General features: G+C 46.5%; 2 protein-coding genes, 1 long non-coding RNA gene and 2 pseudogenes across 3 annotated transcripts; 1 reads left to right on the top strand and 4 right to left on the bottom strand.

The window, feature by feature from the left end:
- Window positions 1–13,167: 13,167 nt before the first annotated feature.
- On the bottom strand, window positions 13,168–16,881 carry LOC136497831 (uncharacterized). Its single transcript, XR_010769448.1, has 3 exons — window positions 16,610–16,881; window positions 14,483–14,629; window positions 13,168–13,420 (listed from the first exon to the last, which is right to left on the bottom strand). It is a non-coding gene; the product is annotated as an uncharacterized lncRNA (long non-coding RNA).
- A 6,312-nt stretch (window positions 16,882–23,193) lies between these two features.
- Window positions 23,194–23,541, top strand: LOC136495920 (uncharacterized). Its single transcript, XM_066491704.1, has one exon. The coding sequence runs from the start codon at window positions 23,194–23,196 to the stop codon at window positions 23,539–23,541; it is 348 nt and encodes a 115-aa protein (XP_066347801.1).
- A 24,564-nt stretch (window positions 23,542–48,105) lies between these two features.
- LOC136497059 (eukaryotic translation initiation factor-like) lies at window positions 48,106–54,739 on the bottom strand (annotated as a pseudogene).
- An 836-nt stretch (window positions 54,740–55,575) lies between these two features.
- Window positions 55,576–57,719, bottom strand: LOC136496699 (large ribosomal subunit protein uL23-like; annotated as a pseudogene).
- A 989-nt stretch (window positions 57,720–58,708) lies between these two features.
- Window positions 58,709–64,052, bottom strand: LOC136498666 (probable protein phosphatase 2C 42). The gene is made up of 11 exons (XM_066494547.1): window positions 63,980–64,052; window positions 61,863–61,992; window positions 61,661–61,730; window positions 61,438–61,543; window positions 61,123–61,243; window positions 60,912–61,034; window positions 60,652–60,793; window positions 60,465–60,541; window positions 60,299–60,351; window positions 59,612–59,666; window positions 58,709–59,271 (listed from the first exon to the last, which is right to left on the bottom strand). The coding sequence occupies exons 2-11, from the start codon at window positions 61,971–61,973 to the stop codon at window positions 58,882–58,884; spliced, it is 1,248 nt and encodes a 415-aa protein (XP_066350644.1). The 5' UTR covers window positions 61,974–61,992; window positions 63,980–64,052; the 3' UTR covers window positions 58,709–58,881.
- Between the last annotated feature and the right edge of the window lie 8,037 nt (window positions 64,053–72,089).

Here is a 72,089-nt window from a genome sequence, read left to right as displayed (position 1 = left end):
AAGCCATCAGGATAGTTAGAAGAAGGAAGAACTATGTCCTTGTGGGAGACAACCTCTATAGAAGAGCTGCATCATCAGGAGTATTACTAAAGTGTGTCTCATCAGAAAAAGGCAAGGAGATCCTAGATGAAATCCACTCGGGCTGCTGCGGCAATCACGCGGCCTCAAGGACTCTAGTTGGTAAAGCTTTCTGCTCTGGATTCTACTGGCCAACTACTTTGAAGGACGTAGAGGAACTCGTTAGAAAGTGCAAAGGTTGCCAAATGTTTGCAAGACAGGCTCATGTTCTAGCACACAATCTTATTTGTATCCCGCCTGTTTGGCCGTTCTCCTGCTAGGGGCTGGATTAGGTAGGACCTCTCAAGAAAGCCAAGGGCAGTTTTGAATACATCTTTGTGGCCATTGATAAATTCACCAAGTGGATCGAGTACAAACCACTTGCCAAGTATAGCGCAGCCAAGGCAGTTGAGTTCATCCAAGACATCATGCATCGTTTCAGCATGCCTAACCGAATCATCATGGATTTGGGCTCCCCTTTCATAGCTATTAAATTCAGAAGTTAGGCACAAGACTGTGGTATCAGCATCAATTACGCATCAGTGGCCCACCCCAAAGCTAATTAATAGGTGGAAAGAGCAAATTGCCTCATACTAGCTGGATTGAAGCCTAGATTGTATGACGAATTAGAAGACTATGGTTCCAAGTAGATCAAAGAGTTGCCTAAAGTAGTATAGGGGCTTCGAACTCAAGTAAGTAGAGCCACCAGGAACTTGCCTTTCTTCCTAGTATACAGATCAGAAGCGGTACTACCAATGGACTTGATTTGGACCTCTCCAAAGATAGAGCAGTATGATGAAGGAGAAGCTGAACACACCCACATGCTAGAGCTAGATAGCATAGAAGAAGTCAGAGTCAATGCTACTCTTTAATTTGCTTGCTATCTCCAGGGATTGAGGCGCCACTACAACAAAAACACCCAGCCTCGTGCCCTTCAAGACGGAGATTTGGTACTTCGTCGCATTTAGAAAACAGATGGACGACACAAACTACTCAGCTCATGGGAAGGTCCTTTTATCATTGTCAAAGTTATCGGGCCAGGATCATACGAGTTGATGACAGAAGATGGCATACCAGTCAGAAACTCATGGCACATCAGCCAATTGTGAAGATTCTACGCCTAAGGACACGAGATAGATTTTTTCTCCAAGATATTATGTAAGCATGAATCATGCTCAAAGTAATAAAGATAATGTTCCTCATCAACACTTGTCTTACTAGGATCAACAAAACCTATCCCAGAGTTATTCAACCCGAATGAGAGCAAAAGAGCTGATCAAGCTTGAGCTCGCCCCATCCCAAGTCTTTTCAGGCCTGGATGAGAGTAAGAAGGCTAATAAGCCAACACTCGACCTATCTCGAGTTGTTTTCATAGCGTAGATAAGAGCCAGATAGCACTCACCCTATCCTAGAGTTATTCAACCTAGATGAGAGCAAAAGAGCTGATAAAGCTTGAGCTCACCCTATCCCAAGTCTTTTTAGGCTTGGATGAGAGTAAGAAGGCTAACAAGCCAACACTCGACCTATCCCAAGTTGTTTTCACAGCACGGATGAGAGCCAGATAGCACTCGCCCTATCCCGGAGTTATTCAACCCGGATGAGAGCAAAAGAGCTGATCAAGCTTGAGCTCACCCTATCCCAAGTCTTTTCAGGCTTGGATAAGAGTAAGAAGGCTGACAAGCCAACACTCGGCCTATCCCAAGTTGTTTTCATAGCACGGATGAGAACCAGATAGCGCTCGGCCTATCCTAGAGTTATTCGACCTGGATGAGAGCAAAAGAGTTGATCAAGCTTGAGCTCGCCCTATCTATTCCTATTACGAATAAGAGCAAGATAAGCTACATAAGCTAATACGCTCAAACTACCCCGTTTTTTAACTAATCGGATGAAAGAACTCAGTTGATCCATCGCCAGCGCTCGCTAAGATTCATGAAGCCACAAAGACAAGAGTACGGCCAAAAGGAGGGATGAAGCTCTAAAGCACCCGGATACGCCTACAATGACTAAGGCTTGCATCCAACACATAGCAGAAAATGCTAAGGAAAAACTCCACAATTGCAAGGAGAAACAACTCAGAAAGAGTAACACAAGAAATAACTACTCAAATAACAAAGTTCTTTACAAGACAGAATTTAAAAAGAGTATCTTTATAAGGAAGAGAAGTGGGCATTTGAGCATTCAGAGAGCCTAGCTATCAGCTTCATCATTAGAAGGAAGGATCTGAATCTCAAGCTTCTCGGCAATATGGCTGGCCAAAGCTTCAAACTCAGGCTCCTGCTCTCTCAATGGATTCTAGGTAGTTATCCTCATCTAGATCCTCATCAGCACATGTAGTTACCTCATCCACCCGGTTGAACTCAACCTGGAGAGTTGTCTTCATCATCTCCAGATCCTCCTAGAGCTTTTTGATGCTCTTCTGAAGGGCTATTCATAAAGAACACGGATCAAGAAACCTACAAGAAAAGAAACAAAGGAAGCACACAAAAAGTACTCAGAATACCTCCACACTCCCGCTTGTAATCATTAGATTTCCCTAGATGCCTCCTTCAAGGCAACCAGGGTGTCCTCCTTCCTCCGCTCTGACTCACCGATTTGAGCATGGAGGGCCTCTTCAGATGTTCGACATCCCTAGCGCTCTGATTCTAGTTCAACTTGTTTGCAAGCCAGATCCACCTTTAGCTGATTCACTTCAAAGACCAATTTCCTCTCGACTTCACCCAAGCCAAAGAAGTAGGATTGGTCTCGAGAAAAGGCCTTTACATAGAAGAGAGGAAAAATAAGAAGTCAGACCACCAAAAAGAACAAGGAAAAAATGCCTACCTAAAGCAGCTCACCAAAAGAAGACGCCCCGGCCGAAAGGCCCTCCCACGCCATGGTCAGCTTCGAGAGGCGGTGGGTGGCATCAAATTCCAGCACCACATCCTTGACTAAATGTTGGGAGGGTGAGGAAGTCGACGCCATGACCAAAGCCATGTCCAGCACAGTAGAAGCCCTAGTTGTATCCTTAGTCGAGCGCCCCACCACGGTCATGACCTCCGTTGGATGCACAGACTCAACGGTAGGTCGCTCAGCTGGGATCACCATTTCTTTCGCCCCTGCCTCACTAGCCGTCCGCTCCAAGTCTTGCGACATAGTAAGCGGAACAAGCCCAACCAGCTGAGAAGAAGTCGATATGGGATTGGGGGAGGAAGTCAACGATGATCTTCAAAGCATAAAAGAAGTCATCAAAGAAGGATCAGGGTCAAAAGGAAAAGAATGGCAAACAAGTTAGAAAAAGCTTACTTGGCGCTCCTCCTCCTCATGCCAATATTCCCAAGCCAACCAGAAGACCTAGGCGGGGGCGTGGGGGCTAAAAAATATCAACACCAGCCAAGACTGGCACTTGAGTTCTAGCAGAACTCTAACTCGACCCCCGCTTACTGCCAAAGACAAAAGAAGATGAGTCATCAAAAGAACTCCAGACAATGCAAGATAATAATGGATAGGCACTCTAACTACTCACCAATGAGTAATGAGGGTCGCGCTATCATCTTCATCCTTGTCCTCGAGGATCTCCACCGCACTCCCATCTGAAGAGAAAAAAGCACTCGAGTAAGGAAACATACAAACAATAAAGGAAAATAAAGAACATTGATACACTCACCCAGGAGCATGCTACCTATGGCTTGAGTAACTGAGTGAGTACTCAGAGGACGAGGCTTCTTAGTAGCAAACGCACTAGCAGAAGTGTCATCCACCCATGTACTCTTGTTGGTGGAACGAGGAGCTCAAGGAACTAGGCGAGACACATACTCAATAAATGGATCGAGTTCTCCAAGAGAAACGCCAGGAAGAACAGTAACAGTGCAAGATTTACTAACTCCTAAGGCTCTAGCCTGGCTCCCATCGACCACCGCCCAATAGGATTGTCCTCGATAGGAAGTGGGGGCAAATCATCAAAGCTCTGCCCCAAGTGCTACAGATAACCAAACAACAAGATTGAGTAGAAGAAACAAAGAAGGAAACTACTCATGAAGAAATAACAAAAACAACTTACGACAGGGGGCGGATTATCAGCATGGTACTCGTTGACCCTATGTGGGACAATGGTTACTCCTTTAAGGATCTTCTTGAGGCGCTCTAGCACTTCTTCTTTGGTCAACTCTAGTGCCGGCACCATTCGAGATGGGTCTTTAGCACTAGAGTACTCGAAGCAATAGTTCTCCCTCGCTTTAAGAGGTTGAACTTGACGACAAAGATAACTGGCGACAATCCCAAAAATAGTCAAACCCTGCTGCTTCAGAGTCTTGATCCTCTCGAACAGCGGCTTAATCTTGTTGAACTCCTCACTTGTCAAAGGAAGCTTCTCCCACCGATCATTTACTATAGGACCAACGTTTGAGTGGACAACAAGAGGGGGATTCATATTCCTAGCATAAAACCACTCAGAACACCATTCCTTAACTAAATCAACCAAGTCATAGTCAAAGAACTCCCTTTTCCTACCTTAGCAAAACTAGATTCCACAACCACCTAGGACAGAAATACTGTCACTACGGGGGTGTGGTTTCAGACGAAAGAAGTAGCGAAACAAGGAGATGGAGGGGAGGATTCCAAGAAAGGCCTCACAAAAGTGAACAAACACAGAAAGGTGAAGAACTATGTTCGAAGTCAGATGGTTCAGAGAAATGCCAAAGTAGTGAACAAATCGGTGGAAGAAGGGAGACGCTGGAAGGCAAAGCCCAACGCGGATGAAAGAAACGAAGAGAACAATCTCACCAAGACCAGGGGAAGGAACTTGGTGCTCACCAGGTGTCTTCCACTTAGCGAAGCCTAGGTCCTGGATCAACCCGTCGCTGGCCAGCTCCTTCAGCTAATCTTCCGTGGTGGTCAGAGAGGGCCAGATCTTCTCTGCAGTCCTCATGGCGATGAACTCCTGCTTCTCAATCACCTTGAGCACCTCCTCCTCGTCCACCAAGACCTCCTTCGACTTGCTAGATGAGCCCTTCTTCTTGCCCATACACTACTGATGCTCTCCTCTTAGAAAATGGGCGACGGCAGTGTGTGGACAGTGGCAGTGCTCGAATGGTGGCAACAGCGATGGCTGAGCTTTGAGAGAGGGCTAGGGTTTTTGAGACTGGCGGCAGAAGGCAAAGAGCAAGTGAAGAAGAGAAGAAGGGAAAGAAATCATTTTATAACGATAAAAATGTGGCCCAAATGGCTCGTTAAGCCAACAAATCATTTCCACCTTTTGCGCATTAAATGCAGGACATGACTGAAGCGACGGGCGACACGCCTTTTCACAATGGTACAGTACAACAGGCAAATTCTAGACTCATCCATCTGCATGAGACCATTGCCAATTAGTTTTAGCTCGTACTACTCAGAAAGAACTTGCCACTCACAAGATACACAGAAGAGATTATAGAACACTGCCAAGAACCTGAATTTTCCAGAAACAACCCGGATGATACTCAAAAGCATTCAGATAAGCAAAAAAGGAGACAACAACTTAGAAAACAAGATTTTTTTCTATTACAAATATCTTCAAGGGATACAAGATTACCGATCTCATAAGACCCAATGAACTCGGTACTATGACAAATAAGGTAGCAACGAGGAGCCTAGAAAGAACACGGCTCTAGAAATGATTACGTCCTCCTAGTTGCTACTCGACAGAACACACTCTACCTAGCTACACTGTTTTCTTCAAAGGAAGAGCACAGTGCATCCAAGATTGGTGTCAACAGCATAGCAAGACAACATGGACCAGGGGAGGCTCATAGGTATCAGTCTACCCAAGTCCGATGTGATGCTGGATCATGTGCTGATCTACACCGGACAGTCGTGAGACAGAGTGGAAGGATCAACCCGGAATTGCTAGATGAGGGAATGTATCCCACATCACAAGACTTCTTCCATCTACTAGAATGGACAACCTAGCACAATATCGCTAAGAGATTAGTCTACCTCTAACCTCTATCACAAGACTTCTTCCATCTACTACAAGCAGTACAAGATTCCAACTCACGCTCGAGGGCTGCTCTACCTCACAAACCATCGTATTCGTGACTACAAGCTTCAAGCTCTACACCAAGACTTCACTGGTTTACAGCAGCTCGCTGGGAGGGTATTTATAGACCAAGGAGCGATATACATACACCAAGTCCACCAACAGATTCAACCTGACAACCACCAGGAAGAAAGTACAAAAGAGTGAAAGCAAGTCAGAAAAAGTGACCACATGTGAAGCTACAACACACAAGGATGGCATATCCAAAGGAATATTCCAACACTATGTGACCCGTGAAAACGCTGCATTCACCACACAACGGCCAACTACCACCTACCTCTGATAGACTACCTAAGAACATGACAAATGGACCCTCTATCCAAGTTCTTTCTGTTCAAAAGAACCCAGATATAGGCTCGGGGGCTACAGAGTACATATCCTCAGGAAAGATTTTTAGATTTTTTAGCTTTGAAGATTTAAGACCCTCCAACTTTTTGTTCCAAATAGCAAGAGGCTCAGGGTCTACACTTAGTGAGTGCGCTCGCATGTCACCCTAGAAAATTCTCCTAGGAAAGACCACTTCAAGGTTGCTCTTCGAAAGAACCTGGATCAGGGCTTGTTCCACCTAGCGAGACCAGAGAGAACAAGAGGGCTTCCTAGTACAACCGTGAAATGCTCAGGGGCTTGTTGTTGTAGGAGCCACAGGGCTCTGTATCGGCATGATTACTAGCAGAGGGCCCTAGCCTGGCCCGCAAGCTAGACGAGAAGAGGCATGAAGAAAAGTGAAGCCGATTCCGAGTAGAATAGGCCAAACTAGCTGGACTCCTATGGAAAGTAGCTTCTGTAATTAAATCAGGACACTTTCTTTGGATCCGACTAGGATTGTAACCGCACTATAGCCTTCTCTACCAATATAAAGAGAGGTTGTAGGCACCCTTGTACAAGAGCAACACAATATACCAATCAATCCAACGCAAAAGGCTAACACCGACTGGATGTAAAGGCTATTACTCGATCACGGTCGAGGGCCTAAACTAGTATAAATCGAATGTCTCTTGCGTTCACCACTGAGTTCCGCACCCATCGAAACCTGAACAATTGTCCCGGGTACCCCCGTGATAGGCTATCGATGGTAAAACATCGACAAAACCCTAGCCCTAGGCATAGGGATCACCCTACACGTACCCCCTACCCTGTTCCCCACCGTCCACCATCGCCATGGCCACCGCTCCACTATAAAAGCTCTAAGCCCGGCGCCCAAGCCTCTCCCATCCACCCCGCCACCGGTCGGTGGCCACAACTATGCACGCCAAGGCCAAGAGAGGGAGAAGAGAAGGGGAAGAAGGGAAGGGAAGGAGAAGGAGGGGAATCAGGAGCCCTGCCGGAGCACCACCGGAGCCGCTAGAGTGGAGGATGTCGCCTCGACCAGCTACATCGGCATTGTGGATCTGCCAAGCACTGCTTTGCCCCATCACGGCCTCACCTCACCACTGCACCACCATCCTTTCACCCCCAACACCATGGTGAGCCCCCGCGCTGCCCCTTGTCCCCGCCGTCATGCACGCCATGGTCATGCCGCCGTGTTCTCCCAACTTGGGAGGACCAAAGGCCGAGCCTTTTGGCTCCATTGCACACTGTACACGTACACTGAGCCAGAGCGCCATCTTGTTGATCCCTTAGTGCTTGGGAACACTAGTGCCACCTAACTACACCGCACGCGCTCGCCATGGCCAGAGGCAACCATAGCGTAGCCCTGTTCCAAGGAGCCTAGGCTGGTAGAGACCCCAAGGCCACTGCTAGTTGGACTCGCCATGCCAAGCAGCCCCCAAATCACCTACCTTTTTGGCCATAGGGAGCCTAGGATGTTGAAAGCCCATGTCTACCTCGCCGACGTGGCCAGTTCGTAGAGCGCCATCGTGCCATCGATGTTCCCACTGACTTCTGGCCGCCTCGCTTGACGAGGATACGCCATCGAGCTTCACCATGGATGCTCGCACCCCACTGCCTAGTTGGTTGAAGAAAAAGCCCCGCCTTTGCCCTTGTTCAGCACCGTCAGGTCCCTCATAGAAGCTCCATCATGTGCCTTTGCCGTGGTAGGACTTCGCCAGTGGTGATTGGTCATCGCCGGCAAGCCCTTTGGCTTCCAGGTGACACCAATTGGAGGAAAAGAGCCTCTTTGGCCCCAATTGGGACCGCAACCACTGCGCCGCCACCCGCAGTTGCCGTTGAGCTACCACCACCATGGCTGGCCCTTTGTCGTGGCATGGGTAAGCTGACAAAGCAACCCTGATGCTCAGCAACATATCGTACCCACCCGCCGTCGACCCTGCGCCACCGCTGTCCGCCATGACGCCTATGCCGATCACCGAGAGCATCAAGCCACCACCTTTAGCCCCCTCGATGCCCTCGCCACGACCCCCCCTAGAGCCCTAGGAAACCCCAGCTGCCTTGTCGAGCCACTGTAGCATGCAGTCGCATGAGCTTGGCACCGAGGAGAGCATCGCTACAGGAGGAAGAGAAGCGGAGGAGAAGGAATAGTAGTCGTGCGGTGAACCTAGTCCACCATGAGCCGAAGAGAGAAGGAGAGGAGTGAACGCGGTCCACCGTGGAACCTCTCTGCGGTCCATGGACCCATGGCCTACTAGCCCACCGTAAACCAAGCCTGTAGACCTGAGCCTATTAACAGCCCATAGTGCCACGTGGCCACCTTCATAGCCTGACACGTGTTCAGGAAGCCCGGCCCATGACCCACCCCACCAAACCCAGTCCGAGCCCGGTCAACGTTACCCGTTGATCGATCAACGCTGACCGTTGACTTAACCCCACCTATTAGTGACCATAACAGCCTCGCCCAATCGGTTTGCGCCACGTGTCAAGCCCGGATTTAATCCCTCTTTATTCTTTTTCAAATAATGATTTAAACTTAGGAAATTCATAGAAAATTCATATGACTTCAGAAAAACATGAAACTGGTGTCTAAATTTTTCTAAAATCAAGCTCTACATCATAGGCTTATGTTTGAGTGCATTTCAACCTTTTGAATTTATGTTGCTTCTTTGTGACTATCTATAGGAGTCACTTATTGCTGCTTTATGTCACGTTTGGCAGACCCGGAGGAGCTAACAGCTGGGGAGGAGGACCCTGACTACACGAAGAACTTGGGAGATGACTTGACAGTTGCCATGTCCCACCCAACTTCATAGAATCCTATTAGGCATGCTATAATATAGATGCTAGCGCTTTACTTTATGCAAATGAACTATGATAGGGTTGCATGGTAGAATTGCTTGAAAGCCTATGCCTTGATGCAATCTTTACCCCTACACACCCGCTGTTAGGATAGACACTCGCCTACTGCTTGCTACTTACTGCTTACTTCTACTATGTATTATATCTATGATGTGATGCTTGGTGGAGGATTGTTTGTGAGTGGCTATGGCACTTGGTGCCGATAATATGGTAATAATGTGATAGCAACCGGGGAGAGTTCTTAGCGTGCGTCTTGGGTGTGTGGTGAGGGTCAAGTCGACCAGACATGAATGCTATGATGAGTCTTTGGACAAGTCTTGCTGGGGGATGTGACCTGGGCGTCCCTAGAGAGGAGTACTTGTGGCGGGTACATGTGACTTGAGGAGGTTCTGGGGTGGAGTGTCTTTGTGGGATGAAGCCCCAGAACGGATGTGCCACCGAGGCACAGGGTGTTGACCCCTGAGAGAAGATGTCATGTCTAGTCCTACCTAAGGACTGGTATATCGGGAGAACCAGAACCATGGACCTTTTTGTACACACCACTCGTCCAGGAGGAATGGATGTTCGACTAATCTAGGGCGATGCCATTACTGCTAGGTTGTGAGGTGATAGGGTGGGTGGCATGGATGTTGGATGCATGTACCATTCTAGATGCGCAGTACCACTTGAGGGGCCCAGTGCTGCGTCTCTGAAGGGTCAAGATGGCGGACTAGAGGGGGGTGAATAGTCCTTTTTAAAACTTAATCGCGCTGGCTAACCGAAACAAATGTAGAATTAAAACTGTCGATCTAGCCAAGACTGCACCCTTCTAAGTTCTCTAGCACCTTACAAAGATCCTAATTAAGTAAGTAAGGTGCCGGACTAACAAGAGCTCACCTAACCAATTCTAGGAGCAAGGTCACACAAACCTATGCCACTAGTACTTTGCACACCGGGGAGCTCCTACATAACTAGTAAGCAAAAGCACAAAGCTCCTAGGCTCACTAGCAATGCTCAATAACAAAGCAACCAATGACAAATTAGAGAGCGCAAATTACTTAGCTACATAAACTAAGCAATGTGACTAAAAAGGTTACACAAACCAAATTAGTCACGCAAGAGCTACTTCTATGCTACACAAGCAAGAAGGTAACTAGCAGGCTATACAAGCTAACTAATTACAAGAGCAACTACACAAGCACAATATAAGTGAATGTAAATACGAGCTTGTGTTGGGGAATTGCAAACCAACGGGATGACAAGGTTGACATGATGATTTTTATCCTGAGGTTCACTTGGTTGCCACCAAGATAGTCCTTGTTGAGACAAGCTCCAAGGTTGTCACCTGGTCCTCTTGCTAGTGGTGACCCACAAGTCACACTCTCCCACAGTGGAGTGCTTACCACAAACTCTAGCACTTGACCCTGGCCAGACCACTTGTCGCCCTTCGTGTCTTGCTCTACTAGAGTTGCTCTTCATGGCTCTCCGCAGGGGCGAGCATAAAGCCCCTCACAATCTCTTCTCTAGAGCACCGCACAAGCTTCTTACGGGCTTCAACATGAGACCACCACCAAGCCATCTAGGAGGTGGCAATCCTCCAAGAGTAACAAGCCCACCGGCTTACAAGATGACCACCTAGTGCCACTCGATGCAACCTCATGATGCAATCGCACTAGAATCGCTCACTCACTCGATCGGAATGAACACTATCAATCACAAGTGAGTTAGAGGGCTCCCAAGCACTACCATATAAGCCACAAAGGCTCTAGTGTGCTCAGCAAAATGCCCAAGGCTGGCCACCACTTCTATTTATAGCCCCAACGGCTAAACTAGCCGTTGCCCCTTCACTGGACCAAACTCAACACAACCGGACGCGCTGGTGCATACCACCAGACGTAGGCAGCCAGCGTCTAGTGCACCATCACCATCCACATGTCCTCACGCATTCAACCTCAGCCGTAGATTTCCAACGGTCACTGCACACACCAACGATCAAGAGAATGACCGGACACAGCATAGTGCCACACCGGACGCACCACGCCTCAGCGTCCGATGCACAACGGAGAGCTCCCAGAGCCTCCATTTAGCGATTGGACGCGTCCAGTGTACCATGATCGGACGCAGGCTAGCGTCCGATCCTCCCTGACCTCACTGCGCACCGCCATGTTAGCATGATCGGACGCTAAATAGTGTTTAGCTAGAGTCCGGTCCACAGCGTCCGCTCCTCCGTAAAAATTGACCGGACGCACAGGTGGTCCCTAGCCAGCGTCCGCTCGCTCAGCACCTTCGCGTGTGCCTCTACCTGAACTGATCGGATGCGTAGGTGCCCCCGAGGCCAGTGTTTGGTCACTTCCAGTGACCTGTTTTGCCTCTATTTCTTCGCCACCATGTGCATGTGTGTTAGTCTCCACTTTTCTCTTCCTCTCAAAACCCTTGCAAATGTGCCAACACCACCAAGTGTACACCACCATGTGCATGTGTGTTAGCGTTTTCACAATCATTTTAAAGGCGTTAACCACTCAACTTGCCACATCACTCGATCCTAGCAACGATGCAAAGTTAGATCACTCGAGTGGCACTAGATGACCGTTATGCAAACAAGTTTACCCCTCTTAATAGTACGGCCATCTATCCTAAACCCGGTCATCAACTTCTCTACACACCTATGACTGGTGAAATAGAAATGCCCTAGGTTATACCTTTGCCTTGCGCATTCCATTCCTCCATCTCCTCCAATGTCGATGCAACACATGCACCAACCAATCACCAAATGATGTGATCCACTTCATATCATCACATGACAGTATTGGTTCATCGATCTTGACCTCACTCACTCTTCACCATTGCCTCGGTCCATCGGTGCCAAGTCTTGCTCAAGCTTCACCGTCACACGCTGGTCCCTTGATTAAAAGCCTCCTAACTTACCCTTCACAATTATAACCGGTCCGTCGAGTTGAGCCTCATATTGATCTTCTCCACCTTGGTCACATGACTCCATGTGATGTCTCATATGCAATGAGTTCCTCCATCATCATATGTGTGAGCCTTTTACAAAGTTCAAACCATCTTCACCATCATGGCATATGTTGCTCACACATACACATGTATTTGTGGACTAATCATCCTGTGTATCTCACATAAATACAATTAGTCCACCTAAGGTTATCACTTAATTACCAAAACCAAACAAGGACCTTTCAGTCTCCCTAGTCTCAGTGTGCTGGTTCAGCTAGGGTGCCCTAGGGCTGAGTGGCAGGATGGTATCGTTCCTAATTGAAAGATAGCCAGAATCGGTCCTAGACGATACGTAGCGTCGATGATGGTGATCTTATGGTTATAGGTGTACATGTTTTGCAGAGTTGATCATTCTATACGTATAGCCAGTATCCTCAGGATATGGACACTTCTATGACCTATGCTTCCCTCGAGTAGAGAGATGAGTCCTTTCTTTTCTCCCCCTTGGGTTTTGTTGCCTTCCAGTGTGAGCCGATGATGCTAGGACGAGAGAGAGTTGTCCTTCCCACCTAGAGAGTGAGAGTGTGGTGAGATGTGTGTGATGGGATGGGAGAATGTGTGTGGATAAGAGGGATTAAAACTTGATGAATTATTACTAAAAATTTGATGATACCTTGCATAGGAAAGACTACAACCATAAATAGGTCCTCTTGAGATATCCCTTGCATTCCACTTTCCACAAAGCAAAAGCAAAGCATAGGGTGGGAAGCCAGTTGTGACTAGAACTGCCCTAATTTATACAAGATCAAGTACTGACTGTCTCCGCTAAACACGTTGAACACGCACATACCGTCACTTATATAAACCTGATAGTCCATCGAGTACCACGAAGGCCTCGATAAATCAACTTCACAACCAAGATCATACTTGATTAAGCAAATACATATCATATATACAGAGTTTGTAGCAGAAATAACCTTACAATAGGGTCACAAGTTATTAATACAAGTTCAGTTTCAAATACTAGGTTAAAACAATATAACTTTGAAATGATTACCAACTCATAAGTTTGAATCATATTGTTAGCTCAGATGACACCCTCCAACAAAAGCATAGATAAGAAGCATATACAGAGTAATCGAGCCCACCAGCACTTAGTCTCCACCTTCAGCAGATAGAGCACTTCACCTACAACTAGGGTGGGATAAAACCCTGAGTATTCAATTATACTCAGCAAGACTTACCCAAAAGAGAACAAAATAAAAGACTCTAAGGATATGTAAGCCCATATATGGTGGTGTGAGTTGGATAGCAATACTTTGCAAAAGAGCTTACTAAAGTAATCCTTACTTTCAAATTTTAGCATCAAGTTCAGTGAAGCCAATTATAGCTAAGTTTGCCATCTATCCTATAACAATCATTTGATTAATAAGCATCATAGTAGTAACCATATTCAATTATCATAATCAACATAACCATCATGTTTCATCACTGCTGGACAATGACCAAGTTTCTCACTAACCGGGAGAGACGGCGATTCGAATCGATTACATCTAGCTAGGCAATTCCCAAACACACACCCATATGAGCCCTCATTAGCTCGCGTGGGTCACCGTTCACTCCATTCAGCGGCGAGTCTAGACCGTTTCACAGAACTCATGGTCCTGCATCCTCACATGAATTGCCCAAAGCCCGTAGCAAACATGGTCTTGGATCAGTCCCATTCCTTCAGGCTCCCCTCTCAGCAACGCTAACAGTCCAATACCTCAGCCCAAATGAGCTAATCGGCTTCACGATCAACTATAACTTTGGCCCCTGTTATGTATTTGGTACCTTCAATCTTAACCAAGGTCCAACAATGAAGCGGTCATTAAATAACACAGACAGGATCAAAGAATACATGCCTAGCCAGCATTAACAACAACCATAATAGCACCGGATCTCGCCCGATCTCCAGTTATCCATTATCACATGGTTCTTTTCCATGATAACAAATATAGCCAATTGTGTCCGAGTAGCCACCTAAATCTCGTGGATGACAGGAATCACCCAACTTCTACTGGTATAAGCATAGCTAAACATAGAGCGACTTGTACATACTAGTAAGGTTGCAGGTTTATATTGTGGACAAGGTAAGTCAGGCAGCAATAGGGTTTTAAATCAACTCGTATAACTTAATGCACAATACAAAAGGTATACTTGAGTGAATTTAAAAGAGAGGTAGGAGGCTTGTAATGCTCAAGGGCTTGCCTGGGTTTGAAGCACAATGTCAGTTAGTTAGCTTCATCTTCATATCATGATCAACCATCATCTTTATCTTCTAGACTTGGTCTCTATTACACCATCTTTGGGTTCAACTCCGTAGTCCACCAATCGATTCATCACCCGTTATTGTACCTAAATGGTATGCATGGATGCAATGCATGTTTGAGTGACATAAACATAACACAAGTGTTTGGAAACACGGGGCACAAGTATCGTGTCGCTAGGGCGAATTAGGATTTAAATTGTTTGTGGTTAAATTCCCATCCTAATTGGAATCTACTCATAAGTTGGTTATTAACAACACATCACAATTCCATACTACCATAATATGCTAAGCATGATGGAATGCGTGACATGATGCAAGGAAGTGCATTAGTGAAATCTAACAAGATTAACTTAATTTAAACATGGAGATGATATATGGGTATTTAATCTATTCTTATTTATAAGCCAGAGTTAATTAGCATAAACATGATTAAGCATATGAAATGACAAGCTATTCTTTAGGTTACATGAATTGATTCTGCTCATCACTAAAATTTGCTCTAACACATATGCCACACATCCAAGGTAAAGCTAAGCAAGGGTTAGAAACTCGCATAAACACATGCTTACTAGTCATTCAATTAACAAGAGATTCTATTCTTATGTCATTACAAGACTTCATAAACATCTACACAACTCAAACATGGATACAAACAGGGATCATGACATGATGTAACCACTTACATTTATTTACAAACTTGCATCACTTAAGCAACAAAATTAGCTTTTTAATAGACAATGATTTTACTAAATAGGGATTAATAAGATATTAACATGAAAGCACTATTATAGCTTAACCTTTTTAACCAAGACGTTGCATAGAAAAGGGCAAGCAAGATCACATATATACATGCATCCAATAAAGAAGTGCTTAAGTAAACTAAAAATCATTTTTAGTTTTTATTATCATAAGTGGATCATGAACATATCACACAAGTAACTAAGTTGCCATGAATCAGCAGAGATGAAAGTGTTCCATGGTCTTCAATCAACTCCAAAACTCATTCAAGTCATTTCATGATTTAGATTAGTCCTTTTGATAATTATAAACTAATAATTAAGCATATAACTAAAGATATAATTAAACATCATCCAATTGGTCCCAAAATTTTTGTGTAGGTTGGCTATATCATAAAACAGTGGAAAAACAAATTTCATAATTTTTGGATATTTAGATTGGCCTACAAAAATCATAGAATTTGCATTTCTTAATTAAAAGAGGTAATTTTAAACATGACAAAACTATCAATTTTCCAGGTTTAATATTTTTCTTACATATAACACATTATTAATAGGCTACACAAAAAAAATTCATGATTTTATCATACTCCTATAATTACTTATGAAATTCACAAAAATCAGCACATTTTCAAAACGCATAAAAAGGAAAAGGACCGCTTGGCTTAAAGTGGCCCGGCTCGGCCCAGCCGCGCGCGCAGGCGCGGGCGGACGTGGCCTGGTGATTTTGCAATAAGGTCCTCGTCATTTTACTAAACCACAATTAAGTCCAAACAACTATTTGTTTATCTCTATTCCTTCTCACTTAACACCCTCACCTTCTTCCTATTCACTCTCCTGGCCCCCTCGTCTTCTTCCCGATTGGGCAGAGCAGAGGAGCGCCGGCTAGCGGCCAAATCCGGCCGGCGCAGGCCATGCCTGGCGGCGAGGGGTGGTGCTAGGACGCCTAGGCCAGCGCGCACCCTTGGGTGGCAGCGGTTTCGCCGGAGGTAGCCTGTAGCCCCCTGGCCACAAGCACAGGCGGCCCGGAGCGATTGTGGCGGCCGGTGTCGGTGTGCTTGGCATCCCCGGCCAGGATTCGGCAGGAAGACATGAGCAGCGGCACGGCGGGGTCATGGCGAACGTCCAGGGCTCGGCCTCAATCCTAAAGGCGAAGCGAGTACGCAGGGGCGCGGTGACGGCCATGGCGGCGGTGAGCAAGCACGGCCGGCGAGCCCGCTCCGGCGAGGACGGACCTTGAATCGTCCAACGAGCTATAGCTAGAGCTTCTACACGGTGGGGCAAACTCGGTATAAGAGAGAGAGAGCAGAAGGAGGTGGCCGAAGGTACCTGGCCGCACGGAGTTCAAGCTCGGGCGGCTATGGCGGGTCGCCGCCAAGGGAACAGCGCGCGAGGGCGATTGCGACGGCAAGAGGCTAGGAGAACGGGCTCAGGCGATGCGCGTGAGTGAGGCGGAGCTGCGAGCACGGCCAATCGCACTAAGATGGAGCGAGCGCGACTAATTGCGCCGGTGTAGCAAGCTCGATGGAGACGGCGGAAAGAAGAAAAAGAAGAAACGACGGCCGGCTCGGCAGGTATAAGGCGAGGGCGAGGCAGGAGAGAACGCGGGCACCTTCTGGAGCGAGCCACGCGGGCGGCCGCACGTCCAAACGCGAGTGTCGGCGCGAAGACGGCCAACGGCGCACGGCGGTGATGAGACAGACAGACTGCTTGCCGAGTTACTGTTCAGACCGAAAACCCCATCTTCGTCTTCCATTTTCTCCCAAAACTTAATGGTAACTTGAAAATATCCAAGAACAAAAGTTTTTCATCTTCATGCCAACTTCAACTTTTCTTTGAGGATCAAGTTCTAATTCTAAACGGTTAGAGAGATCTAGAATAAGGAACACGGGCACTTGAAACTGAAACACTGGATTCAGTTATCATAGTTTTGAAAACTGTTTTTCTTAGAAACTTTGGAAATTAATTTAAGAACAAACAGTAACTAAGCATCTCAACTAATTGCACAATTTCAAAGCTCAAGCATAGGATCAATCAAAAGAACAAAAGTTGGGCACATTTTATTTATGAAAATTCATTTTATAAATCTCCAAATATTGAAGTTTAACAATGTTTTTCAGGAACTAGATGAGAATAGCTAAGTGTAAAATTCCGCATGGGATTCAAACTTTGAGCACAAATTTAAACATATTAGGCTTGGAAACATAAACAAACGTTAATGCAATATTATAGAATACACTTTTCACTTCAAAGTTTATTTTAGCAAAATTTTGTTTGATTAAGAAATTTTCATTCCATAAAATCATAAAACACCATAATAGAAATCATTGTTAACATTTCATGCAACCTATAAAACACAACATATGCAACAAATGGAGGCTAAAATTGAAACATGAAATGCATTCTTAACACAATGCTTGATGATTATGCATAATGAACATGATTAAAGTTTTAATTAGCCTTCTAACACCAGTGGCCAGTACAAATCGTACTGAAAATTGTTTAGCAAGTTTTGAGCCCGACTACGACTTTGAGAGGGAGATGGTTGGGAGGACTAGGGGCCTTGTCCTACGCTCAAGATGGTTGATGAAGATGCTTCCGCGACCCGCCTCCATTCTTCCGTAACTGTTCTAGATGCTGTGTGCTCTGAGTGATTCCGCCAGTGTGGCAATGTAATAAAGTAAATCTTGCTAATTTGTTCTCTTTTAAGTTAGAAACTCGATGTATGACTATGATATCACTAATATGTGATAATGTGATTGTCGATGCAGGACCCACGGGATACCCCGCAAGGAAGAGAGAAGATCTAGTTTAACTAGGATTCCTCCCATATAATCCTAGTAGTAGTGTTATCCTATAATCCTACTAGGACTCTACATTGTAAACTGACTAGAACTCTTACCTCTTAGACTATATAAAGGAGGGCAAGGATCCTAGATCGGGGGCAGAAGGTGGAAGAGAGTGACTGAAAGGTCCTTGTATGGTTTTGGTAATTGAGTGACAACTTAGGTGGACTAATTGTGTTTATATGAGATACACAGGTGATTAGTCCACAGGTATATGTGTGTGAGCAACATATGCCATAAAGGTGAAAATGGCTTGGAGATATTGTAAAGCTCACACATGTGATGATGAAGGAGCTTAAATGCACATGAGACATGACATTGAGTCATGTGATCAAGGTGAAGAAGATCAAGACAAGACTTGGCTTGATGGACCGGTTGCAAGCGTGAAGGGCAAGTCGGAGGCTTTGGAGCGATGAACCGCGTGGCGGTGAAGCTTGAGCAAGACTTGGCGCCGATGGACGAAGGCAACGATAAAAAGCAAGTGAAGTCAAGATCGATGAACCAATATGATCATGTGATGATATAAAGTGGATCATATCATTATTGATCATGTTGGTGCATGTGTTGCATCGACATTGGAGGAGATGGAATAGAATGCGCAAGGTAAAGGTATAACCTAGGGCATTTCATTTCACCGGTCATAGGTGTGTAGAGAAGTTTATGACCAGGTTTAGGATAGATGGCTGTACTATCAAGAGGAGCAAACTTATTTGTATATCGGTCATCTAGTGCCACTCGAGTGATCTAACTTTGCATCGTCGCTAGGATCGAGTGGCGTGGCAAGTTGAGTGGCTAACATCCTTTGGGAAATAATTGTGAAAAGCTAACACACATACACATGGTGGTGTACACTTAGTGGTGTTGGCACATTTATAAAGGAGATGGAGTTGGAGTTGATGTGGATCAACTTGGTGAAGAAACTACATCGACGGAGTGTCCGCCCGTAGAGTGCGGACAGTCCGACGGTGCCACCGACGCACTACACAGAAAAGACAGGGTCTCACAGAGTGCACCAGACGCTGGTCACGTAGTGACCGGACACTTGCAGGACACATCCGGTCAGGCTGACGTATGGTGACGTAGGAGCTGGAGTATGACCGGACGCTGGGCTGCGTCTGATCATGTGCGACCGGACGCGTCCGGTCAAGGTCGGTATCTTACTGTAAATGACCGGACACTGAGGTCCAGCGTCCGGTCAGTTGAAGTTGCGTTCGGTCAGAAGATGACCGTTGAGATCGAAAGAATGCCGTTGAACGCAGGTGACACGTGGCTGTCATCGGGCGACCGGACGCTGTGGTCTAGCGTCCAGTCAACACGACTGGAGCGTTCGGTCGACCCGACAGTTGCCCAGTGAAGAGGTAACGGCTAGTTTAGCCCTTGGGGCTATAAATAGAAGTGGCCTTCGGCCATGGCTGGAGTTGAGCACTTTGGAGGACTTTGTGTCCATGCTTGAGAGTGCTTAGGAGCCCTCCATCTCATACATACTTGATAGTGATCATCCGATTGTGTGAGTGAGCGATTCTAGTGCGGTTGCATCGTGAGGTTGCATCAAGTGGCACTAGGTGATCGAGTTACAAACCGGTGGTGCTTGTTACTCTTGGAGGTTACCACCTCCTAGACGGCTTGGTGGTGGTCTCCGTGAAAGCCCGCAAGAAGCTTGTGCGGCGCTCTGAAGAAGTGCTTTGTGAGGGGTATTGTGCTCGCCTTGCGGGAGCCACGAAGAGCAACTTTAGTAAAGCGTGTCATTGAGCTACCCTCACTTCTGGGGTAGGTTCTTGTGGCACCCGATGTGCGGGCTTGGTGGATGATGCCAATTAGCCATCGAACCACCAAGTGAGCGGTCGACACAACGGGGACTAGCGTATTGGCAAACACGTGAACCTCGGGAGAAAAATCATCGTGTCAACCTTGTTTTTCCCGTTGGTTTGTATTCCCGTTACACAAGCTTGCAATTACTTTTATATACATTGAGCTTGTGTTGTTGCTTTAATAATTAGTTAGCTTATGTAGCTTGCTAATTATCTTCTTGCTTGTGTAGCATAGAAGTAGCTTCCTTGCGTAGCTAATTTGGTTTATGTAACCTTGTTAGTCACTTTGCTTAGTTTGTGTAGCTAAGTATTTACGCTCTCTAATTCAACATTGGTTGCCTTGTTATTGAGCATTACTATTGAGCTTAGTTGACTTTGTGCTTTTGCTTACTAGCATGTGTAGGAGCTCCCTTATTGCTTAAAGTACTAGTAGCATAGGTTTGTGTGACCTTGCTTCTAGAATTGGTTAGGAGAGCTCTAGCTAGCCCGACACCTTTGTTGCTTGATTAGTATCTTTGCAAGGTGCTTGTGAATATAGATAGAGTGGTGTAGTCTTGGCTAGACCTAGTCGCCATCTCGACCCTTCAGCGACGATCACAACACAACATTACGATCAATCTAATGCAAAGGCTAGCGCCGACTGGACGTAGGGCTGTTACTCGATCACGGTCAAGGGCCCGCACTAGGATAAATTGACTGTCTCTTGCGTTAACCGTCGAGTTCTGCATACGCCGAAGCCCGAACAACTGCCCTGAGTACCCCCGTGGCAGGCTATCGATGGTGAAACATCGATAGCTGGCGCGCCAGGTAGGGGCTTTTGGCGGATTTGCATCCGAGAGCTCAATGGACCTCGACAACATGATATTCTCAACAGGATCAACTTTCATCTTTGGATCATGGATCTGCAAAGCGGATGACAACGGCAAGCTCTAAGGCCATCTCCTCGAAGATTTGGATCACCATGAAGACCTCGCTGTTTCAGCGACCATGACAGATCAACTCGCTGGAAAACTCATGCGGCTCGTGATGTCTGATCCAACTCAGACTTCGTAGCCATCCGCATCCGACTCGAACTCAGCCTCCGCATCTAAGATGGAGTCTTACCCGAGTTCTTTCCACAACAGTCTGAGTTCTTTTTCGACAGTCTGGAATGCGACATCAACCCATCAAGAATACAACTCGGAGAACATTCAGAGTTCTTTCGAGAAGCCGAGTTCTTTTCCGTTTGGGCTCCATAACGTGGCAACATCTTATCAGGCATAGCTCGAGAGATCTATCGACCCGGTGCTTAGAATGCCACTAAATGGAGCTCAAAAAGGCCTTGTACTGACTATGACATCTCAAAACTACATCGTCCACTGGCCAGGCTCTGTTCCTAAGGATAACGGCACCCGACTAGTTGGCACGACGATGATTCTACCCTACCAAGAAGGAGATTCAATCTACGACGCTGAAGCCTCTACTGAAGTTCTCAACAACTCTGACAGCGTGGAAGCCAACGTCAATAACAGGACACTTCATGCACGAGAAGTATTCATGGTTCGCCGTCCCCGATCACCGTTGGTCCCTCCAGAAGTACCCGACATCAGGTCATCAGATGAATCCGAATCCAACATATCACCCTTTACCTAGGGGCACGATAATGAAACCAGGAGCTAGGAACAGGCCAGAGAAAGAAGAAACAAATTAAAGCAAGGACGCCAACGCCGTGCCAGATAGTGCAAAGAAGCTTGGATCATATATTAGTCAGATCTAGAGTCAGATCTAGCCAAGTACAATAGAAGAAAATTAGAGCAAGAAGTCAAAGAAAGACGCGCGGCTTAAGCACAAAAAAAGGCCGACGGGTGGGGGGCTTAAGCGTAAAAAAATCCCACCTCGCACCCCATCTATTGGATCAGCATCTAGTGGTCCTGATTAGTAGTTTTTAAGTTTGCACAAGTTTGTTGGTTTACACGTGATACGTTGCCTATAAAAAACCCCACCCTACAATGCTACCATTGCGCCGCCACCCGCACCTCTTGACCACCAGGCCGGAGCGCCTGGTGTGCGAGATCCAGTAAGGACGCGCCGGCACGCAGCGCGACACGAGAGATGCCCAGCACCGAGTCTTCACGGCCACGACCTCCTCCTCGCGACACATCGATCCACACCCTCGGTGAGCTTCTCCTCCCTACCCCCAAAGCCCTTTCCCTCGTTGAGGCCATTCCTGTCTCCCGCATTGCCTCGCGGCACGCCGGTGAGGCAGCTCGGGCGTGAAACCTGGCGTCCCTCTTACGCTCACCATGGAGCCTAGCCCCTTTTCTTGGCCCAACGTTTCCTGGGGAAGCAGCGCCCAAGTGTTTTTGACCTTCAAAAAGGCTCGACATCAAATTGCAATGTTACGGCCTAGAAATATTTTCCCGAAAAAAAATCAAATGCAAAGTTCCCACAAACGGGAACGCTACTACTCCCATTTGTGAGTCCCGTGCCCATGTGTAATAGTAGTACATGAGGGGGTGGGGGTATACATGGGAATGGTAATGAAGAAGGGTGACAGCGTGACAACACTGTGTTCGGTAAGAGAATTATAAATTTAGCATTGAAACAAATCAGTCTTTCATATTTGGCACTAAAAAATTGAACTTTCGTATCTGGCGTCAAACTGAATATTTCTTATGTAAATGGCACAATCGTCCATTTGGTGCATCCATCCGTTAGATGACTCTGTTGACCATGTCAGCTTTCTTTGAGAAATACCAAAATACCCTCATGTACTGTCGCGGCTCGTCTCCTGCCTGACGCGGAGTCGCGCACGCTTCCTCCCCTTCTTCGTGTGAGGCTTTTACCTATGTGCCATTAAGAAAGTTTGCAATTACGCACAAGCCATTAAAAAGGTTGAGCTCCCACGCGTGTCATCGTGCTGAACTTCTTTGCTCTCCAAACCATTCCGTCCGCTTTTCTATCTAACGGTGTCAAATAGACATGTGAAATGACCATTTTACCCTACAGTGGGGTCCATTTGTCAGCCACCCAAACTCTCTTTTTCTTTCTCTTCTTTTTCCTGCGCACACAGAGGGCCAAGGGAGCTCTGCCTGCCGTCGGGTTCTCCGCCCTCGTTGCCGTCCCAAGTGCTCAAGGTGGTGCGGCCATAGGCTTGAACACCGGCCGGAGCGCCCGGCCTTGAGCAACGCCTGCACGAGAAGGCATCGTGCTGTTGACCCCGGCGACATCGCGCCGTTGCCGAAGGGCATGTTCACCAGCACCGGCAGCGCGCCTCGCCATGGCCATGGTGCAGCCGGCGGACACGGCCGTCAAGGCCAACGAGATCCTGGCGTGGTTCCAGCCCATCGCGCCCAAGCCCACATTAGCGGCCGCAGCCGTGGCGGCGTCGCTCGTGGTGCAGGTCACGGCCGAGGGCGTCGTGGCCGCGAACCCGCGGGCGAGTGCGGGTGCCGAGGACCTCGCGAAGGTGGCGGCGGAGGCGAGGGACGTCCCCGTGGAGCTCGACCTGCTGCGGAAGCTGCTGGAGCCCAAGGTCATCTCGCCCAGCATCCTCGGCGTGTCCCAGCTGCTTGACGTGCGCCATCCATGCGATCGTGTACAAGTTCGCATATCAGAGTTCGCATAGGCATAAGGCAAGAAACAGTATTGGTTAACTCATGCGAACATGAACACGAAGCACGGAGCTGCATGTCATGGCGGCCATCTTGCCCCGGAACACGGCGTCGCTGATGCTGTGCAGCAATAGGAGCCCCCACGCGTACATGCAGGAGCTGCACGGCACCCGCACGTGTCGACGCGCGCGGCCAGTGCCCCGAGCCCGGCGAGCTCGCCCGCGCACCGCGGACGCCGCCTCCCCCCGCGCCCCGGCCTCCTCTACTGCGGCGAGCATGCTGCCGACGGACAGTTCTCAATTAAGCCGTTCGTGTGCTTGCATATTTTTCCCAGAGCCACGGGCCATGGTACGACATGGAGACTGGGCGGCGCGACCGTCTCCAGCACGATGCCGCCGCCGCCGTCCCCATGGCCCGAGCAGAGCTCGTCCGCGCCGCTCGGGGTGGCCGGGGTGGAGAGGGCGCTGGCTGCGGCGGGCAGATGGCGAGCGCCGAGCGCGCCGATGCTGTGCGTGAGGTCGGCAATGGGGCGGTGGGTGATGGGGTCGATCCCGCGCTGCCTCAGCTTCTTGCACAGCTCCATCCTGTCCACCGCGCGGGCACAGGCGAGCTCCACCCCGTCCGTCGCGCTCAGGGGGAGCTCCGCCCCAGCCGCCACGGGTGCGCGTGGAGGGCAGCTCCGCCCCGGCCGCAGGGGAGCTCTGCCCCGGCCGCCATGAGCGCGAGAGCGGGCGAGCGAGCTCCACCCTGGTGTCGGCGCGGCGCGAGGCTAGAGCGCGGCGAGGAGGAAGGTGGAGCCGGCCCGCTGTCAGCTTGGCCCCACTTGGCAGAGAGAGAAAGAAGCAAGAGAATAGGACTAGGGAAGGGTATTTTAAACTTTACACTAACCGGGCCCCCACATGTAAGGGCTGCCAAACGGTGAAAAACAAACAGATTATAGACCGAATGGCTTGGAGAGCAAAGAAATTCAGCCCAATGACACTCGTGGGAGCAACTTTTTTTAATGACCTATGCGTAATTGCAAACTTTCTTAACGGCGCACAGGTAAAAGCCTCTCTTCGTGTCGATTCCAACTTGCTCTCCGAAAAAAAGAAACCCTAGATGTTGGACGGTGGAGGAGACGAGGTTGGGGCGGAGGTGCCATCGGGCGCCGAAGTTGGGGCGGAGGAGCCGTCGGGCGTCGGCCTTCGGCGCCCAGGAGCTCGCGGTGCCATCTCGCGCCTAGTAGCTCGCGGCACCATCTCGCGGCGGGCTCGGCAGATCGAGGCACGGGGACGCGGCGGGAGTTCCTCGCCCGCCGGCGCAGGTCCTAGCTCACGGCGCGGGGGCCGCAGAGCTCCATCTTTGGACGCGCGGAGCTCCATCGCTGGCAGATTTTACGGCGACGCCCCTCTGCTCCATCATCAACACCGGTGGAGCCCCTCCGCTGCGGCGCCCTAGTCCGCGCTGCAGATCCCGTCGCGCGCGGCACTAGCCCCGGCCCTGTCGTCCTCGAAGGCGAGCCCTACCTCCACCGCTCCCTCATCGGTCGTGCACAGCGAGGAGCTTTTCCGTCGTGCGCAGATCCGGCGCACGAGCCATGTCCTTCACGATCCCTCTCTGTTACGGCCATAGGGGGTGATGAACTGTGAAGAAGCTAGCTATTGTCATTCTAGTACCTGTGCTGTTGTGCATTCATCTGTTGCAGAATTCATTAGGAGATTATTAGAACTCCGCAAATTTGTGATTCCAGTTTTGTTTGCATTCCTCCCAGACGAGACACTTCAAGTGAAAAAATGTGATTCCAGTTTTGTTTGCATGCTGAAAACTATTGATTATTTATTTTCAGTTTTCAATTATCAAAATCTCATATTTTAGTTCACAAGAATAAATGATTTCTTTATTTGACAATCTATTCATTTATTCTTTTCCTATATGCCACTGTGGACTCCTGCTATAAACAAGGGCATTCAAATCATTTCGCCAGCCACTTGACATTGTTATTGGCCTAGATGGATGGCAGTGTCATTTGTAGAAGAAAATTTTAACTCGGTATTAAATAAGGTAGTTCAAATTTTCTAGTGCCAAATATGACAGACTGATTTGTTTTAGTACCAAATATATAATTCTCTCATTAAATATTAGCCTAATTCAATTCTTCATTATTACTACTACTACTATTATTAACAAACGCCTGATTAGTCGCTAAACTGCAATTACCTCGTACTAAGTTGCTATTAATGTTGGAGATTACTGGTTTCTAATAACCAATTTCCTGATTGGCAGGGCAAATGGCGGCGAATGCAATAAGCCAGAGTTCATCAAAAATGAAAAAAGAAAAAAAAACAATAAGCCACCGCGAGCGTGGCATAAACTTGGTCCGGTGGAGCCGATCCGACGCGGACATCCTAAACATCGTTCTAATTCTTTTTTTTTTAAGAAAGATGGAGAAAAAACTTTCTTCAATAACTTTTAATATTTACTCATAATAATCTTGTACGACTTGAAAATTCTCCCCCCCCCTCCGCGTAACTTTACGTGGACGAAACCACGCGCAGAGACGACGGCGAGGGCGAGCGCCTGACGGTCCGGCGGGAGCCTGCGGCGCCGGAGAGCTGGCCGGACGTGTGGCGCCGGTGGGGGCCCGGCGGGCAGCGGAGGCTGGACGGGATCATCTTAGGTCGAGCAGGTGGCCGCGGACGGCGGCGCCTCCGCCCCGGAGGCGCGGCAGGTGTGGGGGCTGGTGGTGCAGGCGCGCGGCATGGAGTGCGCGTCGTGCTACGTGCTCGACACCTGCCGCGTGCGCTCGTCGGCCGGGTTCTGCACGCACTTCTGCCTCGCGCGGGTGCAGTGCTTCGGCGACCCCGTCGAGCTCCAGCTCCGCAACGCCTGGCTCAATCGCCTCGCCGGCCGCCGATAGCCGCCAGTTGGCCGCTGCTACTACTGATTCTACTACTAATAGTATTCGATTCGATGCGCCAAGGACCAAATGCAATGATGCCTCCTCTTCGCTGGCAAGAACGAGGAAGAGAAGCATGCAGATTGGAACCAGGGGAGGGGAAAACAGAATGTCAGAATCCATCAAATCTTTTCGTTCAGTTCGGTTTCTCCCTGAATTGGATATCAATTGTACAGATTATTGGTTGTAATTCTTGCTAGCTTTCTTGCTTATTCAATCAAGAAGCGATTCATCGAGGCAAATTACAATTCATTGCGCCTCCACCCGCGCGTGCAGCGCCCGCACGCCCTCTGGCACCAGCTGCGCCGCCGCCGCGAACTCGCCCTCGCCTTCTCCTCCTCCTCCTCCTTCTTCGACTCCGCTGTTGTCGTCGTCCCTCCCCACGTCGCCATTCATGCACGGCAGCTCCACCTCTTCCTGCTTCAACGACATGGTGGGCGGCAGCAGCAGCGCTAGCTGCTAGCTAGCTAGGGCTCTCTACCGGCGAAATGACGTCAAATGGGACATCAGTTGATTTTTTTTAAGTCAAATACTAGGAACCATTGAAGATGAACTTCTTTTTTTCTCCTAAAACATTTTTAGGAGTTGACAAACATAAACTTTTTAGAAGTAATATTTAGGAAACTCCCTCTAAGTTCTCTCCACTCGCCGGCTCCCTCTCCGGCTCCTCTCATGCTTTGCTTTTCGAGGTACTATCCCTCGTTCCCTCTCTTTCTCTCTGATTTCTAACTCGAATGCTTAAGTTTTTTTTTCGTTCTAACTCTGCTTTGCGATTTAGTTGAAATTTGTTCGAGTTTTTCTTCTACTTGTTTACTCGGTTGATCGAGCCTCACCAGCATCTCCATGGTGATCTCTGCGCTCGCCCCCCTTCCTTCAAATTCAATTTAATTCTAACCCGTCCTCTCTCTGAATGCGTGAGTCTGCTTTGCGTTTTAGTTTGCCTCCGAGTTGGTTCAAATTTCGCTCCCGTGTATGTTCGTTGCGGTGCTCGATGCGCTGGTTATTTTGGATTTGCGAAACCCTGCGAGATTTTGATTCGTGGATTTGGGCCTTCTTTAGATACCATCCAAATTCTAAGTTTTTTCACTCTCTCTTCGTCACATCAATTTTTAGCCGCTTACATAGAGTATTAAATGTAGGTAAAAAAAATAACTAATTACACAGTTTAGTTGGAAATCACGAAATGAATCTTTTGAGTACTATTCATCGTGTTCACTTTTTTTTCAAAGTGAACCAGGCCTTGGTCTTGTTGTGAATTCCGGTGAAGGAGGTTGAGGGGACCGCGGGGGCACCGATGGCCCATGGTGATCTCCGATCGCCTCCCTCTTTCGAACTCCGGCATACCGTTTCTTCTGGTTCGTCTCGACCTCTTACGGCTATCCGAATTGTGCGGTGCTGGTTCGTATTGGTTTATTCGGAGGGAAGAGCACCGCGACTCCATGGTGAACTCGATTGGCCTTCCTGCCGTCCTTTCATTAACCGTTTATTGTTTGACGCCTCTGGCCGTTCCCGCTACTGCTTATGTGTCGTGATCGTGTACCACCATTTTTCTTACCCCGTTTTCTGTTGATCTTCGACAGGGACTGGTCTCTGCATGTCTATATGATTTGTTATTCAGCTTGAGCTTAATGGTCCTATATTGATTTGCAGTGCTATCAGGTTGATTTGCAGTTCTATCAGGTTGATTTGCAGTTCAGCTGAGCTTCACTGACTCGTCCAGTCAAAGGCTGAAACCCAGGTATACAATAACACGTTGCATTGAGCTTTCCAAGCAGTAGATCCTAATTTGCATAGGACAATGCCAGTGCTAATGAATATTTCTATTTGTATTTCATCAATGCATAGTCCATATTGATGGGATAAGTCTCTATGGTCATCGTGGGGCTGCAATAGCATGATGGTCTTGCTACCCAGCACCCTTGACTGGAGGACAGCAGCTAGACAGCATCTTGACTGGACAGCATCTTAGACAGCATCTTAGGATAGCATCTTAGAGGCATCTTAGGACAGCATCTTAGACTAGCATCTGAATATGCTTGGCTGGCTAGCAGCCTATAAATATGTATCCCCAACCTCTCAGGTTGGTATGGCATTGAGAAATAAACCAGAAAATTATCCCAACTTCTAGTGTCATCCTCTCTCGATAAGAGTAAGCATTCTGCTACTATCAAAAGTGAGAATTCAGCGACTAACAACTGGTATCAGAGCCGTATTATCATGTAGCCTAAGCATCTTCTGCTCATCTCCTCTCCCAGCCACACAACAGCCACAGCTGCGAGCAGCAGCTCCGGCCGCTCCTGCTCACTCCTCCCCACGCAGACGAGTAGAGCAGCAGCACGTCTAAAGCAGCCCTCTCCTCATGTAGCAGCCCCCGTAGCGCGTCTGTCCGCAGAGCAGTCTCAGCGCTCGGTCGCTCGAGCACGCGGCGTCGGCAGGAGGCCAAACTTGCCGCGGCAGAGGAATGCGAGCGAGCGGCGACAGAGACCGCTGCGGCGGCGACAGAGACAGCTGCGCCGACGGCAAGGGCGTCAAGGCTGGCAGGGCGGAGCTAGCAGTAGCTAGAGCGAAGCGGAAGCAGCGGCGGCGGCGAATGCAGCGCGTGCGATGACAGCGGAGGTCGAGGCTCTGCGCGGCAGAATCGGTAGCTCCATTTCCGCTAACGACACCACCGATGCGGACCTCGAGCTGTCTAGAGAGGGAGGCAGCGTGAGCGCGGCGGCGTAGTGGGTAGCCACGCAGGCCCACGAGCGTGGCGGCAGCCCAGACAGCGCGGACGCGCTGACGGCGCTCCTGGAGGAGGCGCGTACGGCGGTGGCGGACAGGTCGATGGAGAGCGTGGCCTTCACAGGCAGCGTGGCTCTCTCTCCCCGGATCGATACCGACAGGACGATGGAGAGCGCGGCCTTCACATGCAGCGTGGCTCTCTCTCCTCGGATCGGTACCGTGGTTACCTTGGGCTCCAGGCTGTTGTCAGGGACGTCGGTCCCGGCGGTGGGTGGCCTACCCTCACCAAGACCAACTACGTCGAGTGGGCTACGGTGATGAGGGTAAAGCTCTAGGTATGGCACATGTGGGAGGCAGTCTGATACGGCGACATCGACTACGACCTAGATCGACAGGCGCTGGATGCCCTCATCGCTGCGTCCCGCCTAAGATGCAGTTCTCGCTTACCAACAAGCGGACTGCCAAGGAGGCTTGGGACGCCATCACTGCGGCATGCATCGGCAGCGACCGCGCCCGCAAGTTCACACTGTAGGCACTTCGCAAGGAGTGGGAGAACCTGGCCTTCAAGCCAGGTGAGGACGTTGATGACTTTGCTCTCTGTCTCAACACTCTGTTGTAGAAGATGGTGTAGTTCGGCGATGACACCTACGGCGAGGAGAGAGCTGTCGAAAAGCTCTTCTGCCGTGTCCCCGAGAAGTACAAGCAGATAGCTCGCTCGATCGAGTCTCTGCTGGATCTCTCCACGATGTCGATCGAGGATGTGATAGGTCGCCTCAAGGTCGTCGACAACGATGAGCCACAGGCTCTCTCGGGGCCCATCACCACTGGCGGGAAGCTCCTTTTCACTCGAGAGCAGTGGCTTGCCAGCCAAGGTGACTGAAAGAAGGGGGAGCCTTCTTTCGTGGCAAGCGGCCGCAAGCGTGGCAAGCCACGCAAGGCGCGCAGAGATGCCTAGGTCGAGGCACGAGGACGTGTCGAGGGTGATGCCCATGGAGGCGCCCAGGGCGGCGCCGCCGGTAGGCACAAGCCGGCATGAGATGATGCCTGCCGCAACTGCGGCCAGCTTGGCCATTGGGCTAAGGACTGCTGACAGCCACGACGCGGCTAGGCCCACGTCGCACAGGCGGAGGAGGAGGAGTCGGCTCTGTTCGTGGCACATGCAAGCATCGAGCCACCTCCAGCGGCATCGGCCGCAGTGGCCCTCCTCCACCTTGATGAGCTGAAAGCACACGCCCTCCTCGGTGACAGCTCTGGCAATGACAAGACTAACGAGTGGTGCCTCGACACCGGTGCCACCCACCATATGACCGATCGATGAGAGTTCTTCATCGAGCTTGACTCTAGCGTCTGAGGCTTCGTCAAGTTTGGGGATGCCTTCGGCGTGGAGATCAAGGGCGTTGGCTCCGTCATCTTCACCGCCGTGTCTAGTGAGCACAGGCTGCTCACTGGAGTCTACTACATCCCTGCGTTGAGGAACTCCATCATCAGCTTGGGACAACTAGATGAGAACGGTTCGTGCGTGGTCGTTAAGGATGGAGTCATGAGGATTTGGGATCGTCATCATCGCCTTCTTGCCAAGGTATCCAGAAGCGCAAATCGACTCTACATCCTTAACGTGCAGGTGGCACAACCCCTCTGTCTCGCTGCTCATCGGGATGACGAGGCGTGGCAGTGGCACGAGCGTTTCGGGCACCTTCCCTTTGAGGCCCTAAAGCGGCTCAGTGCCACGGAGATGGTGCGAGGCCTATCATGCCTCGACCATGTGGAGCAGCTCTGTGACGTCTACGTGTTGACAAAGTAGAGGTGACTCCCTTTTCCCCAGAGGGCAAGCTTTCGAGCCAAGGAGAGGCTCGAGCTTGTGCACGGGGACATGTGTGGCCCGGTGACACCGGCCACACCAGGAGGACGATGCTACTTCCTACTGCTCATCGATGACCTCTCCCGCTACATGTGGGTGATGGTCCTTGGTAGCAAGGGAGAGGTTGCGGATGCCATCAGGCGCGCGCAGGCTGCTGCGGAGGCGGAGTGTGGCTGCAAGCTACGCGTGCTACGCACCGACAACGGCTGGCGAATTCACGGCGGCTGAATTCGCGTCGTACTACGCTGACGAGGGCATTCAGCGCCACTACTCCACACCGTATAGCCCAGCAGCAGAACTGGCGTTGTCGAGTGGCGCAACTAGATGGTTATGGGGATGGCTCGAGCCCTCCTCAAGTAGAGGGGGATGTCGGCTGTCTTCTAGGGAGAGGCGGTGGTGACGGCCATCTACATCCTGAACTGCTCGCCTACAAAGACGCTCAACAGCAGGACGTCGTATGAGGCTTAGCATGGGCGCAAGCCGGCGGTCTCCCACTTGTGGGTCTTCAGCTGCCTCGCGTTCACCAAGGAGCTTGGCCACATCAGTAAGCTCGATGATAGGAGCACCTCCAGGAGTGTTCATCGGCTACACGGAGGGCTCGAAGGCCTACCACATCGTCGACCCAAAGACACAGCGTGTGCGCACTGGCGCGTGAATGTTGTGTTCGACGAAGGGTGAGGATGGGCGTGGGACAAGGCGGTGGACTGATGGCTTGGCTCCAACGTACGACGACTTCACTGTCAAGTACATCCACTTCAAGGGAGCTGGGAGAGTAGGCAGCTCTTCTTCGGCGAGCACGCCTACCCTAGTCCCTGAGCCTCCACCGACCCCGGCGCTTGCTACTCCGATAGCACCACGCTCTTTAGCCAGGACCTCGGCTATGATGAGTTCTTTGTCGGCTACACCATAGCTGGCAACGCCACACACTGTAGCACCAATAGGCACCACTCTGGGCACGTCTACTCCACCACCAGCTCATGTCAAGCATGGCCTGGTTGAGCTCGCTACTCCACTCTCTCACGACAAGGAGCGTGTCGACGCGTACCACGACGGTGAGCCGTTGTGGTACCGTATGATGGAGAACCTTCTTGGCGACCAGACGGTGCTGGGACCGGTGCCTCACGACCTAAAGGCATAGTTGCACCTTGTGTGAGATGACTGCGAGCCTTGGTCATTTGTAGAGGCCAAGAGACACGCGGCATGGTGCGCCATGATGCAGTTGGAGATGGATGCGGTCGAGAAGAACCATACCTGGGAGCTTGCTGACCTTCCTTGTGGTCATCATGCGATCACCCTTAAGTGGGTGTACAAGCTAAACAGGGATGAAGCCAGTGCCATCGTCAAGCACAAGGCTCGCTTGGTGGCACAAGGTTTCATGCAGTAGGAGGGGGTCGACTTCGACGACACCTTTGCTCCCATGGCACAGATGGAGTCTGTGCAACTCCTCCTTGCGCTAGCTGCCCAGGAGGGCTGGCATGTTCATCACAAGGACGTCAAGTCAGAATTCCTTAACAACAACTTGAAGGAGGAGGTCTACGTGCACCAGCCGCTAGGATTTATGATCCTCGGCAAGGAGGGCAAGGTGCTCCGCCTGCGTAAGGCCCTCTATGGCTTGTGGTAGGCACCGAGGGCGTGGAATGCCAAGCTGGATTCCATGTTAAAGGGGATGGGCTTCGAGCAAAGCCCACATGAGGCAGCCATCTACTAACGAGGCAGTGGAGGAAATGCTCTACTGGTGGGTGTCTACGTCGATGACTTGGTGATCATCGGCACCAAGGATGCGAAGGTGGCGGCATTCAAGGAAGAGATGAAGGCCACCTTCCAGATGAGTGACCTAGGGCCTCTCTCCTTCTACCTGGGAATCGATGTGCACCAGGATGACTCTGGGATCATGCTTCGATAGACCGCCTACGCCAAGCGCATTGTTGAGCTAGCTGGGCTCACCAACTACAACCCAGCTCTCACTCTGATGGAGGAGAGGCTAAAGCTAAGCCATGACAGCATGGTAGAGGAGGTGGATGCTACATAGTACCGATGTCTTGTGGGGAGCCTTCGCTACCTCGCCCACACATGGCCAGACCTAGCATTCTCCGTCGGCTACGTTAGTTGGTTCATGCAACGACCGACAATGGAGCACCAGTAGGCTATGAAGAGGATCATCCGCTATGTTGCGGGGACTCTCGACCATGGCCTCTACTACCCTAGGTGACCTAGGGTGGCACACTTCGTCAGGTACAGCGATAGCGGCCACGCCGGCGACATCGACACCAGCAAGAGCATGAGCAGGATCCACTTCTTCCTCGGCAAGTGCCTCGTTAGCTGACAGTCGGTCAAGCAGCAGGTGGTGGCCCTGTCCAGCTGCGAGGCCGAGTACATAGCGACCTCCACCGCTTCGACTCAGGTGCTCTGGCTCGCTCGACTGCTTAGTGATCTCCTCGGCAGAGACACTAGAGCGGTGGAGCTCAAGGTGGACAACAAGTCCGCTCTAGCCCTAGCAAAGAACCCCATCTTCCATGAACGCAGCAAGCACATCCGGGTGAGGTACCACTTCATCTGAGGCTGTTTTGAGGAAGGGAGCATCAAGGTGAGCTACATCAACACCAAGGACCAGCTTGCAGACCTGCTCACCAAGCCCCTTGGGAGGATCAAGTTCCTTGAGCTCTGCTCCAAGACCAGGATGGTTCAACTTTCCCATAAGACGACGCACAAGACTTAGGGGGAGAATGATGGGATAAGTCTCTGTGGTCATTGTGGGGCTGCAGCAGTCTTTGTGGGGCTACAATAGCATGGTGGTCTTGCTGCCTAGCACCCTTGACTAGAGGACATCAGCATCTTGACTGGATAGCATCTTGACTGGAAAGCATCTTAGACAACATCTTAGGACAACATCTTAGGACAGCATCTTAGAGGCATCTTAGGATAGCATCTTAGAGGACAACATATTAGCATCTTAAACTAGCATCTTGGAATATGCTTGGCTTGCTAGCAGCCTATAAATATGTATCCTCAACCCCTCAGGTTGGCATGGCATTGAGAAATAAACCAGAAAATATTCCCAACTCCTAGTGTCATCCTCTCTCGATGAGAGTAAGAATTCTGCTACTACCAAGAGTGAGAATTCAGCGACTAACACATATTAATAAATCTGATTGGTAATCTATAGTTGTTCAACATGTAATTTACAAACTAAATGATATCATAATAGTTTGTTGTTCAACATCTTAGTTTAGCAGTGTGTTGTTGCTGCTACAGATGTTTTAAAACTATTATGAAGATGTTAGGTCCTTTCATCAAAACTCTTGATATTGTAATAATTTCTAATGCACCTAAGATGTTAGGTCCTGTTATCAAAAATTTTAGGTCCTATTTACCATATTATTTTAAATGTTTTCATCATTTTGGTTAGAAGATGGCTTATAAGTTCTCAACTGAAGTGAAGAAGGAGTGCTGGGAAAAGCAAATGCAATTCCTGGGCAGGGATCCAAAAGGGTGGCGTCTAGATGTTGATGGGAAGCCTGTCATGAAGGAGCTTGAAGGAAAAGATGGCATATGTGGTTTTCACTACGACCACATAATACCGGAGGCTGATGCTAAGACACTTCCAAAAACAGAGCAAGACAAGTTGGCAAAAGTTAGTAACTGTCAGGTCCTCCGGAGTAGTGTTTTCAGAAGGAAGAAGGAGAGTGAACTAGATGCCATCAAGGAGCTGCTCTATGATGTAGAGCTAAATGGTTAGTTTTAACAACACATGAGTGTAGGACTCCAATTATGTTTCCTTTACAGATGCAGAAAAGGATATAGTTGAGATGACTGTACATGGGAGTCTTACTGATGAGATGGGCAGGAAGAAATGCAAGTGCATTTTGAAAATGGACATCGGTGGCGTTTATAGTGGGACCGTGCTTCCCTATGAACACCCAATGACTGGCAGAAACCTTTGCCAAGAAATGCATGAGAGGCTAGAAACTAAAAGGATCAAGATGCTCAAGAGGGGGGGGTTGAATTGGGCTAATTCTAAATTTCTTTGTAATAATTAAGTCCTACGGTTAGCCCAATTAACCCCTTGTGCCTAGAAAGTGTTTCTATTGAACTAACGCACAAAAGACTTGCAACTTAAGCTCCAATCCTACTCTAGCATGGCAATTCTATGAATGTAGGAACAAGAATTGAATTGCTCAAAGTAAATGCTCAAAGTAAATAGAGAGGAGAGGAAACACGGCGATGTTTTGCCGAGGTATCGAAGAGTCGTCACTCCCCACTGGTCCTTGTTGGAGCACCCGCTCAAGGGTGTAGCTCCCCCTTGATTCGTGCAAGGATCAAGTGCTCTCTACGGGTTGATTCTTCGATACACCATCACGGTGAATCACCCGCAACCGCTCACAATGTGAGTTGGGTCATCCACAAGCTCTCCAGATGATCACCAAGCTCCCAATCACCACCAAGCCATCTAGGTGATGGCGATCACCAAGAGTAACAAGCACGAACTCTCACTTGACCACGACAAGCCTAATGAGAAGGTGGATGCACACTTTGCTACTCTTCATCTTCACTAATGAGGGCTCTCTTTAGGATTCTCAAATCTCAATCACCTCACTAGGACCTTGCTCTTCTTGGCACTCTCTAAGGTGTTTCTTAGCTGTTGGAATGAACAAAAGTACCCCCACACACGAGTAGAGGCTCTATTTATAACATGGGCTGAAAAACAAACCGTTATGTGCCTCTGCGGGGTGACCGAATGGTCCAGTCAGTATACCCCGAACTCCAGTGTTTACAGTGTGACCGGACGCTACTAGCATCCGGTCACAATTTTCCCTCTCTGGAACCTTACTAGAGTTGACCGGACGCTGCCTCTCAGCGTTCGATCACTCGACCTCTCAATGTCTGGTCAAACCAGACGCAATCACCTTGGTCAAATGAACTGACCAGACCCTGAGCCAGCATCTGGTCACACTGGAGCCAGCGTCCGGTCAGTATTTGACCCTCCATTCACTTCCAACTCTCGATCATATGTGAATGAAGTTTGCTCCATTAGATCTAAGGGCTATCTTGGAGCTACCTAGTGCTAGTTTTAACAAGTGTACACCACACCTAACTCACTAGACTCACCTAGGTTAAGCTATCCGTCCATACCCCTCTTAATAGTATGGCCAAAGGAAAATCAAAGTCCTAAACTACTCTAAGTGTCTCTCCAATTTCAATCAACACTTAGAACTAGTCCATCCTTCACCTTGCCGTCCATCCTTTGAAAACTGAAATGATTTCTATCGTAGGGGCATGACCACCTCGATTGCTCAATCGATCTCCATTACCATGATGTAACTTAATTGCCTCTGCAAAACACATGTTAGTCATAGTAATCTTGTATTATCATTAATCATCGAAACCCAACTAGGGGCCTAGATGCTTTCAATCTCCCCCTTTTTGGTGATTGATGACAATACCACCTCGAGTATGTGAAAGAGTTGAGGTTTTTAACATGCTTGGATCATATAAGCTTTTGTCAATAAGAACAAAAGAGTTAGACAAGCTTATATGAACCAAGCCAACATGATGTACTCAAAAGATATGAATTAAGCATGAGTACAAGTAATAAAGCTCATTTGCATAGGTGTAAAACACGGAAGCAAAGGCAAATGAGCATTGCACAAGTGATATGACATATAAATAATTCAAAGTAGAGAGCACACATGTCATATATCACGATCACATAGATAACACTATCGCATATATATAGTTCAATGCATGAAAGTAAACACACGATGAATGCATAATAGTGTATCACACATAAAAACTCCAAATGTAATATATAAGCTAATATAATAACTAAGCTCCCCCTAACTAGTCGCTCCCCCTAAGACTATCATACTCGAACATAGTCGCTCCCTCTAAGACTATCATACTCGAACCCTCTCCCCCTTTGGCGTCAAATACCAAAACCTAAGGATCGGTCGATGGGGCTGCAGCAGATGAGCTAGGCGCTGAGGTATGAGGAGCGAGGTGGAACTAGGTGCCATCATCGTCTGATCCTGAACTCTGAGCTATCTGACCCTCTATAGCTAGTAGTGATGCTGGAGCAGTCTAGGTCAGATTAGGAACTGGTGCTGCTGTAGGCTGAGCTAGTATAACTAAAGCAGTTGGCTCTGATGATGCCACTAAGGTTCCTACGTGATCCTTCGCCGAAGGGCTCAGTGAAGCAGTGGTGAACCAAGTCAGTAGGGGCCACATTACCACCATGAGGGCGTCTGGGGGTGCTGTCTGGCCATAGCACACCTCGTGAAGTCTGACTAGCTGCTCCTATAGCCTAAGTATCTCTCGAACCCTCTAGCTGGTCAAGCGGTAGTCTCTTCCTCCGAATGCGAAGTGAATATATCTATGCTGCGGGTTAATCTAGAGGGAAGCATAGAATTGCCGAACCCAAGATGGAACATATAATCTGGTCCGTCTAATCAAATCTGATAGCCCTAGCAGATATGTAAGGTAGGGGCAAATGTGCTCTCTAGCTGCTGTAACTATAGAGTCAATGTGGCACACCCTCTGAGATCTAAAAACTACCCCACTGTTGAGATAAGCATTGTAGAAATCTTCCTAGAGCGGTGTGTAGAAGCCCTCTGATGCTCTGTCATCCCTCCTCGGAGGAAACCACACCTCAAAGTCCATGAACCTCAGCTGCTGAACCTGCTTGGCCATGGCGGCCCTCAAGTTAAGATGAGTCACTAGAGGAGGACCCTGTGGTCTGGGCGATGGATGAGAACCCCTCCGCTATGTATCGGCCCTCGGCGTGACTGGAGCACGGGTACGACCAGAGCGACGAAGCTACGGTTGGGTGCCTACTCTGTCTCCTCTACCTGCTCGGCCTGCTTACCCTCCTAGGTCTACTATGCTGGCTGTGCCTCCTAAGTCTGCTCTGCTAGTGGTGCCTACTGCTATGACTCCCCCTGAGGCTGAACCTCATTAATAGTATGACGCCATCCTGCAACCATGACGATCCTAGGTGGACCACCATGAAGGCGCTCAACACGCTCGATTCCCTCCATCGCACCTGGTGGAAGCAGATCTACAACCACAACTCCACTGCGTGCACCTCCTCTCTCGACACGCTCTACGGCCTCAGCAACTGTAGCTGCTCTTGCTGTCTCTGCATCTGGATATTTGTGCTTTTGGGTTGCTAACTTCTTTGTTGCTTTGCCTTTAGAATGTGCAGGCTAGGGAGGTGGACGCCTCGAATCCTCATCCCCAGGACCACCTCTGACATTCTTCACGCGAGCCATCTAAAAATCTGAAGAAAAACTACCGCTGATAAAGATCAACTGCCACTGACACTTTCGAGGCTTGGCCTCGATCCTTACTCATGAGCTTGGCTCTGAGTTGACTGTCAACTGCAACTGACACCTCAACGGCACCGACTCGCTGCATGATGGGATAGAAGGATATACAAATAAATACAATATATCTAATATATGCGAAACCCTAGAAAGCAAGCAATTAGGTACAAAATTGAAATGACAGGCTTGCTACCTGATGAACCGGCGACCTGAGGAGAAAAGAGACAACATGTGGGGAACCACCGAATCACGAGGCTAGGGTTTGCAGTGGTGGATTGGTGGCACTAGATTGCGATTGAAATCATCGGTAAGGATCCAATGTAGAGCACTATGGGCTTGCTTGGTGGTGGAGCTAGGGCACAGCAGCGCTGACGCTTGGGTTGGGGAGCGGAGGCACGAGCTGCTGGCCTAGGGCATGGCGACACTATCGGTGGCGGCATGAACCTAGGTAGCACGGCGATGGCTCGGGTGGCTCTAGCGTAGGATGGTGGCGTGGCCAGAGGCGAGCGCGGGCAAGGAGGCACGACGGCATGGCGAAGCTGTTGTGGGAGCAGAGGCGTGACGTGGAGCAGGGCACGACGGCTGCGGTGGCGCGTGGGCAAGCGGCGGCATAGAGCACGTGCGGCAGATCCGGCGACTTGCAGCTAGGGCAGGGAGCTTGGTGATGGCGACAGATTAGGGCTTGGTAAGGGATAAAATGGCGCGATGCTCAGATAAAGTAGGTCCCCCGACGCAACCGAAAAGGAAAGGAGAAAAGAGATCGTAAGCCGCATGAAATCTATTGACCGGACGCTCCGGTGGCAGCCACCGGATGCTGCCACCCAGGGTCCGGTCGATTCCAGATAGGTCCAATTCCTCTGGAATCATGACCGGACACGTCTGGTGGACATCGACCGGATGCAGCCAGAGTACGGTCACCTAGCCTTGACGTCATCGTCGTCGACCCGACGCTGAAGCTCCTTCTGACCGGACGCTGGGAAAACACTGTTTCAGCATTCGGTCACTCCTTTGGCAGCAGGTTCACCTCCTATGAACTGACCAGACGCTGGACATCAGAGTCCGGTGCAGCGTCTGGTCACTCCTTTTCCAGCAAATCTTTAAATTCCTTCGCGCTGCCTGTTCCTAATCAAGTCCCAACTCTAATAAGATCCAAATAAACACCAATTGGGACTAATGTGAGTGACCTCTCTCAAACCCTCAAGTTTTTAAAAATATTTTGCCTTAGGCTATAATTCTTTTTAAGAAAATAGGTAATAAGAGGGCAATTTGAAGACAAACGACAAACAACAATCATGCATATGCAATGCAATACTTAAAAGTAAATCTAGTTGCTTGTCAAGTTTGATCTAAGATTAAGCTTCTTCACACGCTTTTCGGCGGTTATCTTAACCATGTTAGACAAGCCCTATATGCATTATAAAGCATTAAACATGTTGTATATTATAATGCAATGCAAGGGACAACACAAGCTCATTTTTAGTGAAATTGCTAAAATAAAGCACATTGAGCTCATTCCGCAATCTACAAAATATTGTCTCATCTAGCGGTTTAGTGAAGATATCTGCCAATTGATCCTCGGTCCTTACACCTTCTAGTGAAATATCATTCTTTGCAATATGATCTCTAAGAAAGTGATGGCGGAAATCTATGTGCTTGGTGCGAGAGTATTGAACTGGATTATTTGTAAGTTTTACCGCACTTTCATTGTCGTACAAAAGAGATACTTTTTCTAGAACTACACCATAGTCTAGCAAAGTTTATTTTATGTAAAGTATTTATGCACAACAAGCACCCGCGGCAATGTATTCTACTTCGGTGGTGGACAAGGCCACACTATTTTGTTTCTTGGAGGACCAAGACACAAGTGATCTACCAAGCAAATGGCACCCTCCGGATGTGCTTTTTCTATCAACTTTGTATCCGGCATAATTCGAATCAGAATAGCCAATTAATTCAAATCTAGCTCCTTTGAGATACCAAAGGCCAATGCTTGGTGTGTGCTTAAGATATCTAAGGATTTTTTACAGCAATTAAATGTGATTCCTTAGGTTTAGCTTAAAATCTAGCACACATACACACACTAAACATGATGTCGGGCCTAGATGTGGTTAAATATAACAAGCTACCAATCATAGAGCGGTAGAGAGTTTGAACAACCGTGTTACCTCCCTCATCTAGGTCGAGATGTCTATTAGTTGGTATTGGTGTCTTGATTGGCTTACATTCATCTATCTTAAATCTCTTGAGAAGATTTTTTGTATATTTCTCTTGAGAGATGAAGATCCCTTCTCTTATTTGCTTGACTTAAAAACCAAGAAAGAATATAAGCTCACCAATCATGGATAAATCAAACTCCTTCGACATCAATTCACCAAATTCTTTATAAGAATCTTCATTTTATGATCCAAAGATGATATCATCAATATATACTTGACAAATGAAGATATGCCCATTAAGCTTCTTGGTGAATAGCGTGGTATCGACCTTCCCAATGGTGAAGCCCTTCTTAATGAGGAAGTCCCAAAGGCGCTCATACCAAGCTATTGGGGCTTCCTTAAGCCCATATAATGCCTTGGACAACCTATAAACATGATTAGGATATCTAGGGTCTTCAAACTCGGGAGGTTGATCAACATAGACTAGTTCATTAATGAAGCCATTTAAAAATGCATTTTTCACACCCATTTGATATAATTTCATCTTATGATGTGATGCATATGAAAGGAGGATACGAATGGCTTCTAGTCTTGCAACCGGTGTAAAGGTCTCTCCAAAATCCAAACCTTCAACTTGAGAGAACCCCTTTGCAACTAGTCTTGCCTTGTTCCTTACAACAACACCTTGATCATCTTGCTTGTTTCAAAACACCTACTTTGTTCCAATGACTCTTGCACCTTTTGGCCGCTCTTCAAGAGTCCACACTTCATTGTGAGTAAAGTTGTAAAACTCTTCATGCATGGCATTTATCCAATCTGGATCTTGAAGAGCTTCTTCAACTTTAGTAGGCTCAAAGCAAGAGACAAAAGAGTGATGAGCAATAAATGAAGCAAGTTTTTATGAACGAGTCATTATACCATTTGATGGACTCCCTATGATAAGATCTTGTGGATGATCTTATAGTAGAGGTGTATTTCTTTTATTGACCACTTGAGGAGGAGACTGTGGAGCATCAACATCTTGTGCTTATACCACCATTTGCTCATGGGAGACATGAGTATCTTCATTTTCTACTCTCCCATCTTTTTCATCATCTTATGGTACACTTGATGAAGAAGATGTATCAATCACTTGTACATCATCTTCATCATCTTTAGGCTTGATGTTTCCAACCGAAATGTTCTTCATAACCTCCCTCAATGGTTCATCACCTACATCATTAAGATTCTCATGTGCTCATTGGGAGCTGTTAGATCCATCAAATTCCATATCATATGTTTCTTCAACTAAGCCAGTGGCATGATTAAATACTCTATATGCTTTGGACTTTGATGAGTAATCAATAAGAAAACCAATATCACAACGTCTTTGAATTTTCCCTAGGTGTTGCCGTTTCTTGTAGATGTAGCATTTGTAACCAAACACCCTAAAGAAGGAGACGTCCGCCTTCTTCCCATTGAGCAACTCATAAGGTGTCTTGCTAAGGAACTTTTGAAGGAATAGGTGGTTGGATGCATAGCATGCGGTGTTGATTGCTTCCGCCCATAGAGCTTTAAGGGTGTTATACTCATCAAGCATAGTTCTTGCAAGAATGATCAATGTTTGGTTCTTCCTCTCAACTACACCATTTTGTTGAGGAGTATATGTTGCAGAGACTTCATGTTTGATTCTAACTTCATCACAATAAGCTTCTATGTTTGTGTTGTCAAATTCTTTCCCATTGTCACTTCTTATCTTCTTGAGCTTCACTTCAAATTTATTTTGTGCTCTCTTGGCAAACTTCTTGAAGCAAGATGCAACTTTAGATTTATCATGAAGGAAGAATACCCATGTATACCTTGAATAATCATCAACAATCATAAGACTAAAGATTTCCTCCCAAACTCTTGTATGTTGTTGGTCCAAATAAATTCATGTGAAGGAGTTCTAGCACTCTTGCGGTTGACATGAAAGCTTTTGTTGGATGGATATTTGCATCTTGCTTCTCAGCTTGACATGCACTACAAAGCTTGTCCTTCTCAAACTTCACATCCTTCAACTCTCTCACCAATCATTCTTCATTAGCTTCTTGAGTGAGCTCATCCCAATATGAGCAAGTCTTCTATGCCATAACCACCCAAGTGTTGTTTTGATGAATACGTAAGTCTTCAAGTTTGCATCTTTGGAGGTGAAGTCCACTAGATATAGGTTGTTGTATCTAAATCCTTTGAATATCATTTGTTTATCATCCTTCTTAGATACAACAACTTCCTTCTCGATAAACAAGCATTGGAAGCCAAGATCACACAATTGCCCAACGAATAACAAGTTGAAGCTTAATGAAACAACATATAGCACATTGGAGATTGAATGATCATTTGATATTACCACTTTGTCTAATCCTTTAACCTTGCCCTTTGAATTATCCCCAAATATGATTCTTTCTTGTCTATCTACTTCTTCATCTAGTGAGGTGAACATACAAGGATCACCGGTCATATGTTGTGTGCAACCACTATCAATAACCCAATGACTTCCACCAGTTTTGTAGTTCACCTACACATAAGAGATCAAGCTTTAGGAACCCAAACTTGTTGAGGGTCCTTCACCTTCTCAACAAGTGACTTTACAACCTAAATTTTCTTAGGCCTATTCTTTTTGGGAGGTCCTAAGAACATCACTTTTATTTTTCCACTAGAATCTTTTCTAAGCATGTAGTGAGTATTGAAGGCAAAGGGTCTAGCATGCTTGGGCAAGGGTTATGGTGGTGGAGTTTGGCACTCATGAGCAAAGTGGCATTCTTGTCCACACTCAAAGCATCTCTTTGGCTTTGGCTTTGATTGTTGTTGTTGAGCTTGAGCCTTCTTCTTCTCTTAATTTGCCATGTACCCAATGTCACTTTTATCCATCTTCATGATGGTGTTCATTAGGAGCTCACTTTAGAGATACTTGCCTCTAGTAAACTTACTCAATCCAATCTTAAGATGCTCCTTTTCCAACTTGAGCTTCTTGTTCTCTTCCTTGAGTGCATCACTACTTTTATCTTCCTTGAGTGCAACATTGTTTCTCTCTTCCTTGAGTTTCTTGTTTTCTTCTTTTAGCTTCTCATTCTCAAGAATCAAGTCACCATCATGATCAAGAGTTTCTAGCACAATGGTGTTGTGGATTTTGAACTCTTCAAACTCTTTATTGAGCTTTTCATTATCATGCTTGAGCTTGACATACTCATCATAATCATTGCACTCAACCACTTGCTTGCCTTTGCCACTAGATCCTTGCTCAATGCTCTCATCAATTAAATCATCACATGATATAGCTATATCAATCTTAACAACATCGTTAGTAGCATCATGTGGCGCATTGGGTAAAAATTCTTGAGCAATAACAAGATTGTCATGATTAATCTTGAGAGTAGTATATTCATCTTTTAGCTTGTTATGACTAGTGATGAGCTCTTTGTGTACCCACTCAAGTTTATCATATTTATCTTTAAGCTCTTTCTTAGAAGATTTGAGCTCCTTGAGTTTGGATGACATAGCATCATTTGCTTCTCTAAGCTCAACACTAGCCTTTTCGGCTATGTCACATTTAGCTAAAAGAGAATCATTCTTAATCTCAAGCTTTTTATTTTTAGCTCTAGTCTTTATAATGATCTTAGTGTATTTCTTTAGCAATTTAGCAAGATCATCATAAGTAGGTGACTCATATTCATCATCATCGCTATCACTATCATCATTATGAGCATGATCATCACCACTACTATCATCATCATGTGATACCTTTCGTTCACCTTTGGCCATAAGGTATAGGTGTGTAGAGGATGATAGCGGTGGTGGCGGTGAAGATGATGAAGAATCAATAGCAATAGCGGCCACCTTCTCATCGTCACTATCATCATCGGATGATCCATTAGATGAATCAATGTCCGTGAGCCAATCACCGATGATGTAAGCCTTTCTACTCTTCTTCTTCTTGTGAAAGTCCTTCTTCTTGACATCTCTCTTCTTGTATGGCTTGTTCTTTTTCTTCTCATCTTCATATTTATTGCTTGAGTCATCTTTCTTGCCCTTGTTCTTGTTGTTGAACTTGTTTTTCTTGGGCTTTGTGCATTGGTGAGCTAGATGACCAAGTTCTCCATAATTGTAGTAATCCATCTCAGAGATTGGCTTCCTTCTAGAGCTAGTGAAGAACTTCTTCTTGCCATCAAACTTGATGCCACTCTTGTTGAGCTTCTTTAGTATCTTGGCGGTTTTCTTCACCATGAGAGCAAGGCTTTCATCATCAACTTCATCATCACTTGAGCTCTCATACTCAAGCCTTGCTTTGCCCTTCTCTTGGCTAGCTTTGAATGCTAAGTCTTTTTCTTTCTTCTTTGTAGAGGATGAGCTATCTTGAGATGTGATGTGCATGTACATCTCATGAGCATTGATCTTTCCTAATATTTGTGTCGGTGTAGCGGTGAAAAGAACACCTTGATGTAGCACGGTCACAATATGCCCATATTTGTCAATAGGGAGGACACTCAATATCTTTCTTACAACATCGGATGGTTGCATTTGAGTGAGTCCAAGCCCATTAACTTCCTCTACAAAAACATTCAAACGTGAATACATCTCATTAGCACATTATTTAGGAAGCATTTCAAAAGAGTTGAGCTTCTTCATGACAAGATGATAGCGTTCCTCACGCTCACTCTTTGTTCCCTCATGGAGCGTACAAACGTCTGACCATAGTGCATGGGCGTCTTTGTGGTTCCTCACCCGATTGAACACATCTTTGCAAAGGCCTATAAAAATAGTGTTTCGAGCCTTTGCATTCTATTTCTCGTAATTCACCTCATCGTCTTGTAGGTGAGTCGCATCCCGAGGTTTTGGGAAGCCTTGTGAGGCAGCTCTAAGAATACCAATATCTAGAGCTTCCAAATACGCCTCCATGCGAATTTTCTAATAAGGAAAATCATCTCCCTCAAAGATAGGAGGAGGTTCATCCCCATAAGACATCTTGCTCTAGGTGGTTAAGCATAAAAACATGAGCACGAGTCTCTGATACCAATTGAAAGAATCAAGATGCCCAAGAGGGGGGATGAATTAGGCTAATTCTAAATTTCTTTGCAATAATTAAGTCCTACGGTTAGCCCAATTAACCCCTTGTGCCTAGAAAGTATTTCTATTGAACTAACGCACAAAAGACTTGCAACTTAAGCTCTAATCCTACTCTAGCATGATAATTCTATGAATATAAGAACAAGAATTGAATTGCTCAAAGTAAATAGAGAGGAGAGGAAACGCGACGATGTTTTGCCGAGGTATCGGAGAGTCACCACTCCCCACTAGTCCTCGTTGGAGCACCCGCGTAAGGGTATAGCTCCCCCTTGATCTACGCAAGGATCAAGTGCTCTCTACGGGTTGATTCTTCGACACTCCGTCGCGGTGAATCACCCACAACCGCTCACAATGTGAGTTGGGTCATACACAAGCTCTCTAGATGATCACCAAGCTCCCAATCACCACCAAGCCGTCTAGGTGATGGCGATCACCAAGAGTAACAAGCACGAACTCTCACTTGACCACGACAAGCCTAATGAGAAGGTGGATACACACTTTGCTACTCTTGATCTTCACTAATGAGGGCTCTCTTTGGGATTCTCAAATCTCAATCACCTCACTAGGATCTTGCTCTTCTTGGTACTCTCTAAGATATTTCTCAGCTGTTGGAATGAGCAAAAGTACCCCCATACATGAGTGGAGGCTCTATTTATAACATGAGCTGAAAAATGAACCGTTATGTGCCTCTGCGGGGTGACCGGACGCTCCGGTCAGTATACCCCGAACTCCAGTGTTTACAGTGTGATCGGACGCTGGCAGCGTCTGGTCAGCACTGACCGAACGCGTCCGGTCACGATTTTCCCTCTCTGGAACCTTAATGGAGTCGACCGGACACTGCCTCTCAGCGTCCGGTCACTTGATCTCTCAGCGTCCGGTCAAACCAGACGCAATCACCTTGGTCAAATGAACTGATCGGACGCTGGCTCAGCGTCCGGTCACACCGGAGCCAGCGTCCGGTCAGTATTTGACCATCCATTCACTTCCAACTCTCGATCATATGTGAATGAAGTTTGCTCCATTGGATCTAAGGGCTATCTTGGAGCTACCTAGTGTTAGTTTTAACAAGTGTGCACCACACCTAACTCACTAGACTCACATAGGTCAAGCTACCCGTCCATACCCCCCTTAATAGTACGGCCAAAGGAAAAACAAAGTCCTAAACTACTCTAAGTGTCTCTCCAACTTCAATCGACACTTAGAACTAGTCCATCCTTAACCTTATCGTCCATCCTTTGAAAACCGAAACGATTTCCATCGTAGGGGCATGACCACCTCGATTGTCCAATCGATCTCCATTACTATGACCTAACTTAATTGCCTCTGTAAAATACACGTTAGTCATAGTAATCTTGTATTGTCATTAATCACCGAAACCCAACTAGGGGTCTAGATGCTTTCAGAAACTATGCTGAAAGTAAGTGGGTTCAGTTTTCTTTTTCTTTTTGAGGTGCCTTCATATTTCTTCATTCCTTAAATTGTTTTCTTCTTTTGTTTACTTTCAGGGCCTTGATATCTGACTAGCCTGCGAAAGGTCAGAAGCATGTTTATTCTTCCACAGTTTATTTCCTTACAGTTAAAATCGGAGTGTAGAGTATGGGCCAGGGTGAACTGATGGTAGTCAAATCTGATGGGAGATCAATTGCCAATGCTATGTCGCAAGTAGTAACGTAAATAAAGTGTAGTATTTCACTTCTCCCTCTGGAGCGGCGTCTGATAGGAACTTTTCACTTCTGGTCGTTGTCTCTTGTCTCCTTCTGGAGCAAGCGGTGCTGTGCTAAGCACATATGTTGTCTCGCGTGATGACCACATTAATACTCTTACAGGGCATTTTTGGTGCTAATCACATATATGTTTGTTTCCCTCTGGAGCAACTGCAATGAGAATCTGAATTGGCGGTCTTGGTGCCTGTCCACCATCATTCATTTGGTCGGTGGCTGCTACCGGCTTCATCAGCCGGTCGATCCAGTTCGATGCCGCTTTGATTACTACTTTGTTGGCGTTAGTAGTGTAGTAGCATCATTCTGGCCTAGTACATTCGGATCGTCCAAGTGCTGTGTATGTGCCCGCCTGGCCGGCGACGGTAGGGAGAACCGAACCTGTGCCTTTCTTTGTGATGACCGTCACCAGTGTCGTTTCGAGTATTGACATGACCCACACACGCACGAACGCTCCAGTGACATACAACACAACAAATGCGCACACAAAGCGATTCGCTCCTCAGCTTTACACTGTGATTTGTGTTGGAATTGGATCTAGCGCTTGACGTGGAGGCAACGACGCGGTGCAACTGGACGCACGCTATCAATGTGGTGCCGCTGCCGTGCTGCCTTGTGCCTTAACTAAACTAGCGTGACAAACAATGGAAAATAGACATCACAAATCTTCAGTTAAACAGCATGGAAATCCAAAGCCCAAAGGAAGAACCACATGCATCACCACAACAACATCACGGCAGCAACAGGGTAAACCAGGACCTAGGAAGATCGAGTCATGACTCCTAAATAACACAATATATTGTAACCGATAAAACATTCCAAAACCATAGTACAATGTTGCAAAATGTGTAGTCACAGAAAAAGAACTAACAACATTTTTGGTGGACACAAAAACAACACGTTTAGCCTTGTTCATCTGGGGCTCCAGCAAATTAAGATGATCGCCCAAGAGCAAAATCCATGGCTTCTTTCTTTCCTTCCTGGTCGAAACAATAATAATCAACACTCATCTGATCTCGCAAAATTATACAGCTCAAAACTGGCTGTTCCTCACATCTTTGGTACTGAGTTCCTTGGACACCTAAACAATAGAGAACACACGACGCTAGCTTCCGCAAGATACAGCATCTGAAAAAGTTGATAGGCCAAAGCTGCTAGGATGATTATTTCAAAAGGCTATTGCAAGCGTCTATTACAGCAGCCTGTGAGCCTAAGATAGCCTGACCTGATGGGTTTGCTTCCAAAGTTTTCATTACAGCATTAAAAACTGCCTTGCGGTAGAATGTATTCTCCATTTTCTTTAGAATCTCCTCCACAGCTTCAAATCTCAAGGCACCCAACAAAGTCAGGCGAGCAATAATCTCACCAAATTGTGTTGGAGCTTTAGGAAGGTCAATGCCAATGTCATCCAGCAGAGCACTGTATAACAAGCAACCAGCTTCCAGGTCTTGAGTCTTGAAAATTTTCTTCGTGTACAGATGCTCGAGTAGCCTAACGAGAGGATCAACAAAATTGGTGCCTTTATCTAGAGTAAGATTGACAGCTTCTTTAACAATTTCTGGGTAGTAACCAGGACTCTGCAACTCCTCGATACATTGCTGTGCTTCATCTAAAATACGTATACCGAAATACTCCTCAAGAAGAGCTATTGTTTTCTTCTGAAGCTCAGCAGAGTTCCCCTTGGGAGCACTGGCTGGTTTCTCAGGAGCAGGGGCAACAGCTGGTGCTGCACTTAATGGTTTTGGTGATGGTGTGGTTTGAGCTGGTGCTGGCCCAGGAGTAAAGCCGAGAGGACGAGATGGTGGAACACCAGTTCCCAAAAGTGCACTCTTGCCGATTAGTGCTGCGCCACTGCCTTGAGGAAGAAGCCTCGTGTTAATAGATGATGCCTTTTGAACTGTTGATGGCTTATTAAGCAACGGCCCCTGGTTGCGAATCGAGTCACCTCATGGCATTGATCTAGAACAGGGAACTTCCCAGTTATCATTGTCCAACCCAGGCATTCCAGGCATCTTTCTTGAACCAGGCATTCCAGGCATCATGCCTCCAGTTCCTGGGCGATTCATTGGATACCCACCTCCAGGTGAAAGGGGTCCTCCTGGTGAGCTACGGCCATTCCTAATGACAGATGCTGCTCCAGGTCGTAATCCAAGATTCTTTTCTGCCTCGGAGTGAATTTCACTGATTGTCTTGGCCTTAATCTGAAAGTCACAAACAGCATAGATATCAGAACAATTTTACAAGGAACTGAAAGTGTGGCTATGTTCTGTGACCTATGTATGATATACGATACCAAGAATGTTCTAAGTGATGCATCAATATCACAGATTCATTGTATGCATCCAAAATCTAGAGTCAAGCATTAACTTCAGTAAAATTCATGCTGGCATATCAAAGTAACAGAATGATTCTAAGCATGCCATTCAGTCACATAGTACATGTGAGATCAAGGCATTAATGCCATTACAAATCCGAGGAATGTAAGGTAGTTAAATCATATATATACAGTAGAGTGATTTAATTACCTCCTCATGTCGAGGCACCCAGTTATTTGATCGGAGATCAATCACATCACGAACCATAAACCTCAATCGTGGTGAGAGCTGGGGATTCATTGTTAGCTCCTTCATCTGGATGAAGTAGGTATCATTAATCTGCCGAGACTTTGAGTTCTCATCAAGCTGTTTACCAATCGTATTGAAGAAATGACAGATAGCTTCGACATCTTCCTCTTCAGGGCATGGTTTCTTATCGGGCCCAGACCCCAATAGCTCCTGCATACAAAGAATGGATCAGAAGAGTTCTCACTGGATAATAGAGGTTTTGTTAGTTCCTGGTATGTACCATAACAATGTGATGAACTATCTTCTCAGGAACCCTTTTTTGCTTGAGTAGCTCACCAATTAGCCGAATATTTCCAAGTGTTCTAAGTTTGACCAACCGTTCTTTGTCCCTTCTCTCCATCTCTTGGTCAGGACCAGTTAATTTAGCAATCTCAGCTCTTAAGCTGCTAGCACCTTCAAAGGCTTCCTGACAATTGTTCAATAGCACACGCTTGAATGTGATCTCTTTGCCACCTGGCTCTTCAGGAGGGAATGTAGGGAGCTTTTCATTGAGATCAGAACAAAGTTGAGCATACATCGGACAGAAGGTGGGCTCAAAAACTGCCTTCTCAAATATGAGAGATATAACATCCTGATCAAAAGCAATAGGGAAGATGTCAGAAAACAAAAGGCTGTAAACAGATGGTGGTAAATAAAACAAACCTTCAAAATATCAGCAGTAGTAATTCCAGCTTCCATCAGTTGACCCTTGAGAAGATCGAATTTCTCTGGTGTAAGTTTGTTCAGTATACTGCATAATTAAAGAGCAATTAAACAAAAAATATGGAGAAACAAGGAACTGGGGAAGTTTTATTCTATAAATCTATAAATAAGACAAACAACACACTTAAATAACCGATTAAGAAGGCAAAATCATTATATTACCCTTTCACCGTTTTCAAGACTCTTTCTTTCTCTGAGAGATTGCCTCTTTGGGCTGACCAAGGCACTTCAGCCTTCTTAATCACATTAGAATGAGAGTAGACTATAATCACATTAGAAATACAGGCAGGCATCATATTCCAGAATTCATTTCCCTATGATCAAATTGGCTGGCCAGCTATAAGTACCTGTCATGTATCCTCATAAGAGAGGAATGTCTCCCAACCCTCATTTGCAGCATAGTCACGTCTGACAAGCTCTACTTCATCTGGCCTGATCTTGTGATGGATATCCTACATACAGATCCACAGCTAGTATAATAAAAGGACATCCATTATAGGCCAGTGAAAGTGGTTTTACTGTATTTCATATTTACCTGAATCCCTGCCTCACGGGTTCTGACATCTCGGCATTTTAAACCCAGATCTTCCATTCAAGCCAAAGCAAGCTCCCGAAGGTTACCTTTCTCGACACCAGAAGTGACAAGAGGCATAGGAATATCTCTCTGGACCCGATACACTCATGTCCATGGTGGTACCATAGACAGAATTCTTGCCACAATATCCACCAACAGCTCAGGTGGATAATTTCTATATCTGCAGCACAGCAAAAGTTACCGAGTTTACCCTGGATTTATAAGCCCTTGTCATAAGTACAGAAGTTCTTAACCACAAGAATACACACACAAGCAGCTCCAAGGCAATCTGACAAAGGATCATTACTAAGAGAATAAAATAGAATGCCCTAGCAAAGAGATTCACCATACAATGAAATGATTAACTAGTTACTTAAAACCAAAAGCGGGAAGCACTATGTATGTCTTAAGAAGGAGAGATATGATACGGATTCTGCCATTACTAATTGCAATATAGTAGGATAGACATTGTTCTGCATTTTGTCTTTGTATATATATTCATAGCTCAAACCTCTATGTAATAGTTTGGAAATTTGGATTTACCACCTGCTAATGCAGGACGAATTCCTATGATCATGCATTTGTATATATATTGATCCAATTCTGTTACAAACGAGTTTATGCAATTTTTCTTGATGCTAAAAACGAAGAAATTCTTGGTGCTTTCTGAAAATTAAAAGGTTAGCTGGCTTTCTTGCATTTGACACATACATTGTTACAGCATTTTCACTTTATGTCCTGTATTGGAGCTTTGTTTAACACAATTATTGCGATGTCAATGGCAAGAAGCAATTTAATGTATATGCAACCTTCCTGGGCATATGTCATTGCTAATACTTGCTTGTTGCTGCTGGTGCAATGTGGTGTGAGTGATATAGCCTAGATCAAGCTGCAATGCAGTTGGATATATTGATAGATATGTTTTGGGGGATTAATCATCTCTATACACAGCCACTCCGGATCTGATCAAAAGTACAAAAGAATTCTTAGTACCTGTAATTGATTTTTTTTCCTCAATCACAATGCAATTACTGCTCCATTTCAAGGGAACTTGCTTCCACTTGTGGGTTTTTAGGAAATGCAATGTGGTCAAGAAAATTTCTAATATGCACACTCACCTGGAGAGAATAAAGCACTAGCTTCTGTTGGGCTTTCCAGTCCTTGTGCATGGAATTCTCATGCACTTCACTAAGGATGCTTATCCATGATATGTTGAGACATGGACTCAAATTTACAATCCTTGGACTCAGTTTTTGCATGAATTGCTCCATTCTTGTATCTGTCCCAATCAACAAGATGGTACAACTTCAACCATGTCTGCTTTATAGGCAGTGAGGCACGAATTGTTCTTCCAGCTTTCTGTATACTGGTATAGTTCATGCCTACAATGTAGGCACAGAACTTTAGGACTTGGATGGTTTCATCAAAAGATACAAAAATTGGAATGTTATTTTGTTCCCCTGGTTATGTAATGAACAATACAAGTAACTGTATGCTACCTCTTTTGATTTCAGTTATATCTCTCTCTCGGATTTATCTCATTCCATGGCAACAATCCGTAAACAAATTTGAATTACCGTAGTCTTATTTTTGTTCCTGCTGCAACACATGGATATAAACCTAGTACTGGATATAATTGCTAGCTTATACATTGACGAACAATGCATGAACAATAGTGATAAATATTTTAAATTTTGGACACATAACAATACTCACCTTTTTTTTCGTCGTAATGTTCAATGAATTAGTGTTCGAACAGCTGCCATATATTACTGCCTCCGTACTAATCTTGAAAGGTTTGAGCTCTTGTGCCTTTAAATGCAGAAGACTAAAATAGACAATTTAATCAGATGGAAGCATATGGAAAACATCATTACCCCTTAAAACAGATGTTACAGAAAACTTAGTAGACATGGTAGTATAACTTAGCACACACGGAAGCAAAAGTACATGGAACAGCAAAGCCTAACTTATTGCATTCGAGAGATTTGGCGAGTTCAGATCATCTCATTCAAGGTCTGGGGTTTCCCTAAGCAAACTACTCTACTATGACATCTTTGACAGCACTGCATGCTTCACTCGCTTCGATTAGCTTCAACAAGTCATAATCGCATTCACAAAGAAATGGATCGCCCCCGTCGGCGAGTAGACCTAATTGATATGGCACATGCCACTCATCAAAGTGTGAGACGTCTTCGCCTTTTGAAAGAAGTAATTTGGCCTCTCTTCTTTTCTGAAGGTGAATGGCTGCTTCCTCTGGATCTTCAGGAACGTAAGTGTTCCAGTCGTGCACATACTCTGCATAACATTTGAATATTTTGAACCGGCGAGCCATCTCGGCATGGTCGCGTTGCTTCTTGAAAACCTTGCACCAGCGCTCATATAAGGCCCCATACAGCTTCATCCGACTCCATGTCCTTGTCTGTCGGAGTTTTAGCATGATCTATGACAGTTTTATGAGAATTAGTAGTGTCAAGAACGCACAGCGACTAGCATGCAATTTGGCTTCTCGCGCGAGCACAAATAATTTATGAGATGGATGGATTCGTAGCCCTCCCTATCTAACGAATACTGGACCCCTGCACCAGGAAGAGGGTGGGATCGGTTTACCTGGCAAGTGCGGGTAATCGGCGATGGAAGGGAAGGGGCCGGGAGGCCTCGTGGTCGTGGAGACATCGCCGCCGCGAGCAGGGCAGCTCTTGAGGGGACATAAGACCCCTGAGCCTAAGCTGGCGGCTGCGGCTACGCCGGCCGCACGCGCTGAACGGGATGCCATCGCAGCGGCGCGAGACGCGAGCGACGCTTTACAGACAGCCCGCAGGAGAGTCGCCATTGTCGACGTGGCGGCGAGAGATAAAGCGGGTGCTTTGGTTGCTGCAGATCTGAGGATAAGAAAAGGGACCGGAGCTCTCCTACTTTTTTTCTCCTAAAAACGTATAGTTTAGTAACTCCTAAAAAGATTTGAAGAGGTAAAAATAAAATCATCTCTAAGAATTTTTAATAAATAACATCTAAAAAATTAAATTTGAGGCCATATAAATTATGTTGCGGCTGTTTTTCTTCCACCGTGCTCTTCAGCCCCAGCAGCTCCTTCCACTGCAGATTCCCAGAACCTGACACACACCTGCATTGCTGGCTGGCTGCCACTGGAACACGTACGCAGGCCGCAGGTCGTGTACGGCGCAGGAAGAAGGTTTTCATCGTGTCTTCGTCTGTTCGTCGTCACTCGATCGACAGTTGAGGAGTGTTTAGATGGCACGTACGTGTTGACATCCGGGAGCAGCCGCCGCCACCGCAGGCCCAGCAGCAGCTCATGGCGCCGCCGCTGATGTCCTTCTCCAGCGACTTCGCGCTGGAGCCGCCGCCGCCGCCGAGGCCGCCGGGCCGCGCGGACGCGGACTTCGAGTTCTCGCCGGCGGGCAGCCGGCCCATGATGGACGCGGACCAGCTCTTCTCCAAGGACCGCATCCTGCGCACCAACAAGCGAACAGAACGAATATGTATCCTACGCAGTTTTATCAAAATCCGTCTACAATTAGGTAGGGATCTATTAGGTAGGGATCTAGGAGTGGGTTGGTGTAAAACGGTAGAGCCGACAGCCGAGGCTGGCCTAGCCCAGCGTATTTGGGCCCAAAGCTCAATGGCAATATTTCCCCCTTCTTTCAATAATAAACAGCATCGAAGTTGTCTCATCTCATCTGTAACTGGAAATACAATAAAAACTAAAACGGAATTTCATATAAACGTCAATTATTTGCAAAATAACATCCCTATCCAGACCTGATATCCGCCTTCACGGCCCAGGACCAACAAGTCCGGGAGCGTCGCGTAGTTCCTGGTCCTGGCTGTGCTAGTGTGACGCGCGAGAAGCGGTGAGAACGTGACCGTGTGGCTAGCGCTGACACTGCCTGTTTCAATTTGCACACGAAACTATACCTACTGTTGTCTCCACAATGTTTCAGCCAACCATTAGTCCATAAGGTGGGTCCTATATGAGATAATTTTTTTTTCTCTTTACAATCCTGTGCAAAACTAAGAAAGAGAGAGAGAGAAACGAGAAAAAGTAATATTTTTTATTCCTTGTAGTCCATAAGGATCCTTATGGGTACCTATGGATTACCCTAGGAACTAGTCTCACAATGTTCCAGCTTAGCAAATATTTTAATCGTATGGACTAACTTATGGCAAACATTGTGGTCATCGCAGGTTCCAACAACATATGCCATTATGCTCAAAACAGCTTTTTTGGTCGGAGGCTCAGATTCAAGACTCGAGCAAGGTTTAGTTGCAAAGACCAACCCAATATGACAAACAATATAACTGGTGACAAAAACAGATGGAATCCAAGTATAATGAAGTGCAGAGCTCAAACTAGCTCAACCGGTCACTTGGATGATATCAAATTCATAAGTCTGCATCAAGACATGGTAATGGAGCCACTGAGCCATAGCTACAAAAACTCTGGTTTCACATGGAACTAGGACACAGATGCCTAATACAGTAATTTAGATGATGCCGATTTTGTTGGCCACATCAAGAGCATCATAGTCGGGCGTCAGCTTCACGTAAGCCTTCTTCTTACCATCGGGCCTGCACAAAAACAACAAGAATATCTCAAAATGTTGCACAGCATAAACGAATATGCAGGAAAATTAAAACTGGAGCGAGTGCTAACCTGATCAGGGTGTTGACCTTCTTTGCCTGAATGTCATACATCTTCTTGACAGCAGCCTTGATCTTCTTCTTGTCTGCCTTGAGGTCAACAATGAAGACCAGTGTGTTGTTATCTTCAATCTTCTTCATCGCTGATTCTGTTGTGAGGGGGTACTTGAGGATTTGGTACTGATCAAGCTTGTTCCTTCCAGTAGTGCTGATTCTTGGGTACTTCGGGTCCCTAGCCTTCTTCAGGGTCTTGGGGCGGTGAAATGTAACGGACGTGCGGATCTTCTTGGTCTTCTTCTTGACAGATCCCGACTTCACAGCCTTGGCAACCTTCAAGGCCTGGGTCTTGGCATCACCCTTCTTGGCGGCAGCAGCTAATCAAACCACACAGTTAGATAAAATAGTCAGGTCATGCATACAGTACAGTAAGCCTATCAAATAGAAATAGAAAAGCTGCTAATTCTATACAGTACAGTCATGCATACAGGTTCATGAATTTCAGCATGGCGATTGTGCGCAAAAATAGAAAAGCTTTGTGCACAGACGCACAGTAATGATTCACATGTTCTGGACAAGGCATGAGTAAAATAAACAGGTAGTCGTTAAATCTGAGTGCTAAATGACCGAATACACACTAATACATACAATTCAGCAATGGCGACACACAAGCAAACAAAACAGGAAATGAATGACTCTCAGCTTATAGCAATTTCAAGGATGATACAGGGCATTTCTTGATAAAATATATGGCACCTACAGAAATATGCAATGTTAGGTGTGTACCTTTAGGAGCCATTTCAGCCTCTTGAAACTCTGTCCTGACCTGGAAACAGAGAAAGGAAGCAGAGAAAGAAAGACCATTATGTCAGATGGGTATAGAAGCAAAGGAGAAGACACAACCATGAAAAGTGTAGTGAACCATAGAAGGATTTTGTCATCTACATGAATTGCTACTGATTAGCAACAGTTCTCAGTTTAGCGTTCACCGAAAGCCCAGTTCTCAGTCTAGCATTAACTGAAAGTTAGCACCAAAAACAGAATCATAGAAACACCATTACTAAATCAACATCATGCCCAAATCAACCATGGCAAGAATATTAGAAACATAGACAGCATCACTACATATCATTACACCGATGGGATCAGCGTACTAAGCTCAAAGAGGCTGCTCACATAACCCTCTCACGATTAATAACAGCAAAAGCTACCTAAACGAGCAGATACACTAATGATGCGTTTGGATGGACGGACCGACCCATGAGGAATGATCCGAACCTAGCTCCCAACCTAGCCCCTTTGTTTGGTTTACATCATGGACTCAACCGGTGCGTCACGAAGCCAATCTTCTTGGTATTATCCGCAAGCGCATTTCGAAGGACCGGTTGGTTCCGCAAAAAACGTCGGACGACGCCATTCTCCGGGGCATGCACCCATGACGAATCAACTGATTCCGAATGCAATCATACTTCAATCCAAACAGGCTGTAAATCTACAAGGCGAAGAGACCTGGGCTCGCGAGCTACACCTCGCGAGACAACTCCCGCCGAAAGACCTCTCGATAACAAGTGCGTACAGAGCAGATCCGGGCTCTTCCACGAACCGACCGAGCCGGCTACCCAACAAACAAGTGCATCCGATTCGGAAGGCTAGGAGCACGACGGCCGGACCGGTGAGAGATGGGGCGGGAGGAGGGCGGCGGCGGCGGCGGTGGATAGCTTACCTTACCTCTCCTGGCGGCGGGCTGAGGCGGACGCGAAGCGATGACGGCTGGGAGGAAACCCTAGCCCCGGGGAAGAGGTTTTATAGAATGGACCCGAGTGATTCACTCCCATGGGATAGGTGGGCCTAGTGGGCTGAACGACGAATGCGCGCCGGATCGTGGTACCGTCTGCTGGATGGGCTGTATATGGACCGGCCCACTTACATTTGAAACGGGCGAACGGTCGCATCGGTTCGGTTGCGCGCCCGCGGGCACTTTGAGGATAGCAAGGGCGCGGCACGTCGTCCTCTGCCTTCTGGGGTTCAACGAGCGAGGACGGCGGTAAACGCAGCCTCACCTACCTGGAGATTGGAGACAGACAGCTCAGGTGGCCGGAGATCAGACCCGGCGAAGCGCAGATTTAGCATTGTGTACGAAAACCCACTGACCCAGCACAGCTATGAAGATGAAGTCATGAAGAGCGACAGCCCCATCGCTAGGTGCAGCGTCGGGGCGCGCGGTTCAGCTCACGCAGAACCCTGGTACAGTTCCACTTCCACCGCGCGAGCGACGGGAGGAGCTTCCCAGAGGCCAGAGCTCGACAGGCAAGCTTAGGGCGCACTAAATTGCAATATGAGTGACTGCGGGTTCAGCTTGACCTTAGAATCTCAATCCCTCAAGGTGACAAGGCCGGCGAATGCAATGGGCACAATTGTACAAACAGGGGTTTTCAGCATCGGATCCTACTTCTATACTTGCTGGCTTGATCTAGTGATCCTACAAACTCCATGGTAGTACCAGATCACAGTAATCTAGAGTGCCTAAGGTGCACTCGCAGTTCCAATCAAGCTTTCAAGAACAAAACTTGAAACAAATATGCAATAATAAGCACATTGTAAGGCATTGTAATCTGATGTAGGTGGAACATTCAATCTTAAGGCAAAGCAAATACATACGCAAGCTTAAATCCAGGCATGAAAGATCAAAGACACACAAAATGCATATAGAAGTTCTGATCGCAATATCCATTCAAAAAACAGTACTAGGACACTAAGCATCCTCCAGACCGTAGAAAACATGAATATTGCTGTGATAACCTAAACATATGGTTCACAGGCAAAAACTCCATCGTCAGTGCCTAGAACGACAGGCTACTCTCATAGGAAATCATCCTACGCAAAACGAAATCAAGTTCATCTTGTCCTGATAAAACGAATCCAAACTCTGTGGGGGATAAGATGCACCACATGAAAGAACCAGGGTAAGCAAGTTCATCTTTTCCTGACAAAACGAACTCAAAGCTCTGAACTCTTGGAGCTCTCGGGGCTTTTGGGGGGTGCGCCTGGGAAGCTGGGGGTGGACGGTGCGGAAGTACTGGTGGCCGCCCGGATTGCTGGGGGTGGGGGCACTCGGGCAGCAGCAGTTCGGTCCGCAGCAGCTCGTTCCGCAGCAGCTTGTTCCGCAGCAGCTCGTTCCGAAGCAGCTTGGGCGGCAGCAGCTTGTTCCGCAGCAGCTCGTTCCGCAGCAGCTTGGTTGATCGGCCGTGGCAGTGCGTTGCGGCCCCTAACTTGGCAAGAGCCTGGCGTCTTGAACCGAACCAGTACGACAGTCATGTTGTCCCACCCTCTAGGTTGTGCCAGGCAGTGTCCAAGGAGGGCCTCGCAGATGAACGCCAGCCCTACGTCCTGGACAACAACATTTGTTAGGGGGCAATAGTGACAAAAGATGAACAAGATGCAAACCATGTATACTATCTGAGTGTAGACTGTAAATGCCGATCAGTCAGGTGGTAGCCAACAAAAAAAGGCAAGCAGTCAAGCACACAACTTTCCATGCAGATAAAAATTCTTTAATAAATTTTGACTACTACACAGATGGGATAATATTTTGCATGTGTTGTATATTTCTCAATGAATAAGCGTATCGTGCATCCAAACCTTTTTAAAGGGTCTAATAGCAAAAATCTTCCCGTACAGTGCATCATTTTCAAACGAGCAGATATGCTCAAGGGGGAAGAATACTCACAGCATTTAAGTATATCCTTATAAAATCAACTGCTTGCTGGCTTGTTAAGCAATCCCTACAAAAAAGGACATGGAAGAGCTGTGTGAATTTTAGGGCAGACAACATAAAAATCATTTACATCAGCGAGTACTACTCAGGTTGTCCAGAATCCTTGTCACAACATCACCATTATGTTTCATTAAGTACTGATGTTATCCAGAGTTCCAGACCTTTGGTAAAATTCGTGTTCTTAAAAGTTCTTCCAAAATAAACCAAACAAATCTCATGATAATTTTCAGCAGATTAACTTGCACAATTATCTGAACACTAGACACTATAAACATAAGCAAACAGAGGATTGGCAGATATTATTGCACCATCCTGTAACTCTGACCCTTCTGGGCCCATCACATCAAACTCAGGAAAGAACTTATTATATCCAGAAATTCAAGAAACCATACAAAATAGCATTGGTGGTGCAGTGGCCCAGTCCAAAGCAAATAAAACTTAACTGAACCAAAACCTACAAACCCCACCCCTTGTGGACAATTTGAACACTAATATAAAGAACTTGGAAGAGACAAATGTGTGGAAGATAACTATCATTTTAACTTGATGTATTTTTCATGGAATCGAGGACATCTCGAAGCAAACAAAATAAAACAGGACGTAAAACAGTGCACCAGTGTCTTTTAGCTGAAAACTTACCAGATTCCATCACATGCTATGATAAGAAACTGGTCATCTTGAGTTATCTCTTCCTAACAAATAAGGAGCAATTTTCCATCAGACAGTACCCAGATGGATAAAATCACATTTTGGTTACAGAATATAGTAATACTTTTTTTGAAAAACAGAATATAGTAATACTTACAGTGCGAACTTCAGGAAAGGCAGTAATTGCTTGTTGTTCGGGACCTAAATTATTGTTATCCTTGTACAGCAGGTCACCTGAAATGCAAGGAAGTAAAACACTTTTTTTTTTGCAAAGAAGTAAAACACTGATAACACAATCAATTGTAGAATCCCACAATGGACTAAAAAGTCAGGCAGAACTGTACCAAGTGATCTTGAAATCGCAATTCCATCATCAATACGATGCACATTTCCTCTCTCACTAAAAATTACCTCATGTCCTGCAGTTTCTATTCTTTGTCTTTCGGCTGGAAGGTTTGGTTTAAAGTCGTTGGATAGATCAATCGCCTTTGCGTATAATGGAAATAACAGAGTATTAGGCACCATTAGAATACATTTAGTGGTACAAAATATCAGGCTGATTTGGTATCAGACATATGCTTGACAAAAGAATGAGTCAACAGACCAGATTATTCCTTGAGAGTACACAGCGAGAATCACCAGCATTTCCCACAATGATTTGGTTGCCTCTAATGAGAACCACACACGCGGTACATCCATCATTTTCTGGCCCCGGATAGGCAGGCTTCTGGAAAATTATTGAGGATGAAGTGAAATGTTACAACTTACAAGCTTTCATATGCTAGATTTTATAAATAAAATAGTTGAGTAAGAACCTGACAGAAGGGTAGAAATAGACTCGTGCGCATAGCCTTTCTATATGCTTTCCAATTGTCATTACCACCATACCCAGATAATTCCCTCCCTGCGCTCCTGTCTTTCATCATCTCATCCATCCTGCAGCAGCAAAGTAGGAGCAATGATTACATATTTCTTATTTGCACGTGCAGCAAAAGTTCAACTATCAACTATGAACAAAGAATGTGGCAATATTGGTCCTTTGTCATCCACTATAGTAATGGAGGGAAATAACTTATGCCATCTAAAAATATATAATGCATGAATTCAGTGAGCTACAAAAGGTTGAAAACCTTAAGAACGTTCTCTCAATTGCAATTTGGAGATTATCACGAAATCTTTCATGTCTGCGAAGCTCAATGTGTAAGTGTCTCGCACAATACTTTGAAACAGCAGGTCCTGAAACAGAATTTCCAATAAATCAAATATCATGGTAAAACGAGTCAACAGTACTCATGAATCCATAGTAAGAATGTAATGGGCACAAGTAGCTAAACATCTGGGTGAAGATCAGACCTCCATGGCCATCATAAACACCAAAGAATGATGTGCCAGTTGCAGCATCAAGATTTAAGACAATTGCATGCTGCAGAGAAAGAAGGTTAACATGAGCCTTCAATTGTTTAGCAGCAACTTATAGCAACTAGCAAGTCAATCATGTGTATTTCATATAACTATGCACCCAATGATTCTACACAAAGGCTGGTAGGTTACTCACAGCATCCTCCATATTTTCACGGTGTCCTTGCATAGCTGACACGGCGTAATCAAGTCTTTCATTCTCACCCTCCTCAGTAGTCTTTAGTGTCACAGGTACAGCAAGTGCCATAGCGGAGCTTGATATCCTGCTGCATACTAGTGTGAGTACAATATCCTAAAAATTCATAACCAGGAAAATTTTTGGAAATGAACAAACTAACATCAGTTTTTTTTTTCTCCAGCACACAGGAGAGCTGCTTATCTTTGTATTAAGATGGACTAACATCAGGTTTATGATCACAGAAGTGCCAGAAAGCATTGATGAAATACAAATAGAAAGATTCATTAGCACTGGCATTGTCCTATGCAAATTAGGATCTCATTTCAGAAAGAAAACATAGATAGGCATACACCATTGCTTGGAAAGCTCAATGCAGAACTCGCTTTATCTTGACCATTTCTATGGTAAGGAACCAACAGAGACAATTTTGGATGGCATGCAGGATTTTACCGAGGTTTGGAAACAGGGCCCTTGGGTGCATTACAGGACAATTGTATAATATGGAAGAAGTAGCAGTTTTCAAGGATGCATTAACAAAGTTCTGAAAACCTAAGATCTATTTCAAAAACTAACCCTAAAGTGAACTAAGATTTTGTGATAACACACAGCTTCATTTCAAAATCAGAATAGCAATTTCAGCTTGTATGAATTTTGAGGACCATTACTTCAACATGCCAAATAACAAACTAATCGTATAGGCACTCTATCTAGATGAAGTGAAAACAAGCAACAGTCATGATTCAGTGATGCTTTAGCATTACAAACTTTTCTGACAGGAAGGAACTACATAGCGATATGCCACTACATAACATCCTTGACAAGAAATTAGACAAGAAAACACACTCAATTTTGCAAGCTTAACTTACATGGTTAGTAAAAAGCAAGGGGGAGAAAATAAAAGGGCATGCAGTTTGCAGCGCATGATGGCACGACAACAACGATTAGAAATTGTTCAGCAGAGGAAAATCGAGATGGAGATCCAACAAAGGGAACAATGAAGGAAACAGGAAAAGGAACAGGCAGAGACCAATCCCTGTCGCACGCCCAGTAGTGTCGAGAAGATCAACAGAAAACGGGGTAAGAAAAAAGGTGGTCCAAATCCACACGTTTCTAAAACCCTAAAACCACATTCAAAAACAGCGATCTCTCAAACATGCCGAGCATAGCAGATACCAAAACAACAACAAAAAAAGATAGACAGATCACGAGCAGATTTATCCTCGAGTTCTGACGCACATAAGCAGTAGCACGAACGACAAGAGGAGTTAAACGATACACGGTTGATGAAAGGACGGCAGAATTTTCGAGAGGAAAGGTGAATCGAGTTCACCATGGAGTCGCGGTGCTCATTAGCCGCCTCCCCTCCGAATAAACCAATACGAAAAGCAACATTAAAAACGAATACGGAACGCAACAACAACAAGCGCGAAGTCCGAACTGAGGGCACAACCGCGCAAAAAGTTTCGGAGATCCAGGGTCTCGCGAAGAAGGATGGAACTCCAAACGAGAGTGCTCACCAGCACCGCACAATTCTAAGCACACAAAAGCAAAGGGTAGCCGTCAAGAGATCGACGGTGAGACGAACCAGAAGAACCAGTATGCCCGATCGAGTTCGAAGGAGGGAGGCGATCGGAGATCACCATGGAACCATCGGTGCCCCGGCGGCCCCCTCAACCTCCTTCACCACCACAAAAACCACCACGACACAGTAAAACCCCAGCAACGGCAACAACACCACCACCAACAGCACCAAAACACGGAGGAACAAGCCACAACAAGACCAAATCCGCGGGTCAAAATCTCGCAGGGTTTCGCAAATCCAAAAGCACCAACACATCTCGAGCATGGAATCCGGTCGACGACAAGGAAAAACAGCAGCAACATTCAAATAAAACACGACCACGAACATGCACGGGAGCGAGACGAAATCGCAGCGCTGAGCGCAGAAGGAAACGAGATCTTACGGGCTTCAGAACGAAGTAGCAGGAGGACGGGGTTTTGGGGGATGAAGCAGAGTTGAACAGAAACAAAGCGTGGAGAAGAGAGAAAGGGGAGGGAGCAGAGATCGATCTCACCTTCCCGGGCGGTCCTCGCAGGAGAGAGAGAGAGCGAGGCAAAGGGAGAGAGACTGGGGGAGAGAGAGAGAGAGGAGAGAATGCGGCCGTCCCATGCAAGGGAGGCGGGCACTTGCACTTATACCCAGCCCCACCCCACTCCCACGCCTCCGGTCGGTTGCTTCGCTCGGGTTGGGTGCCCACGCGCCGATGGATCGGCTCCACCGGCTCGGCTTTGGCTTCGGCTTCGGCACGCGTCACGCCCAGACAAGTCCACGCCGCGAGCCCGGTGAACCGCCTTTGTCTTGACCTGCCGAATCAGGAAGGCGGTTAAATGGTTAATCCAGATTCCACCGTCATCCGTGAGTAAAGAAAATGCGGTTCGGCAATTAATCATGTTTGTTAATAATAAATACGTAATAGGATAAAGTGGATTAAGCCATTAAGGCGATGTGAATCTCAAATTTCGAACGAAACACGATGCCGTATCACACTGATGTCACGATGTCACGCTTCTTTCTTCAAGGGCATTTCTCTATCCTGTTTGTTACAGCGGCCTGGCCCGCCTACTTTTTGACCGCGACAGCTGTATGCCTTCCCTTCTCCTCCCCTTCCACGTCTATCCGCTTTTAATTTATTTTCCGATAAAATCTTATAGAACCATGGGGCAAAAATATCTCGAGACAGACCAGCAAGGTTTCAAGTTTAAAATGCACGTTTCAGATCTAAATAAATTGAAAGCATCAAATTATGTGGACAAACTTTAGTTATTCTAACAATTGAGAACGGTGCTTATATGTAATATAAATATATAGGCTTAATTGTAGAAAAATCAGAGTTACATAAATATACATATAGGCTTAGTTGTAGCGAAATCAGAGTGTGACTTAGTGATTGGCAGAGACAACAATTGTAAGCGGAAGTGAGCATGAGGAAAGGTTCGAGACGCTCAACGATGACTGGGGATCCAAATAGAACAGCTAGCATGATAAGCGTGAGAAATACGAATTCGAATAACCTCGAAGTGATCGAGGATTGGTGTAAGAATAGCACCTGGTGTGGTCCCACGATTCAGCACGTGGTGCGCCGATGCGAGCAAGAACGAGACGCAGCCAGAGCTGCGGAGGCACACACGGGCGCCAAAGCTGACGGCTTGGCATTGGCACTCGTCGCGTCGAGCGGCTAGTGCGCGCACGGGGGCGCCCGCCCACCGCTCGCGGCGGCGCCAGCACGACGGCTGCACACGAGTCGAGCGAGCAATGTTGCACCTTCACGGGTCGTCGCAGCGCCGGCGGCCAGGTAGCGGCAGCTTCTGCGGGGTCAAGGCCCCCCCGGCAACACTCGCTAGACGGAGGACCCGCCGCGGCCCGTGGCTGACCAACCCTCGCGACATGGCGGGCCACAGACAGCAGCCGCGGCGTGGACACCGGAGCCCAGCCAGCCCGCGTCGCGGCGCAGCAGAGCCCTCGTGGTGCGCCGGCCGGCACTCCGCGAAATGCTCCCCCGGGCGGCACCGCGTCGTCATCGCATCATCGGTCGCGGAACGGCGGGAGGACTAGCCCTAGCCTCAAGGCGCTGCGCCGTTGCCGCATCGCGAAAGGAGAACGAGAGGGGATGCGACAAGGGGAGGCGGCGCGGGGGCAGAGAAGAGGGCGGAGGCGGCGAGGTGGGGGTGACCGGGTGGGAGTGGGTGCTCCCCTGCAGTGGCCTCGGGCTGCGTGAGGCCTCTTGTGCTTTCAGTTCAGAGTCTCCAACGGTGGGGCTCCCCGAGCGTATCAGCCTCGGCATCTGCAGTTCCCCACATGTCGGCCGCACTCCGCAGACCAGTAGTAACCTTGAAACGGGATCAGCAGCAGACTGCAATCGGCAGTTTTACAGGACACGCGTACCCCGCAAGGAGCGTCTCTGCGCCGAGAGAGCGAACAAAGGCGCTGGTACGGCTTATTTGGAAGCGCTTTTAAGAGTAAAAGTCACGGTTCAAATAAGTTGGTGTGATGTTGATGTAGCTTCTGCTTTTTAAGTATAAATGGGAGCTGTGCGAATAAACGTGGTCAGAATAAGCTGCTAAAAACGTAGCATTTGGCTATTGATTTCAGTTTATTTTGGCCATAAGCAGCTTATAAGCTATACCAAATAGGCAAACTCCCAGCAGACACTGCACACGAAGGCAAAGAGACATCTGGACTCTGGAGGACCTTCCTTCAGGTTATAAGACGGTCTCCAACGGGAGATTTATTGCAGAATCCAAACTCAAAATAGGTCTCTAACATAATACCTATAGCCTCCAGCAGATTGTATATATGGAAGACCTATTTTGGGTGTCAGGAGATGCATAACTCAAATCTGATAATCCTTTCTCCTGAAGACCCATTTGTAGAAAGGGTTGTCTTTTGGGAGAAGACCAAAAATAGGTATTGAACTATTTGCCTATAACGCTACCCAAAGGATAAATGGGTCTTGTATTTTGGGTTAGGGTTGTCAGAGACGGTCTAATAGCTGCTTGTTCAATCTGGAAAAATAATGAAAATTTACACATGTTATTATGGGTCATATTATTGTAGCATGACCTTGAAGAAACATCAGGAACACAGATATGCCATACAGGAAACTTTCAGCCAACCTGAGTATATTCACTAGCAGCTCAATCCGACCCAAGCCAGAGTGACAGATTGTACTCCAGGCAGAAGGAAGCACCAGACCCAAGCCATAGGGCGCGTTTGCTGGTCTGGATGGTCCAGACCAGCCGGCTGACTCCCCTCACAAAACACTGTTCATCAACCAGCCGCTACAGTATTTATCTCTCACAAAACTAGTCAGTTTCAGCCAAGTTGCAATGATTTCCCTCCATCAAGTTTCTTCACAGAATGTAACTTTGTAAACCCTATTCTGCATTTTTGCCCCCTTTTTCTTAATAGAACTCGTTACTGGTAATTGTACAAGTAGATGTTTTCCAAATATTCCCGTAAAATGGTGGACCCTGAATTCACTCTACAAGATTTGAAGGCCAACAGTAACTAGGTTCACTCTGAAGATTCAGACGTTTCACCAGGGAGAACCTGGCTATGCCCTGAAGCTTCTTGCCCTATTACAATCCTTCTCCAATAAGTAAAGCACTCCATTTACAACTCAAATATCAGCTTCTGGACCATCTTCATGTGTTCAGCCTGCACATCGCCATTTGCACCTGGGATAACAAACCTCAGGTCGCCGTATGTGATCGAGCCCATGAACACAGGCCACACCCAGCTCGTGAGCCCCAGGTTCGGGAACCGGTAGATGTGAGCTCCATCTATCAATGCTGAAAACTCCGATTCAATCCCAGGTAGTCCAACGCTGAGCGGCAATAGTCATTATCCATCAAACTTAGTGCCTCCTGGATGACTGCAACCCCATTTGCTAGACCACTGGTCACCTTGCTTGCCTTGACAATTGATGTGGCGGCGAAGATGACATTGCTGAAGTAACCATCCAGAAGTGGAAGGTGCAGCCGTTGTCGCCTATCAGTGCCACAGTATATCCTGATGAAGCCTTACACAGAAACACATCGCCGGGCATGCTCGGCTAGCATGGCATATGTGCTGTCGTGCTTAAATGTGGTGCACCTTCACATGTGAGAAGCTGTGAGCGCAGGCAACCAAGGTCTGAATGAATTAGCTTGAAAATGTCTGTGATGATAGCAGATGGCATTAGCTTGGAATTGGAAGTGAGGGCTTGGGCCATGGTGAACATGGCTGGGACAGGCGGGTAGTCAACATGTTGAAAGATGGAGAGGAGGTGAGAGTGATCCATGAAGGGTACCTGGAAATTTGGAGTTCCATGGCAGAGCTCTGACAATGAGTTGATGAAGTGCAAACCAGACATGCCATCCACAAAATTGTGTTACATGCCAGGGAGATGCCTCAACCACCAGGAGCAAAAATTGAGGAGAATTAGCTTCATTAAATGTTTCATACTTTCCATCTGCAGCTTCCAAATAATTGATGATCAAGATAGCCATCATTCCAAACATATGAAACAGGAAATGATTGAAACAGAATGTTGCCTTGACTAATAGGAAGCACGTTTAACCTGGAAATCTGAAATTAGCGATGGAACAAGAAACTGATAATGATTTCTGAAAAAAACATCCACGAGATATAAATGTGTTTGAAGTTTTGAACTCTTAAGTATTAAGATGTAAGATTAAGCAATATTTTCGAATTAATTCTAGCAATAAGCACATGGCCATTTTTTTGTGAAGTCCTAAGATACTTTTACCATGCAAAGAATTTTCAATCTCAGCTTCGACATAGTACTTCATGAAGTAAACAAGGCAAACAGGTGATCAAATATCTAGAGCAGTCCAATAACAATTGAAGTCATATTTTATGCATGCACACCACCAGTGGTGGAGCTAGCGCTCAAAGCAAGCAGGGGCCAAACGGGCCTCAAGAACGTACTGCTACAGGCAAGCATGGCACCATAGCTAGCAAGCTTGCATGCATCAGGCATCTAGTCAGTAGTAACAGACAAAACAACTATGCATGCAGCTATGCCAGTAGACAGTGGGGAAATATACATGCACTTGCACATGACAACTATGGAACTTGATGCACGGCAAGGGGGGGCCATGGCCCTCTATGGCCCTAAGGTAGCTCTGCCACTGCACACCACACCCTGTTCCTATCCCACTTAATTTTAAACCAAACACATCTAGATCCTAGAGGTCAGGTCAAAACAACAGATTAATTATTTTATGTCAAAACAATTGTTGAAAGGAAAATGAGACGATCAGTACTTAGAATAAGTTTGTCCAGCATGATTATCTAGTGAGATCACCGATAAGAAAGTTACAATGTATGATTATTATTATAAGATTAGAGTCAACAAAGAGAGGGCTTGGAAGGAAAAGGATGCAAAATAAATAAAAGATCATTGTAGAAAAAAACTTTACAGAAAATTATCACATGGGCATGCTCCAGGCTATCATTTCCATACCAACAAACATGAAGTGTGCATACCAAGCAAGAGTGTTCAGCATGTGGCTGATAGCTTACTAGTGAATATAGAAATTGCAAGAGCGCAAAATTAGGACCTTAATAACTAGACATTCTTTTGTTCAAATATAACCCCAGAAGGTGTCGTGTGAAAAAAATTCCAAGAGCAAGGTAAACTGTCAGCATGTGCAACAGTTATAAGGATACTCAGTTGTCCAGATAACGGTTAAGCTCTTAAATAACTCTAATGCTCCTATTTATATAAAAGGAAGTCAACAGCTTTTCCATCATACTTTCTTCTGTACATTAGTGTTTACCTTTTTAAGAACAAGACTCTGGATGTAAAAGTGGCTATTCAATCTACCTAATATTCTATAAATGAAATATCGGGCGATGAAGGGACACCAGAATGTGAGTGCAAACTGGTTTCATTTAGGAATTGAAATTGGAACCTCAATGTCAACAATGCAGCTATCAAAACAAAGTAACGGTAGAATAGCTCGTGGTTCCACAGGGTAAAAGGTCCAATTTTATTCTAACATAGGCAGAACAAATCTGTGAGCTGCATGTCAAAATCAAAATCAGTAAATTCCATGCATGTCCAGATCATCGAAAAGATGCAGACATAGTCAACCTCAATTGGAAGACAACTGTGCCTGTGGCTTGGAAGACAACTGTGCCTGTGGCTTGTGTAATCTAACTGTTATTTTTGGCCTAAAAGGATACAACAGTTAAAGGCTTAAAATGCTATATATTGGTCATCTGGAGAGGATAGCACATGCCTTTTCGATTATTAGCATGAATTCAATTTCAATAACTAATAGGGTAAGCCACAAGAGCAAACAGTAAAGCAGCTGTGGTGGCATGTTTTTAGATTATTATATTCCTTCCTGTTTGCAAATACTTGGACGTTTTGGACAAGGTTTGAGTCTTTTAAAATTTGATTACAAATAACTTAGCGTACATTTGTCTTGAAAATACTTTCACAAAAGCATAAATTTGTTAGGATGTCCATTTATATTCTAGTGGAAAATAATGGCCAAAGCTTGTTTTCAGGACCGCTGTCCAAAATGTGGAGGGAGTAAATGTTAAAAGCTCAAGAGGTCTGCAACCCCAACATTTAAGAACTGCATACCCACACCATACATGGATAATTGAATCGTATATTGCAGTGAATGCTCTTTTTCTACAGAAAAAAAAAATCTCATGTTTGGCAGGACTGTAACTCTTATGGCAACCTGCTTGGCTACTGCTGTTCATGATACATCTAAACCAAATGCACGCTGGCATTAAATTCACATAGTATAGCCCTATAAAAAGAAAGCACACCATAAGGTAACATAGACACATATGGATTTTAAATGTATGAAATACAACCACTAGACGACAAATCAGTTTTTAACAACAGCCTTCAATCCGATCAAAGTGAAGCAAGAGTTTATTTCGATGGATTAATGAATATGGACGCTGCTGAATCTTGAGCAATTTTGACCAAAGCTTCATGGGAAGTGTACCGATCCAATAAAAGACAGAATACAGCAAAAAGTAATTCTTAAAAGAAACAGAGATTGCCTGGGTATAACTACAGGCGTGGCACAGATTATAAAAGCTAACCAACCAAGAACAGGAGGTACTCCACCACGAAGCTAAGGCCTAAGAGCTATACATTCTCAATTTCTCAAGACGATCACATTCACAATGAAACAAGGGACCTGCCATTCAACTAACTACCAGGGGCAGACCCAGTAAAGGGACATGGGTGTACAGTGTTGGAGGTTAGTAGGCATCAATAGCCAAATAGCTTTAAGTCAGAGTTTGGGAGGTCGGTTTCGCACAGGAGGCAGGGAAGAGAAAGGGTAGGAATACCTGGTTGGTGCTCGTCGCCGGCGAAGGCTTCGACACCTGGCGAAGGGCGGCGGCGCAGAGAGGCAGAGAGAGAGAGAGCCGCACGGGGTGGAGGTGAACACGGATGCGGCTCCGGCTGTAGCCCAGCAGGCAACAGCCCAGCGGCGCGGGGTTGTGGCGGAGCGCACCCGCACAGGCTTCTGCTCTCCTGGGCCTTTTTTTTCACCATTTCTTTTACAACTTCTTTTTTTCTCTATTATATTATATTTTTTATTCTTCTTGATTCCGTATTTATCCTCTGCATGGGACACTGCCAATCACTAATGACTAGTGGAGCATTAGTTTCAAATAAGTAAAATATAAAAATAATATTTATTAGTGCATTTCAAATAAGCAAATGTAACATTTTTTATATTCTTTTAAGGACGAATATCATTTTCCTATTGAAGTTTGAGACCCTTTTTATTTGAACATAGAACAGTTTTCATGAACCTAGAACGTTTTTCTTTCTTGTTTTTGCGAAAAAGAAACTTTATTAAGACTCAAGTAGCATCCTTACAAGAGAGTGTATGAACCCACTCTGGAAAACAAGCAAAAAAACACTCACACAACCTAGACCTAATGGCATACTGCGCCAACTCATGAGCTAACTTATTCTGGACTCTACTAATCTTAGGCCACTCCAGTCTCTCGAGCTGATCACCAACTTCATGCGTCTCCTCAATGAATTGCCAAATAGTAGATCGATCACGTGCTTTGCTTCGGAGCTTGGCGACCACTTAACTGCAATCCGACTCGAGAATCATCGGGGCATCCGGCCATCTAAGAGCCAAACGAACGCCCTCCAAGCACGCTCTGGCCTCTGCTTCCTCTGCATCCCTGCAATGAGATATGATACGCCACGAAGTTAGTTTTAGGGAGCCCCCCCAGTCTCTAATCGCCACGCCCACTGTGGCATCTCCCGACGAATGGTTGAACGCAGCATCAACATTAATTTTAAGAGTCCCCTGTGACGGTCGCTTCCATCTCAAAGTTCCTTGGGCATCTGAATTCTGAACTTCAATACGAGCAGCAGGTTCTAAGGTACGTTTACCCTTCAGGTCCACATGATCCTCATGTTGCCGGATTTCCAACAGTGACCGCATGTAGCGAATGAGGAAAGTGACCGAACTAGCAATGAACGGGGATGCACCTTCATGTACCACCTTGTTTCGAATGCTCCAAATGTGCCAAAGCAACATGAAAAAATTTGCCAGTACCTCCAACGAATTGTTCAGTACCAACATAAGCAACCAGTCCGGTCCAGTCCT

This window comes from Miscanthus floridulus, chromosome 12, assembly GCF_019320115.1.
Source record: "Miscanthus floridulus cultivar M001 chromosome 12, ASM1932011v1, whole genome shotgun sequence".
In the NCBI taxonomy this organism is placed as follows: Eukaryota; Viridiplantae; Streptophyta; class Magnoliopsida; order Poales; family Poaceae; genus Miscanthus; species Miscanthus floridulus.
Note: the sequence above shows the minus strand (reverse complement) of the source record. Positions and strands in the feature narration are given on the sequence as shown.

Bases quoted from the DNA above. Each gene is read 5' to 3' on its own strand.
- LOC136495920 (XM_066491704.1), top strand. From the start codon at position 23,194: ATGGCCATGGTGCAGCCGGCGGACACGGCCGTCAAGGCCAACGAGATC.
- LOC136498666 (XM_066494547.1), bottom strand. From the start codon at position 61,973: ATGGCACTTGCTGTACCTGTGACACTAAAGACTACTGAGGAGGGTGAG. The intron at 61,244-61,437 runs GTTTTCAACCTT...TTGCTGCTGCAG, and splicing joins ATTGAGAGAACGTTCTTAAG to GATGGATGAGATGATGAAAG. The intron at 59,667-60,298 runs GTAAGTTTTCAG...CCTTTTTTGTAG, and splicing joins ATAGCATGTGATGGAATCTG to GGATTGCTTAACAAGCCAGC.